Source organism: Zeus faber (genome assembly GCF_960531495.2).
Source record: "Zeus faber genome assembly, chromosome: 16".
In the NCBI taxonomy this organism is placed as follows: Eukaryota; Metazoa; Chordata; class Actinopteri; order Zeiformes; family Zeidae; genus Zeus; species Zeus faber.
This window is the reverse complement of record NC_137202.1, coordinates 12,803,996-12,872,773: the sequence shown is the minus strand read 5'-3', so window position 1 is coordinate 12,872,773 and position 68,778 is coordinate 12,803,996. Positions and strand designations below refer to the sequence as shown.

At 42.9% G+C, this 68,778-nt stretch overlaps 5 protein-coding genes across 9 annotated transcripts; 3 read left to right on the top strand and 2 right to left on the bottom strand.

Moving 5' to 3' along the window:
* Nucleotides 1-16,608: 16,608 nt before the first annotated feature.
* polr1c (RNA polymerase I and III subunit C) lies at nt 16,609-21,489 on the top strand (the record flags this gene model as incomplete). The annotated part of the gene is made up of 9 exons (XM_080016856.1): nt 16,609-16,680; nt 17,583-17,654; nt 17,739-17,846; nt 18,157-18,289; nt 18,489-18,620; nt 18,901-19,053; nt 19,278-19,424; nt 19,929-20,045; nt 21,139-21,489. The coding sequence occupies 9 exons, from the start codon at nt 16,609-16,611 to the stop codon at nt 21,255-21,257; spliced, it is 1,053 nt and encodes a 350-aa protein (XP_079872982.1). The 3' UTR covers nt 21,258-21,489.
* Nucleotides 21,490-22,315: 826 nt separating this feature from the next.
* On the top strand, nt 22,316-30,200 carry fbxo28 (F-box protein 28; the record flags this gene model as incomplete). 3 transcript variants are annotated; one of them, XM_080017218.1, is made up of 6 exons in its annotated part: nt 22,316-22,504; nt 25,796-25,905; nt 26,767-26,905; nt 28,090-28,285; nt 29,674-29,999; nt 30,138-30,200. In XM_080017218.1, the coding sequence occupies 6 exons, from the start codon at nt 22,316-22,318 to the stop codon at nt 30,198-30,200; spliced, it is 1,023 nt and encodes a 340-aa protein (XP_079873344.1). The 3 variants fall into 3 exon arrangements, with proteins under 3 accessions (XP_079873344.1, XP_079873343.1, XP_079873342.1); XM_080017217.1 differs by having other exon boundaries at nt 30,114-30,200; XM_080017216.1 differs by having other exon boundaries at nt 29,674-30,200.
* Nucleotides 30,201-38,524: 8,324 nt separating this feature from the next.
* On the top strand, nt 38,525-45,694 carry degs1 (delta(4)-desaturase, sphingolipid 1). Its single transcript, XM_080016534.1, has 3 exons — nt 38,525-38,727; nt 42,816-43,558; nt 44,328-45,694. Exons 1-3 carry the CDS (start codon nt 38,646-38,648, stop codon nt 44,472-44,474), a joined length of 972 nt encoding a protein of 323 aa, XP_079872660.1. The 5' UTR covers nt 38,525-38,645; the 3' UTR covers nt 44,475-45,694.
* Nucleotide 45,695: 1 nt separating this feature from the next.
* nvl (nuclear VCP like) lies at nt 45,696-62,634 on the bottom strand. Of its 2 annotated transcripts, none has more exons than XM_080016532.1 (24): nt 62,329-62,634; nt 61,793-61,863; nt 61,646-61,698; nt 61,437-61,527; nt 61,218-61,275; nt 61,029-61,121; nt 60,805-60,933; nt 60,074-60,215; nt 59,828-59,904; nt 58,954-59,088; nt 57,811-57,912; nt 56,091-56,208; nt 55,803-55,947; nt 55,231-55,576; nt 53,239-53,460; nt 51,265-51,369; nt 49,895-49,957; nt 48,613-48,732; nt 48,126-48,225; nt 47,462-47,568; nt 47,303-47,379; nt 47,050-47,132; nt 46,865-46,947; nt 45,696-45,802 (listed from the first exon to the last, which is right to left on the bottom strand). In XM_080016532.1, exons 1-24 carry the CDS (start codon nt 62,386-62,388, stop codon nt 45,755-45,757), a joined length of 2,628 nt encoding a protein of 875 aa, XP_079872658.1. In that variant the 5' UTR covers nt 62,389-62,634; the 3' UTR covers nt 45,696-45,754. The 2 variants fall into 2 exon arrangements, with proteins under 2 accessions (XP_079872658.1, XP_079872659.1); XM_080016533.1 differs by having other exon boundaries at nt 60,074-60,212.
* Nucleotides 62,635-63,490: 856 nt separating this feature from the next.
* LOC307242713 (uncharacterized protein) lies at nt 63,491-67,897 on the bottom strand. Of its 2 annotated transcripts, none has more exons than XM_080017266.1 (5): nt 67,814-67,897; nt 65,712-65,823; nt 65,182-65,257; nt 64,544-64,758; nt 63,491-63,698 (listed from the first exon to the last, which is right to left on the bottom strand). In XM_080017266.1, the coding sequence occupies exons 2-5, from the start codon at nt 65,808-65,810 to the stop codon at nt 63,516-63,518; spliced, it is 573 nt and encodes a 190-aa protein (XP_079873392.1). In that variant the 5' UTR covers nt 65,811-65,823; nt 67,814-67,897; the 3' UTR covers nt 63,491-63,515. The 2 variants fall into 2 exon arrangements, with proteins under 2 accessions (XP_079873392.1, XP_079873391.1); XM_080017265.1 differs by lacking the exon at nt 67,814-67,897 and adding an exon at nt 66,229-66,329.
* Between the last annotated feature and the right edge of the window lie 881 nt (nt 67,898-68,778).

Here is a 68,778-nt window from a genome sequence, read left to right as displayed (position 1 = left end):
TCTCCTCGTCTGTATTGAGCCATTGTGTACCATCTTATCTCAACGAAGTAAAGCACAGCAAAGAAGTCACTGGAACCGGAAGTTGTCTGCTCTCACCGGAACCGGAGAAGTCACTCAGGTTAGAGACGGTTAAGGTGAGGTATAAGGTTAGGGGGGTTTAAGTTAGGGTATAGGGTTAGAGATGCTTAATTTTAGCCGTAAGGTAAGCGAGGGTTAAGTTTAAGGATAAGGTTAGCAGCAGCCACAGCACCAGTAACACACACAGACAGACAGACAGACGTCAGTCAGTCAGTCATAGACTGTAGCGAACAGCAAGGTTTTTAACCTGCTTTTGAAAGTATTCAGTGTGGGGGGCCTCTCTCAGGTCCCTCGGCAGGGTGTTCCATTTACTTGGGGCATAGATACAGAACGCAGCTTCTCCTGCTTTAGAGTTGGTACGAGGGATAGTTAAAAGACCACTGCCTGTGGACCTGAGAGTTATTGCTGGTTGGTGTATATTTAGCATTTCTTTTATATACTGAGGTGCAAGGCCATTTATAGCTTTATGTACAAGTAGCAGAATCTTAAAATCAATTCTAGTTTTGACGAGGAGCCGATGTAGAGATCGAAGAACAGGTGTGATATGTTCAAACTTTTTTGACCCAGTGAGAACACGTGCAGCCGCATTTTGGATTAAATGTAGCCGCTGTACAGCTGATTTTAGGAGGCCGGTGAATAGGCCATTACAGGAGTCCAAACTACTCGTTAAGAATTCATGGATTAATTTTTCAGAGTCTGCTTTTGACAGGAAGCCTCTTCATTTTGAAATGTTTTTTAGACCCTAGAAGGCTGATTTTGTGATTTATACGGCTTTTAAAATTTAGATTGCTGTCTATGATTACACCCAGATTTTTGGCGCCATTCTTGCTCTCCAGGGACAGCGAACTAAGATGAGCTGCAATTTTCTGTCTTTGAGCCTTTGCACCAAAGATGAGTATTTCTGTTTTGTCTTTGTTCAGTTGTAAAAGGTTCTTTGACATCCATGCATTAATATCATTAATACACTGAGTGAGGGAGTGTATGGGGAGTAGGTCATCAGGAGATAGAGATATGTACAGTTGTGAATCATCTGCATGATTATGGTAATTTATTTTGTGTTTCTTTACAATATGTGCCAGTGGAAGCATATAGAGGTGAAACAATAATGGTCCCAGAATGGAACCTTGGGGCACTCCACATACAATATCCACTTTGTTTGACACAAAATCCCAAATGGTCACGAAGAACTGCCTGTCCTGTACGTAGGTTTTGAACCAATTTAGAACCGGGCCAGATAGGCCGACCCATTTTTGTAATCTCGCTAATAAAATCTGATGGTCAACAGTGTCGAAGGTAGCACTGAGATCCAGGAGCAGAAGAACAGATAGTTTTTTTGCATCAGTGTTTATGTGTAGATCGTTCAGAACTTTAATAAGTGCTGTTACTGTGCTATGGTAAGGTCGAAAGCCAGATTAATAGGTGTCTTAAAGGCTGTTTGAGGTTAGATGGTTGTTAAGCTGAAGGTAAACTTTTTTTTCAAGTATTTTGCTGAGGAATGGCAGGTTGGAAATGGGCCTGTAGTTGGCAATAACTGTTGCATCGAGATTTCTCTTCTTCAGGAGTGGTTTAATGACAGCTGTTTTAAATGCTGCAGGAAATATACCTGATTGAAGAGAGCCATTTAAAATTTCTGTGCCAGGCAGTTAAAAACTGTTTAAAAAATGTGGTAGGGAGGGGGTCCAGGCAGCAGGTGGAGGACCTGAGCTGACCAACAATATCGTCCAGTCTTTTTATGTCTAAGGGGACGAAATGAGACATGGCAGTAGTCATATTACTGGGGAACTGAAGGGTAGGTTCCTTTCTGGATGTTGAGGCACTAGTATTCTGTCTGATAGCTATAATTTTGTTACTGAAGAATGTAGCGAGCTCCTCACATTTTTCAGTGGAGAGCATCTCTGACGGGGTTGTAGATGGTGGATTAATAAAGTTGATCAACAGTGAACAAGAGCACTTTACTATTGTTGAGGTTTTCATTAATGATTTTAGAGAAGAAAGACTGTCCGGCCTGTTTAATTTCTATATTGTATTGATTGAGTCTATCCTTGTAAAGATTTGTCGTTCTGCCTGGCGACACTCTCTCTTAAGCTGCCTAATAACTGCTCCATTTCTCCAGGGGGCTTTTCGTTTTTCTATGTTTTTAGTTTTAACAGGTGCAATCTTATCAGTGATTTTTTGTATTTTAGAGTTGAAGCTGTTGACAGTGGTAACTCATTTACAATTATCTTAAAGGTTTCAATGGTATTGTTGTTAATGATACGTTTTTTAATTGTTCAGGTACCCCTCTGTTGTACAGGAAGAGCAGACACGTCAAAGAAAATGCAACAGTGATCTGAAATAGCAACATCCATGGCAGTGATATTTAGTCCTTTTGATATGACTTAAGTCCAAAGTACGGCCCTTATTGTGGGTGGGTCCAGAAACGTGCTGAGTGAGGTCAAATGCCTCCAATAGGCTAATGAAGTGTTGAGCATCTGGGTCTGTTTGATTGTCAACATAAATATTGAAATCATCCGAGATAATTACACAATCATAATCAGTTGAGACCTTGGAAAGTAGCTCAGAGAATTCATCAAGAAAGCCACATTTAGATTTTGGTGGTTGATAGACAGCGATTATTAAAATCGGGGCACTGGAGTTTATAGATATAGCAAGGTGTTTAAAAGAGGTGAATTCTCCGGGAATTCTTCTGCAGGTATAGATATCAGAGAAGACAGCAGCTATTCCACCGCCTCCCTGGTCAGCTCTAGTGGTTTGGATGAACTTGAAATTAGGAGGTGCTGTCTCAATGAGTGCGACTGAGTAATTTCTATCCAGCTAGGTCTCAGTAAATAGAGCAAAATCCAGATTATGAGTATTTATCAGCTCATTAACTAAAAATGACTTGTTAGTTAGTGACCTTACATTTAATAGAGACATTTTTATTGTTCTGGGTGCGGAGTACTGAGAGTTTGAGTCCGAACCGGTAGTAAATTGTTTTGATTCCTGTATGTTACAGGGAAGTTACGTAATTTCGATCGATGGTTTATAAGTACAGGAATTTGTAGAGCAGAGTGACAGTCATTAATGTCGAAGTGGATCGGACTCAACAAACATCAGCAGCGAACAGAAGATTTCAGTGTAAGTTCCATGTTTAAGGCAAGGAGGCGTGATCCGTGAAAGTTTGGATGAACTCCATCATGTCTGAAGACGTTTGGACAGTTCAAGAAGGTGCCGAAGTTGTCCACAAACGGTACGTTGAGGGAGCAGTAGTATTCCTTGAGCCATGTGTGTAGCTGAAGAACACGCGTGAATTTTCCGTCTCCAAAGCTGGGACATGGCAGCGGGCCGGAGACAAAGAACCGGCGATCCAGACTGTCAATAAGCTTCGTAAAGTCTTCTTTAAGTGTCTCCGATTGTTTGTTCCTGAGATCATTGGTTCCGACGTGGATAAGAACAGTGGGGGCCAACGCGTTTTGATCCAGCAGCTGTGGGATTCTGGAGTCTATATCCCGGACGAGAGCACCCGGGTAGCAGATGGTTTTAGCTGGAGGCAGGGTGATGTGTCAAACCATGGCGGAGCCGACAATGAGCATGGATGGAGGTCCGGCAGCAGGAGTTCCGAGGGACAGCAGCAGCCGAGCCAGGAGAGCAGCAAGTCAGTGGCCGCAGGGCGGCCCCGACGGGTGGAGATCGCGCTGCGGGAGCCGAAGCGGAGCTCTGCGGTGTTGAAAACAGCGGGGCCCGCGGCGGCGGAGGAGCCACAAACTGGCTCGGGAGCGGAGGCCCGGGCAGGCGATGGATAGTCTGGCGGCGGTAGAGACCATCTTGGTGCCCTCGATGCCACGGTGGACTGTGAGCCACCCCCCAAAGGAGGGAATTCCTTCATATCTCTGGCATCGACTGTGGGCTCCAGGGCTTGGAATCTGTTCTCCAGCCGGAGAGTCTCCGGCATAGAGCGGCGCAAGGAGCGCACGCAATGCTGGCCACGGCTCACCCCCGGGGTCCAAGGCTCTGGGGTGGAACAGGTCCTTAGGCCATGGCTCCTCTATCATAGCCGGCGGGGCGTCAGATGGATCCGACTCACCCGCAGTGAGAATGGATCCGGGCCGTGGGAGAGTGGAGTCTAAGTCGGGTCCAATCACAGCGGAGAACATGGCGCAGAAGATGTGCTTAGCCTGAGCGCTAGCAATGGAGGTCAGACGCAAAAACAGTTCTTCCTTCTTCTTCACGTCCTCACGCAGGCTGTGGCGGTCTTTGAAGACCGACTTCTCTCGAGCGCTGAGTCTGTCGACCACGCACAAACAGTTCCCACAATCCGTGGAGGTCGGCATCGATGCGGCATTGTTCGCAATATGCTAGGCTAACAGGCTAGCTGCGTTAGCCGAGCGCCAGCCAAGCACTAGCTGAGCCAGAGTCCACGTTCCAAAATCCGAAAAGACATTTCAGGCGAGGGTCAAAGCCAGGAAAGACTAGGGATATCACAGTGTAAATAATCTGAGATCTGTAATCCAAAATCAGGTAGTTTGGGAAGCGATTCAAAGAAGTAGCACAAACACAAAAGACGTTACCGGAACCGGAAGTGTACTATCTGGGGGAGTACGTCATATATGAAAATCAATATATGCAGTTGCATTACAATATTGAAATATTAAATTCGGAAGTGGTGTGTAGCCAATTTGTTTGTAAGTCATTTGATAGTCCCTCTATTGCTGTACTACTGACTCAAAATTAATGAATCATCAAAAAGACTCAACAAGGCAGCGTTACCAAACAGCTGAGACACTATTTGAGACAAAAAAAAAACCCTGCAGTTTTCAGCAAGGTTGGTATTTTGCAACCCATTTTTACGAAGAAAGACCATATACATCGTACAATATTATTTACCATTTCTTATTTTTGATACTCCTACCATATCAAATATACAAGTAGAATCAATACATTTAGAATCTTGGAGACAACATCAGTGATTGGTGTTGGGTACTTGCTGCCCGCGAATCAAGACTTCTGATCCACAGCCATCTGGGGGCTTACGGCTGCTTTCTGTAGTGGCCCAGATAGCTTTTCTCTTCAGTTCTCACATGCTGCCCAGTAGGCTTTATGCTCTTTACATTAACTTGTCAGGGAAAAACCTCTGCTGACAATCTCTAATGGCTTACAGCTTGCTCTTGAGTCCTGTTTCAGGTACCGTACTGTTGGACAAGGCCTGTGTACTTTGCTGCTTCCCCCTATCCTCTCTTGCCAGGGAGCGGTTATCTCCACCGTGATCAATTGCTTGGATGACTCAGAATGACTTGACTTTACCCGGTTGCCCCGAGTTGTCTTTTCGCCCGAGTAATCTGAGGGACCAACACCAAACCTCCAGTTGCCAGACAACCTGCTTGATTTGCTCCCTAGCTACAGCACTGTTGGTGTTTGGATCAACCTCCTCTTTGGAGCAAGCAAAACGGTCACGTCGGTTTTCCCCATCAGTTTTCTAGTAAAACTAATAAATGGGTTTCTTACTGGGGTTTTGTTTTTTTTTGTTGTTGTTTTTTTTAGTTGAGCCAGTTGTGATTTCTCCCCCTTGTTTGTCAACATGGACTACCTCTATGTTAACAACAGATTCAAGGATGCAGTTAGATGATCATGTGCCAGTTGCCCCTGCATCTACTAACAGGGTTCCTACGCATATGGAAAAGTATGGAATTTGATTTGAATAATTTCCAGATCTTCATAAGTGTTGAAAAAAAAAAAACGGGAGTATGTAAAAAAATATGAATGTTTCCAGGCTATTGGCCCCCATTTATGTTTTTTAAAATAAAAAATTCTGAATTTCTTAAAATAAGTAATGATCATACAAGCGGAGTGTTGTTGTTTACCACTGTGTGTGAGAGTGCGGGCCAGAGCGAGCTTGATGTCATGGAAAGCAAGGAAAAGAAGTATGGCGTGTGAATGCACACTCCTACACAGAGCTGCCCTCCATGCCTGTACGTCACAGCCTGCAAAATAACTCTGCCCCAAGTGAACTTGTCTGGGTTCGGTGTTAATTTATTTATATGAGCTACAGTACCTAGCTACAATCTTCTGGCTTCACTTCATGTTATTTGGCAACATAATAGCATACGTTGTCCGGATGTAACATACGTCTTAACAGTTGGATTTTAAAACCATTTATTTACGTGATAAACACCTAGCTATTTGTACTCATATGTCAATTATGGTCTGAAAAATCTAGCGAGAAGTCTGGAGTCTAGAAAAGTATGGAATTTTGAAATGGAAAATGTGTAGGAACCATGTACTGTACTAATCTCCTGTTCCTCTGCATAAGGGTGAGACTCTAGTTCGTGGCACCAATAGGAATAGTGAGAGTCGGCCTGCGTCCTCTGCGAGCTGCATTTCTCTTTTCGAATCCAAACATTTGCCTGATGAATCTTCAAGCCTTGGATATGCTCGCAGGCCTTTCAGCAAACATATATCAATTATTATTTTGGAAAAGCAGTTAGTGTAGTCATCCTCCAGTCTTTCACACCTTCTTTTGAGTGGAACCCCAGATTGGGATGCCACCCCTTTCTGCCACGATTGCGGTTTGTCAGCGCCATTATTGTCTCTCCATTATAATACAAATGACATATAATGCATCATTTTTATTCCCATACTTTATGACACCATCACAAAAAAAAATACAGTGTTACAGAAATTAAAGGGTCGCTTTAATCTGCAGTTTGTCAGTCGGTGGTTTTAAATAAGGAGGCGGACAGACGCTGGTTTTGGCTTGTACCAGGGTCGGATTAGAGACGTGCTTCGAGCAGCTCTCTGAGTCGAACAGTTTGTTTTTCAAAGAGTCAGAGAATATATGGTCAGTTCAACCTCACAGATGCGTAGGTGCTCAAGATAAGGCAAACTTTATGGGAGGAATCCAAGGGCGAACACAACCGGAGAGGTCTTTGAAAGAATGAACCCTGTGTGTTGAAATAAAGGAATGTGACTGAGGCTATATGAGGTTGTGTTCTTCATTATGTGTGTGCATATATGTTTATGTGATTACATAGATTTAGATATATTGTTACATTCCACCCTTTTAATCGTATGAACATAAATTACTGCCACGCACACACCGAGCACAATGAAAGTTATTAAATGGCTCCAAGCTTTAATCTGTGCACAGCTCTACCTATCAGAAACCTCAGCCCCACGCAACCCCCTACTCCTGCAGATGTTCTCCTTATCGCTGTGCGAACTTACCCTGTACATTAACCACACGCACGCACACACTAGAAAATACTGTTTCTTTTAATGTAATGTATGATCTCACACCAGACAACCAATAGCCTTTATTAAATATGAATGCATTTTGAATTAAATATGTATTTTATTTATTTTTGTTATTGAATATAAATTGATTATTTAAAACATTACTTGATTTATGATCACTGTACACATAAACACATATTTGTAAATTACAGTAACGAAAACTAAGTCAAACAGACAGACTAGAGCTTCAACCCACAACATGAGGCATAAGTCCATGCACTGTCCCTTACATTGCACAAACACACAAATAAACCGAGAAGATGTTCAAAATCCCTGCGTCATCCATCAAGATGATATACTCTAAATAGCAATTAGGCAAATTAAATGTAACTCTGGCTCCCCAGAAGACTGTGTGTGCCATCAACTTAAAATCTTATCTGCAAGTAGTGCAAACCCAAACAAGTCCGACCTTGCGTAATATGATCCGCTGGACTGGCTTTGTTTTGTCTGATCTCTGTCGGAACATACACCGTCAGCATCGTCTCCCACTTGTTCACCTCCTTTCTGTTGCCACGGTAAACAAGAAGACCTTTAAAACACACTCTGCCTCTGCCTCCACAGCGCAAATACGTATCTGTAATGAGGTTATTATAATTCAATCAATTACTCGTAATTAGTCTAAAATGGAGAGGGTGGAGTAAAGAATTTTCCAGCATTCTCTTGGATGTGGTGTGCTTTGTGGTGTATTCACTGTAATGCCACTAAAGTCAAGCAGAGGAAAAATAGGCAGGTGCCTATCTCACCTATAGAAAGGGCTGGCCCGGCCCTTTGTTTCTCAAAAAAATATCTCATGAGGGCACCCATAGTCATCACCAACATAACATTAAATTATAAATATTGAGGTTAACAAAAATGTGGTATTTGATTTTGCCATTATTTGTTTAACCTTTACTTTACCAGGTTAGTCTCATTGAGATTCAAAAGATTCAATACAATAGAGACCTGGCCAAGAAAGCAGCAGATAACGTTACAAAGTACACAACATAAAAACCTAACAAGTAAAATAGGCAGAGCACTACAGCATAAAATTACATTCACATTTAGGTAAAACAATCACAATCTTCAGCTTCATTAGCCATACTAATTCATACTGTTTGAACTAAATATCGCCCATCCCTGCTTGGTAATACGACAGGATATGAGTGTTGGTTCACATTTCATCATCACCCCCCCCCCCGACCCGCCCGGCTCCCCCGCATGTCTGATTGAGCACCTCGAAAGTAATAATCACGGCACCAAATCAACCGCGGGAATCACTCGACAACCGTGAAACACGGCCAATTCCTGGCCTGACATATTTTGACTGCACGCTGCCTAGTGGCCGCGCGGCAAGATAAAGAAAAATAAAGGACCCTGAATACACAGTCCCATTGAGTATTGCAGTTTCCATAGCAACAGAGGTTGTGTGTGTGTGTGTGTGTGTGTGTGTGTGTGTGTGTGGGGACAGGGAGGGAGTGTGTGCTTGGGAGTAGGTGAAGCATGTGTGTGAGCGAGGGACAGCAGGGGAGAGAGAGGGGCGAATGAGGGGAAACAGAAAGACACAGCTTCTATTCCAGGAGGAGGGAGGGGGCTGATTACCTTTTACTATTTTTTTTCATTCATACATTTCAGCCAATAGCCCCCCCCCCCCTCTCTCTCTCTCTTTCTGTCTCTCTCCCATGTGGATTGAGTGACAATGAAATCCGTCACCCCCCCCCCACACACACACACACACGCACGCACACACACACACTATCTCATCTCATTATTATTCCTCCCTCCCATTCGTCTTCATCCCTCCATCCTCTGGTGCGATCTATCTATCTACCATCAGCGCTCTCTCTCTCTCTCTCTCTCTCTCTCTCTCTCTCTATCTCTCACACACTTACTGTCTTGCAGTGGTTGGATTTGAAGATTGCAGCCTCACATTTGTAATCGGCTGTAGGAGGGGGATTATCTCAAGGTTTTCCTCCATCTTGTGTACAGCTGGTTGGGGGCCTGGGGGGGGGAGGATGGGTGATGGATGGAGAGGAGGAGAGGGTGGGAGGGAAATAGTAAAAAAAATAGAACACAGTTGACGACAGAGGGCGTAGCTAGTGATGTGTAGCTGAGGAGGAAGGAGGGAGAGAGAGAGAGAGAGAGAGAGAGAGCGGGGGGCGGAGGTCACCTGTGGAGGGATTAGCCCAAACGTCTGCTGCTTTTTTGGCCCCTCCTTTTCCAGGAGAATCCGCGGTGGACGGAGCGACTGACTTGACGTGACGTTTTTTTTTTTCTCTTCCCTCCAGAGAGCTGCACCCAGAAAGTGGATGCTGGCAGGCAGACGACAGAGAGGGGAGAGGAGGAGTGGAAGAGGAGAAGCACCAGAGTTTGTTGACTGAGGTAAGCGCTGAAAGACCTGCTGGCATCCTACTTTTGTGTGTGTGTGTGTGTGTGTGTGTGTGTGTGTGTGTGTGTGTGTGTGTGTGTGTGTGTGTGTGTGTGTGTGTGTGTGTGTGTGTGTGTGTGTGTGTGTGTGTGTGTGTGTGTGTGTGTGTGTGTGTGTGTGTGTTACCTATGAATGAATTATCTACATCTATTTCTCAGAGCACATGGTAGGGTTTCTGTACTGTGCAGCTTCCAGGGGTAGTCACTCCATGTTTGAGTATTTTTAGAACAAAAAAGGTGTGTGTGTGTGTGTGTGTGTAGGGGGTGGTAGATGCAGGCCCTGAATGAGTGAGTCAGTGCATGCAGTCAACGCCTGTTCTCGACAGTCAGTGCTCTCTCTCTCTCTCTCTCTCTCTCTCTCTCTCACCCTCTTCCTCCAATATGTCTCTCTATCTCTATAGGACACTCCCTGTGGATTTTTTTCCATAGGCTGCCACTGTGTGAGTTGGGGTCTATTATTGGCTTTTGCAATGCTGCTTGTTGTGTATTTCCTGCAGCATCTTGACGTCACACGGAGCAGCTGTGAAAGTGAAACATCCGTCAGCGGCATTATCACTTTGCATTGGATTCCTCGAAAAAAGAAAAAAAAAATTCCTGCAAATGTTGTGGATGTATAAAAGTCAACACTTGTATAAAATACAGGACAACCAGCAAACTTTTGCAGTGCAACATTCAGAGAAAAGAAAGAAATGGTAGCAGGGCTGCTGTAAGTTCAAATTATGTTCATAATGTCTTTACTACAAACCCAGCACAGCAACAATTACTAGCACTGAGATAAAAATTGCAAAAAAAAAAGAAAGATGTTAAATTTTGAATATGTATTATCCTTTTGAGATTATATTTCATAATATAATTTGTTAATACCCATCCATCATTTATGGAGGATGGGTGTATGTATCCCAATATTCATTAGAGGCAAACATCTCCTTTAATAATGTTAAGTTGACTGGTAGGTGGCGAAACACGAGCCAGCGTTGATTATCAAGTACTTCTCGTAACTAATTCTGGTTAATTTAAGTTTGCATAGCGGCAGTAGAGTTTCCATGGAGTTGGGAGGGAGGAGGGCTAGAGGCCTATGTAGGCGGATGGATTCATGATGGAGGCCGTACCGGTGGTGGGTAGTAATGGCTTTGTAATGTTTCTGTGATGGCAGTGGGAGGAAGAGGTGGTAGCCTGGGTGCGAAGGGTCCGCAGCGAGCCGCTTATCCTCTGAGCAGAGTGGACGTCACGCTGCAGCCTTGAAACGTGACGAGGCCGAGGGACAGCGAGCGACTGGACGCTGTGATGACGGACTGCATGATGGAGGGGAAGCAGACGGTGCCAGGATTGGTTTTACTTACAATGTTTCGTTTTTTGGAGATGGTGCAGAAAAAACAACCTCTGCTGGACTTTCCTGGTGATGATGATCATTTAAGCCTGTCAAAGATGGTCGAACTTGAATAAGTTAACTATATTCACGACTGTACTGCTTGACTGGGAAATACGGGATCGGCATATTCATTATGAATACCATTTTTGCTTTATTTTACTGGCTAATAGGAATCATGGAGTTGAGAAATGAATTCTTATAACCATAAATAATAAACATATTTCAGTTTTGGTTTAATTTATAGGTGGTGGTCTATATATGTAATTTTTTTTTTATACAAATCTGTTTCCATTTAAGTCTTCATCACTACTTGCTCACCCAAAACTACATTGGTACAAGTGTAATACAGGTCTTAAATATTTAATCTTAAGGTAATCTACACTCCTGCTTTAGCAGTGACCGACTGACATTCTGACTCTCACAGCAGTCTCTTCATAATGGTTAAGATCAACCTTCACATGTGACCCAAGGTGTGAGTGAGACATCTGGGGAGCAAAAGTGGGTTTTGTTTTTTCACAGTTTGCAGAGGAGAAAGCCTGAGGTACCTTGTGATATCGTTTAACAAGGAGACAAGTGTTGTGTGAGAAGTGTGTTTTGTACATTTTTCTATTTTTTTTTTGTGGTGGGATGAGGGGGTGATTTACTGTTAAATATGTATTTATTTAAGTTGGAGGTAAACAAACATGATAAGGTCATCATAGCTGTGCTAATTGCAGCATTGCCTAATTCTCAGTAGTCATCAACATGTCGATCGAGTTATGTAACTAAAGCGGTGAGGAGGTTTTGAAACTTAAGCACAGAGGCATTACAGGCTGGGAAGCAGAATGTAAGAAAATGACTTTTTTTTGCTGAGTCTGTTTTAAGTGATGTATTATTAAGGGGCCACACTGTTAATGCTGTTTGTTAATACTGTTTTCTCCTCTTCAGGGTCCCATGGCAGAGGGTGGCGGCTCTGTGTCCGAGCTATACCCGCTGGGGGCTGGCAATTGCTCTGACTCTGCCCTCTCCGTCAAGCCTCTCATGCCACACTCCCAGAGCGCCGTCAACATTCCAGTGTCCCCTACAAAGACTCCAGAAGGGCCCAAAGAAATGTGCCAGGAGGGGCTGAAGGGGGCTGCTGTTGAGAATCCTGTGGTTCAAGCAGCACCGCCATGTCCTACCAGTGAGAGACACGATGGCAGCCAGTTCAGTGAGCCTGTTCAGCTGGTTGCAGCTCAAAGTGTCTCTGGAAGCTCACCCGAACACGGCGTGTCCCCCAGAACTGCTGGGCGCCCCGACAGCATCGCCGAGCCTTGTACGTCCCTGCGTCTCTGCGGGGACGAGGTGACTGTAACCGACGACAGCCCCCACCCCTGTGCGGGTGGAGGCGCCCTGCAAACGCTGCAGCCGGCCTCCCTGCCCGTTCAGAGGAGCCACTCAGACACTCTGGCCGCGCTCAGACAAGCACCACCCCCCCAGCCGCCGCGGCAGGGCAAGGCGTGCATGCTTTCTTACTACGGGGGGGATTGTGGTGTCCAGGAGGGTCAGGGACAGTCCGTGCTAGCATGCCAGCAGGCCATGCACCTGCAGCACTGCAACATGGTGAACCCAACTTACAGAGGGGGTAACAGCAGTGGGGGCTCGGTACAGCAGCCTCACATCTGTGTTCCCAGGAGTGGGACAGAGGATGTCCGAGGGGAGGGACAGCACCACCACCACCACCACCAGCAGCAGTGCGAGGAACCACTCTGCTACGGTTCCTACGTGTACCAAGGCAACCCAGAGGACACCTTCACTGCCTACTGCCACCCCCAGCCCATCCCTGCCGCTGCACAGCTGATGCCGGGTATCGTGGACCTCCAGACAGAGTGTCGGTTCCAACGAGCAGTGCCCCCGCACCTGGCAGCGAACCTCCTGGCGCTGCCTCGCCTCATGTCCTCGGTCAGTGAGACAGGGCTGGATGCCAAACGCCTGCTGGGCTGCTGCGACCTCGGCTGTTCTTGGACCAGCGCGCTCCCGCCCGGAGTTGGGCAGCCATCTCAGCCCCCCGCCTGGGGGGAGGGACGCCGGGCCGGTCTCGTGAGCCCCGGCACGACCGCCACCACCAGGGAGGTTGCCACCATGACCGCCCACAGGGAGCTGAGGGACGTGGGGGTGCAGACGGGGCAGACCATGTCAGAGACCGCCCCCCTCCACCCCCCTCCTCACGTGTTCCCCCAGGTGTGTCTGGTGGAGGAGAACGGCAGCGGAGGCCCCGGCGAGCGCAGCAGGACCGTGGAGGGAGGTGAGGGGCACGGTGCCGGTAAGGGTGGGGCGCCAAAGTCCCCGGTGAAGGAGGTGAAGTGGGACGCAGAGGGGATGACCTGGGAGGTGTACGGAGCATCCGTGGATCCTGAGGAGTTGGGCCTCGCCATCCAGCGCCACCTGGAGCTGCAGATCAAGGAGACTGCCAGCCGGGCTGCCAAGGTGTCCCGCCAGGGCACCACCACGTCCCGGCAGAGCGGCAGCAAAGGCTGCAGGAAGAAGAAGGGCAGAATGATGGGCTCCATCAGGACCCCCGCCTGCTGCGTGCGCACGACCACAACTGTTGACTGACAAGCTTGCAGGCTGAAGAGCTAACCGGGACCAACTGAATGACAGACCAGATCGAACCTGTACACTGTGCACAGCCGCCGAAATTAACTATGTTAAATCATCCTAAGCCTCAAATGTTGCCTGGTTGTACAGTAGAATGGTCATACTGAAGCGGGAGGAATGGAATATCACTGGACGGAAATAACGTCATATCAATGTGTTTATGCTTTCATTATTATTGACACAAAATCATCAGAGAGGGAAAAGCAGGTACTTAGATGTAAATTAAAGGGATTTTGATAGCAGAAATAGAATTAGGCTAAAGGCTATGGTTCAGTCAGGTGGTTTGTCTTGACAGTTAACACACAATTTGTAAACACAGTGTGAAGATTCCAGACTTCTTTTGACTGGCAATGGCATGAATGAGTCTGGTAAAGGTAAGCCTTTTTCTGATAACTACACTGTGAAGTTTGGGGGTATCAAAGAAAACAACAGTGGAAAAACGATGCTCCCATTCTAAAATTGTCTATCAGACTTTATGCTCTAAATGTTTATACCTCAGTAATGTCTAGAATGTATTCCCATTTACTGTATTAATATCTTGAAACCGATTGGCCAAAATCTCGCTCTCGCTCTCTCGCTCGCGCGCACACACACACACACACACACACACAGACACACACACTTTATCCCTGTCTCAAAAGATATATTCTTATTCACAGCCAAAGAATATTTTCATTTTCAGCCTTGAGGGAACACAAAGTTTGAGTCTAAGCATCCAACATGTGACCAGTGTCACAGTATCTTGTTACCAATGCGGTGCCATATAGACAACGTGCAACACTTTTTTGGATTTCAACGTGGTTGGTGTGCGCCAGCTACGATTACTTTGTGAGCAGGCGTTAATGGAAGGCGGAAATTTTCACACCAAAACACCAGTCCAGGGATTTGGCTGCTAAGATCGTCTGTTTTCACAGCCGCAGTTAATTATTTTTACAGAAACCTCACCTCTTATTTTAATAGGCAGAATAATAAAATAGCACAAAGAGAGGCCAATTACCTCTTTACACACGCGCCCGGTGACTGAACTAACAAGTCGCTTGCTGGTTGACCTGCTGGTTTTTTGTTGTTGATTTTTTTTTTTTTTTTTTTTTTTTACCTCTGGAATGCCAGCTGGATGTCTGTGTGGACGGATTGTGGAAAGAAACCCCCAAAATGCAGTTCCAGTTCCTGGCACCCACAACTACAGTTCATCCCAATCATAGGCTCATTCTCCTTCTAATACATAAATCACCTCATTTGTCTCAAGCCTTAAAGTTTCTCCTTTGACCCGTCTCTTCTGCATCTGCACGGATCGGACAGGATTTGAAAAATTGGAAACAAAGACAAGCGATCAGAGCTTTTGAACCTAGTTTCACAAGGATTAGCAGGCGTCATCTAATGTTTTGCAATCTGCATTCTGAAATGTAAAAGATTGATAAAGAAAGAGGATCGTGAGAATAAATATGTTCCTATAACGGCAGAAGAATTGCTCAAGTGGAGCCCACGTTTTGTAGATTGTGTATTAAAAAAAAATGAGGTGTTAGAAAAAGTACAGTTGTACCCTGTCTGTGTTGTGAGACAAGGTACTGTTTCTGTGTATTGTATACAACTGACTTCCTATAGGCGACAGCAAGGGCTCTTTTAGGATAATTTAATATCCGTTTGCTCTCATGTTAAAGCGCTGTCACGCGGTGCAGTGTGGATCTTATTTGGGACCCTCCATGACCCCCCCCCCCCCCCTCATGCCAAATGTCACCTGAATGTTTGCTGGTTGATGCTGCCATAAAACAAGGGTTTAACTGTGTGTTGTCCACAATAAAATGGATGTGTTTGAATATTGATGCCAGCAATAAAAAAAATGAAAAAACCTTAATGATGGTGGGTGTGAAACATTCTCAGTAGTCTGTGAGGTTGACAAAATAGATGTGGGCTTTTGGGTATGTTACAGAAATCGCATGCATTAAAATAGTTCATATTTCAATATTTTAAATGTTTCATGTTACAAAAAGATTGACTTATATTTATAGCCCAATGCTCCCTCAAATTTATACAAAAGAGATGTCAAAAACAAGTTGAAATGGTGTCGAGGCACATGGGAATAAAAAAGCACATGTGGTTATAAAGCTTATACAGCTTATATTTATGGGTATGCTGCCAAGTCCAATAGAAAACGTATAGAAGTGTTTACATTTAAAATTATAGAGAACACAACAAGAAAATCGAGCTATTATTGATCGTGAATCGGGGGGAACGCTGCAAAGAAAGGGGCGCTCGTATAGTTCCATTCCGCTCAACAAGGCTACACCTCGACGACCACCAGAGGGCGCAAACAGGAGGGCGAGCGTCGGGACTCCCTGAAAATCGAAAGAATATTAATAAATCTCACGGTATTGGATTGCCAGGACAATACTGACACCTCGACTCCTTTCCACTGTTACTTATTCTCTAACATCCCAGGGGTTGTATTTGTCTATTTCCTTTTAAAAAAATAAACACAAATCAGTAAATAATACGATAGGAAAATAAAGATTCATTTGGAGATCGGCCTTCACTGCTCAATACACATGGGAATAAAAAGCACGCGTGCAATGTATTAAGTCATGTGTCTTGTAAAAATAAAAATGCTTTTTATTCAGTAGCTTTTTGATTCCCATTGTGGCGTGGGGGGGGGGGCCGTTGATTTGACTTTATGTGATCGCCACGTGTAGGAAAACAACAAATTGGACAGCGACGAGCATCGACTGGATGTTGTATATTTAATCATGTGCCTCCTCTGTGACGGCACAAATGTGCTCGGGAATTTGTTTCCGGCGGATTATTTTCGGCGGAACACCGGAAGTAAAACACGCATCTGTGGGCGTGGTTTGTTTACGCCAGTAGCTACGTAGGCAAACATGGCAGCGGCCATGAGCAACGTGGAGGAAATTCGAAATCGCGTTATATTGCAGGAATTTGGTGTGAAAAATGTAAGTGGCTCGTTATTCGTGGCTTTTATCTTCATTTTATCGAAATCGCACTGTTGTCAAAAATACACAAGCAGTTAATGTTGCTGTTCCCTGTAAGTGTGAGCTTGCTTGCTAGCTTGCCAGCTTGCCGGCCTGCTCATGTGTCCAACAATGTTGATCTGGATAATAAATAACGCACAATAATTTATGACCTAACGTTTAATACATCTATATTATAATGGTGAGATAATTGTGAATTTAATATTTTGAGAGTTTTAGCGGTTTAGGTTAATTAAACGCATTACGTTGTTGGTGACGGTGCAATGTCATCGTTCCGTCGGCCCATTATTCCGAAACCCCACAAGTCCGAAAAACGGCGAAACCCTAACCACCTCTAACCTTATACCTAATTTTAACCACCTCTAACCTTATACCTAATTTTAACCATCTCTAACCTTATACCTAATTTTAACCACCTCTAACCTTATACCTAATTTTAACCACCTCTAACCTTATACCTAATTTTAACCATCTCTAACCTTATACCTAAACTTAACCATCTCTAACCTTATACCTAAACTTAACCACCTCTAACCTTATACCTAATTTTAACCATCTCTAACCTTATACCTAAACTTAACCACCTCTAACCTTATACCTAAACTTAACCACCTCTAACCTTATACCTAAACTTAACCACCTCTAACCTTATACCTAAACTTAACCACCTCTAACCTTATACCTAAACCATCTCTAACCGGACAATTTTCGGACTAATGGGCCTTGGGAACAATGGGCAGTCCCTGCGCTGACAGCAGTAACGTATTCGTAACACCTGTCAGATCTGAACGTGGACACTATGGTTAAGATGTTATTAAGTGAATAAAACAAATGTACCTTTGCCTCTCTGTGCCCAACTTTAGGTCCACTCGACTGATTTTCCTGGAAACTACCCGGGCTATGATGACACTTGGAATATGCAGAAATTTCAGAAGGTAAATAATCACATGTCATGGTAGTTTGTTCCTGTAGCTTTCTGTCTGTAGTAATTAGACTGAAGTCTTATCCAATGATTTTAGAATTTCAGAATCGACATTGTGGATATGGATGAGAATTCTATGGAGTTTGACATGGTAGGGATAGATGCCGCCATTGCCAATGCATTCCGAAGGATCTTACTTGCTGAGGTATGGCTTGTCTGCTTCAACTTTGTGTGTCTTGACATTTATTTCTGTATTATATAACAAACTACTGTAATTATAATTAACTATGTAATTAGTTATACACATTATACGTGGATGTCCTGAGTTTGAGAAGTTTTCTTTATCACCTAGGGATTTACCCCTTCTCTCATTATTCAATGACATTTACTTACTGTGTTTATTTTATTGATTGTTTATTTGTAGGAATTTTTGAGGAATTGCTGTATTGTGGGATGGGGAAGAAATTAAAATTATTTCCCCACAGTGATAAATAAAATTCCTTGTTCCTCTCAAGGTGCCGACAATGGCTGTTGAGAAGGTGTTCATCTATAACAACACATCCATCATCCAGGATGAAATTCTGGCTCACAGATTGGGCCTCATCCCTATTAAAGCTGACCCTCGGCTGTTTGAGTACAGAGATGCTGGTATTTATATAAAATACATAATATTCAATTTTATTCAAATGTATTTTTCCTCTTGATAAGATGTATAGATTTTTAATTATGCTAAACTTTCTGCCAAATCACTTTTATACAAGTATTATTTTCCCTGACATTTTATACCTCTTTTTATGCAATGTTTTTTATTATTTTCCTAATGTCACTTGCTTTTGGTTTTTCACAGGTAATGGGTCCGAAGAGGAGGAAGGATCAGAAATAGACACTGTTCAACTTCAGCTAAAAATAAAATGCACCAGAAACCCCAGAGCAAGTAAAGACTCATCAGATCCGCAGGAACTGTACTTAAACCACATGGGTAAGTATCCAGTAAAGATAATATAACGCCTTATTACTCCCTGGGTCTAAATTCAGGACATTCACAGTAAATCCTCAATTTACTGCATCTATAACAACATCTAGTGATGTCTGATAAAGTAAACTTTGTCGATTACATGTATCATATGTCAGATGTCTAGTTGTATTGACGTTAATAAAAGGGAACATTTGGCATTCATTTCTTAATGTCATGAAAAACAAACATTTGACTTGATTTAAATCTGTAGTTTTATACCTCTCCTGTCCTACCGCCTCCTCAGTCTACTCCAAGGACATGAAGTGGGTTCCCATTGGGAACCAGGCGGACGTGTTTGCAGACGCCAACATCGGCCCCGTGCTCGGAGACATCCTGCTTGCTCAGCTGCGACCGGGACAGGAGCTGGACATCGTCATGCACTGCGTGAAAGGCCTCGGTAGGAGGACACGTGTCCTGAGACGCTTTCTTTTATCCCACTTCAACCTTTCTGCCTATGTTTTGTGAGCAAGTAGTTTACCAATACATTTCACTAAACTGTGTGTGTGTGTGTGTGTGTGTGTGTGTGTGTGTGTGTGTGTGTGTGTGTGTGTGTGTGTGTGTGTGTGTGTGTGTGTGTGTGTGTGTGTGTGTGTGTGTGTGTGTGTGTGTGTGTGTGTGCAGGAAAAGACCACGCCAAGTTCTCCCCGGTGGCCACAGCCAGCTACAGGCTCCTCCCAGAGATCACGCTGCAGGAGGTGGAGGGTGAAAAGGCGGAACGTCTGAAAAACTGCTTCTCTCGTGGGGTGATCGAACTGGAGGAAAGAGATGGTAAAACACATGAACGCTAGAACCTGCTGCATGGGGAACATCATCATCCCAACCAACTATCTGTATACAGATGTTTAAAAAGCATTGAATTTAACCATCTCTGGTGAGAGAGGATGTGATTTAGTGGTTTGTCATGAATTTCTACAAGATAACAATTATCCAAAAAATAATAATCACAGATTTGTTGAGGAGTTGTTGAGTGCTGCTGGATCTTCCTTCATTTCCAGAAGATGGCAAATGACCAAAGCCAATTTACTGAAGTCATTCAAACCTCAGTTTGAACGTCCCGGGCAGGGTTGAAGCGGGAAGAATATCTCGTCTCGTCTGTAGTCATGCACCTCATATAAACTTCCAAAAAAAAAAAAATAATAATAAAAAGAATACCTTATTTTATTCACACAGTCATTGACTAATGAAACGCGCCGGTTGGAGAGTGTCGTGCACCGTCTCGTCATGAGATCCCAAACTTCAACCACACGGTTCCTCTTGTTTTCCCTCCCCCAGGGAAACAGTTTGCAAAAGTGGTGAACAGCCGCCTGGACACGTGCAGCCGAGAGGTTCTGAGGCACGACGACCTGAAGAACCTGGTGAAGCTCGGACGAGTGCGAGATCACTTTGTCTGTGAGTTCCTGCCCAATCTTGAATAAATACAGCATTGATTAAAAACCACACGTAAATGTTGATAACAGTTTTATAGGAGGCTCGCTTGTGTCCTGTCAACGTGTGTGTGCTTTAGACCGCAGGCCGGGACGGTGAATCCTTTGAGGGTTTTTTAAATTATCTCTTTAACTTTCTTATTTTAACTTTATGAGGGGGTTTACACTCCAATTCACTACACACACAGATTTATTTTCCAATTGGAAAAGCACAGTTATTGTTTTATTTTTTGAGTGTCCCGGTGTTATCCAAAGTGTTAGACGTAAGTTCCATGATGTCATATAAATATCAACACGGTCGCTGCGTACAAGACACCGTGACACAGTGAAATAAACCGTAACGCCTTGGCCTACGTCGGGGGTCCATTCACTTTCTCTCACCACTTTGTGGGGGGTTTTCTTTTTTAGTCCTGTCATCATGTATTGGCACAATGGCATTCATCACTGTCCAACCAAAACGTTGCTCAGTGCATAAACTTTAATTCATGTTTTATAGATTTGTGAAGCCACTCACATTTATTCAGTTTATGACATTTACACAAACAAGGGTTTTGAGGCAGTGGGTTGCATATTCAGTTGATATATGCAAGGGATATTCATCAGTATGTAGCATGAAGTACTTCTTTGTTAGCAATAACTATTTTAGGATTTTATATGAAAGTATGACGTGAAATATTAAGCGTCCTGAATTGTCAAATTCACACGGATATTTTAGATGAACGTGCAACTTTTACGACTAGACTCCCATGACTCTCTTCATTATATTTTGTCTGTCTCAAACTTTTCTTCAGTGGTTGGATCTAAAAATTAATCACATTTGCTTTTTTTTTTTTTTTTTTTTTTTTTATCCCCTCATCTCATTTACGCCCTTACACATAGTGAGAAAGATGGAATTGAAGTTGGCGATCCTTATTGTGTTTAAAGAAAGTTTATATGTTCCGTAGAGGAAGATGTGTCTGACCCGTATATTATCCTTAATACACTGTCACACAGTTGTTTATTATATCTCCACGGTTGTTTATTATATTTCCACAGTAAAGTGTTTTCTTCCTCCACAGTTACCATTGAATCAACCGGCGTTTTGCCGCCAGATGTCCTGGTCACTGAAGCGATCAAGGTTCTGGTGACCAAGTGTCAGAGATTTCTGAATGAACTGAACAACACGGGTATGGAGTGAAGGGAAACGTGGTTAGAATCAACCACGATATTAAACTGTTTATCTGTTGTTTATTTTGGAAATGGAAGGCCTACTGTACTCCATGTGACGCTGTATTGAGAAAACCAATTATTGAATTTCTCAAAGCAGGTTTACGTTACAGTATAATTTCGATTTTCTTTTTTTTTTTTTGGCATATTTTGACAGTTTGCTCACCTACTTGTAAATATGTATTACTGTTTTTGTATACGTTTTCTTCAAAAAAAAAAAGCTGTAAATTCATATGATGAAATAAAGATGCTAACTTGGGAAATGACGTCCCTGATGTGCATCAGGATTGTAGTTTTTAGTTTTGTAATGTTGGATTTGGTAAACCTTCATGTGGCTCCCTATGCGTTATTAATTGAACTGGACAAATCCAGGTTGAAGCGAGGAACCAAGAAAAAGAGCTCCTTGCGTTTTCTATAGTTTATGATTTTAGTTTGTTTACGCTGTGGTTTGGGAAATGACTATGATCAAAAACATCATAATGCTACAAGGGTACTAATGTTTTGTAGATGAGATAATGCCTGAGTTTAACTAGTAATCGTTTTGCTGCTGGCCCCCTGGAACCTCTCTCCCATACCCCACATTGAGCACCACCTTGTACACTACATAATACAGTTGTGTGGTGTTCCACTCGTAACCATAAAAAGTTCATCTTTTTTTTTTTACCACATAAGCCCTTCAAATCGACCCTGACTTGATGCTTCAGTTGAATACATTTTATTTTTTTAATAAATTGAACAGAATTATACAATGTAAGAGAAAATCTTAAAATGAGATGGTGGGTAATTGCTGTATAGTGGTCATAGATTCACGCATCAAATAAATACTTTTAAATGAAAGACTTTAAAAATATATGAAATACTAATATAAATGTTTTATGAATGAATGTCAAACGTCTCTGGGTTTATTGGACGGCGCTGGAACAGCGTCTCTGACGTCACTCCGTGTAACTTGCGCTCAAGTCACACGGAGCCCCCACCCACCCACGGCCGTGACGTCATTTCCGCCACCTCCTAAGTAAGCAAACGAAAATGGCGGCCGTCGTGGAACGAGTGGACGGAGGCGTCGGGTCCCTGGACTCGGACTCGGCGTCGCCCCGGCTGTGCACGCCTCCGCCGGAGCAGCAGCACCAGAACAACCCGCTGCTGGGCCTCCCCATCGTGGCCATCGAGACCATCCTGAACTTCCTGTCGTACGACGAGATCAGCCTGCTGCGCGCGGTAAGGAGGGGGGGGGGGAAGACAAAAACAAACCGTCCACAGCGCCGCGGGCTGGCTAGCGGCGGGGCTGGCCAGGCCGGCGGCGGGGCTGGCCAAGCCGGCGGGGCTGGCCAAGCCGGCGCGGTCCAGCGGCGGGGCGGGGCGGGCCAGCGGGGGGGGCGGGGGACGCGGTTTGCAGAATGTTTTTTTTTGTTGTTGTTTGTTTTTTCTTTTTCTTCCCTTTTTAAATCATAGCTCGCGAGGCTAACGGTAAGGCTAACGCTAGCCAGGCTAATGCTAATGCTGGCAGGAGGATGTGTTGCTCTGGGTTTGTTTGTTTGTTTATTTGTTTGTTTGTTTTTTATTTGGGGTTTTTTTCCGGGGACTATTCATGCACACACACACACACACACACACACACTGCAACGTATTTAAACCGGTGTCATGTGGTTGGTGTCCGTCATGTCGCCTGTGTCAACAACGCCCATCAGCTGTTTTCTGCAGAACCGGGGCCCAGGTGGTGCTTGACACACAGCAGCCAACCCCACCCTGCAGCCAAGAGGCGTTTGATACGACGCCTCCCACTGATTCAATCGATTCAAAACTAAAGTCTTAACGTGGTTTAAAAAAAAATAATAATAAGAATGAAAAATAAATAACCGCGACCTGACGTGGCTGAAGTGTGCAGCCGATTCGCAGCGTCGTTTTCTCGAGCTCGGACTCTTTAGCTTTTCTTTGGTTCCGACGGACACTTAAAGGTGCAGTGCCTAGGACGTAGTGGCGGCCTCCGTGGCCGCGGCCCGCGCCCCACACGTTGATTTAAAAACGCCTCATTCTAAGGTGACGCAAACAATCCTTATTTTCACGAATGAAAACCACCCTGAGGAATAAAGTTCTTTCCATTGCTGCCCAGTCCTTTTCCCGTAACTTCTCCGCACTGCACCTTTCAAAAGCAGGTCCAGGTCAAACTACTGTACTTACAGTTGTCAAACCTGGACTAGATTATGATAAGAAGCCTGTGTTGCATTTCGAACCCGTTTCTCATTTGTGAAGCCTTTTATATTTGTCAAAACGGGAAAATTCTCAATTATACTATATTTTATACATAAAATATATTTGTTATACAGTGGTACCTCGACTTACAACTGTAATTTGTTCTATTAGAACGGTGGTATGTTTAAAACAGTCGTATGTCGAAGCAATTTTTTTCCATATGAATAATGGAATCATGAAGGGTGAAAATAAACAAAATCCACTGCACAAACACAGTAAATATGAAAAAATATATAGATAAGCCACGAACTACGTGCACACACGATGTAGGTCGCCTGCTGACTGGCTACTGACTGTGCTGACTGCTGACTGGCCGCCGACGTGCCAACAGCAAATTTCCACGGTCGTATCTTGGAGCAGTCGGTCGCAAATCGATACAAATTTTCGCGACTATCGCTACTCGTATCTTGGATTAGTCGTAAGTAGATGCAGTCGTAAGTCGAGGTACCACTGTATAGTTATTTATTATATATATATATATATATATATATATATATATATATATATATAATATTTTGCTAGTTTGATACAAAAGTATCAGTGTGCAAAATATTTATGAGAGCCTATCCCATATATACAACTATATTCCCTTCTTTTTTGTACCCACACTTTGTATTATCTTTTTGAGTCTTATTTAATTTTTATTTTATTTTATTGATATTATTCTATTCACTAACTGCATTACGTTTTAGGAATCAGTTAGTTGCTAGGTAGGAATTAGGTTAGCTAGTATGTTTGGTTTAGTAACCATTGTGCATAATCTCCGGGTGCGTTGCAAAGACATTTCACTGCATATATGTATGTATCTTTATGTATGTGACGAATGAACCTCTTGAATTTAGAATCTTGATCACATAAAACCCCGGTAGGACCTGCGCTAGATTTAAATAAGAAGCCAGGATTCATCATTGTCTAGAAGAGAAAATGTTGCAGTGGTGGTTACCTCTAATTGAAGTTGGGGCACCAAGTTGGAGACCCGGAATTTCCTCAGCTGCCTGAGGTAGGCGAGGCAGCGTCTTTACCACCTCAGGCAGCTGAGGAAATTCCGGGTCTCGGTGAGGATCCTCAAGTCCTTCTACTGTGGAGCGGTGGAAAGCATCCTGACAGGCAACATCACTGCCTGGTTTGGGAGCTGTACTGCTCAGGACAGGCGGGCCCTGCACCTCCCGCTGCAGGGCCCGCCCTCCCTGCAGGACTTATACACTGGGAGTGTAGTAGCAGAGCCCGCAGGATCATGAAGGATCCTCATCACCCCAACAACGAACTGTTCCAGCTGCTGCGGTCAGGCAAGCGCCTCCGCAGTCACACAGCGAGAACAGAGAGACTGAGACGGAGTTTATTCCCGCAAGCCATAAGAACTGTCAATGCTGACCTCACCAGGTGTCCTCACTAAGCCACACACACAGGCTCCACTACCTACTGTACTATATGTAGCATACTGTACCGCATACTGTGTCACTGCTCAGGGTTGTTCCTGATACCGTATTGCTGCGCCGTACTGTTGTATACTGTGCTGTATTATCCCAAGCACTACCTCACTTTATTCACATGCCACTTAAATGCACATATCTGTATATACATAATTGCCTATCCCATATACATAAGCATATTCCTTCTATCTATTCCATATTATCTCATTTTATTTTATTGTATTTTTATTTTATTCTATATATTTTTATTTTATTCGATAAGTATTCGACTTACTGTATTACGTTTTAGGAGTCAGTTAGTTGGTCTATTAGAAAGAAATTTTTCCTAGGACATATTGTGTGTTATCACCGGGTGCGTTGCATTACATTTCGCTGCATATATGTATGAAAGTATGTATATGCATGTGACGAATAAACCTCTTGAATCTGGTGACTTGTGAGATCATGGCTTTAAAGATGGATCCGTGCAAGTCGAAACAGGACTTTGATTTTCTCAAGAACCAGCTCAGCATCTGTTTATTCTCCCAAGTACATTTTTATGTGCAAGAAAATGTTTATGTACAACGATGCGTTGTTGTATGTCCGCTGCGAGGATAGTGATCTCAGGGGGTCAGGCGTCTTGGGATTCTGGCTTCAATCTAGAGGAGCTGAGATGTGAGGTAAAGTCAAGCCAACCCGGTGTTCTCACAGGAGTCCCAGACCTGACCAACTCAAATCCAACCTGAAGAAACGTAGTTTTTTTCTGTTTTTTGGGGTTTTGTGTTTTTTTTTCAAATCATAATACATATTTACAAATCAGTCTTTCCTGTTCCTTATTTCTCTCTCAAAGGTGTGCAAGCGCATGGATATAATTTGCCAGCGCATTCTGAATCAAGGCTTTCTGCGAGTGGAGCGCTACCACAGCCTGTGCCAGAGGCAGGTGAAAGCACAGCTGCCGAGGTCAGTATCACGTCGATAAAAAAGCCTGAAGCTGTTTAAGATGTTGAACGCTGGAAGGTTGAGTTTCAGCGCATTTTTTCTGCAGGCATTGAAACTTTCTAACTCCTTCTGCTTACGTATGTTGTCCTGGTTCCATCTCTAAATGAGGTGCCCTAGTTGTTGCAACCAGAGGTTCCCAGTGGGGTTATAATGTGCTCACGGTTTCAAATTTAAATACCAGGAACATTTACTCGCAATCTGCCCCCGAGAATCCCTGATGATGACTGTAAGGTAAGAGCCGGAGCGAATCCTTGAGTGATCTGAGAAATGTACCTGCTACCGGTTGAACAACCGCTTACTGCTCACACGCATAGAATAGCTGCAGCTACAACCACTAGGTGTTGCTCATCGTAACGTTAGTTGATATCCTAGGTGCTCTCACCTTTCCCCAGTTGACAGTCATTTCATAACTAATTGACATTACCTGAGAAATGTATGGACGCTTTGTGTATCGATATGAGCCTCGCCAATGTTGGCGACGACAGTAGCTGCTGTGCGGCTGCAAAGTGCATAAAGACAAAGTAGAAAACCTTCAAACACCAGTCACAATGCAGTTGAATGGGTTTGACCTTTTGTCAAAATATGTTGCCCATGTGAAAGTGTTTATACATGTATACGCTGAGCAGTTTACTTTTAGTTTACTGGCTCAGGCAGCGCAGAGCAGCATCTGCACTGAATAATGTAGTAGCATGTGGTGGAAGAAATGGAGAGCAGCGTCCCGTTTTGCAGGAGAAGTGCAGGCTCAGGAAGCTTGGTGTCTCGTCTTCCTGCTTGTTTGTCTTGTTCTCTCTTTATCAACGCGCTGTGACTACTGGTTTCCAGGCGAGAGTCGGAGAGAAGGAACCACTCCCTGGCTCGTCACGCCGACATCCTGGCGGCCGTGGAGACCCGCCTCTCTCTGCTCAACATGACTTTCATGAAGTATGTTGACTCCAATCTCTGCTGCTTCATCCCTGGAAAGGTGAGATGCCGGCACCGGTGGAAATGACAGCAGACATTTTTCTTTTGAAGGATGAGAAAATTGAAAGCCTAGAAAGCTTATTGACTTTTATTCTCGCATGCGGGACAATGTAATGATTTGAGTGTGGGGTCCGCTCCGTGCGCACGGAGCCATGGGAACCCCCACGCTCCGAGCCACGCCAGCACTGACCCAGGTAGGTCTCCTCTCCCCACCGCCGAAGGACCTGGCTCGACGCGCCTGCGTCGGGCGCTGCCGGTGTGGCCGTGGATGCTCCGTGCTGCTAATACCGTTTTTGTTTTTTTGCCCCCAATCACACTGGAACCATGCCACGCCCCCTTTCTGTCGTGTTTGTGACGTTGAATTTTAAGTCCAGAAAGAAAGGCATACTCATTTACTGGCAATGGGAACAGTGTCAAAAACCTGCATATAAACATAATTTATGGTGTAAAAATGGTATAACATTATAATTTGTAGAGCCATTTGAAATCCTCTGTATGACGTGCCGCCGCTTTCCTCTCCCATGCGGAACGTTTTGACTCGCCTTCTAACGTTTGGTCGAGAGCCAAACATCAGTGGCGCTCATAAATGTCACATTAGGGCCGCTTAGACGATCAGATAAAAGAGGCCGGTCGTAAAAGTATTCACAACCGATAACGTCTGGGTCATACAAACTGTCAGTATCTGTTAACTTGTGATAAGTGTATGAGAAGTAATTGAGGAAAAATGGGTGAAGAAAAAATCTCTAAATAATTTTTTCCGAAAATAATAAAAAAAAAATTTGCCCCGGGTCTATTCATCTGTCATTCAATCATGCATTTAAGTCCTCAAATTATATTTAGTGATCAAAAACACAGGTATGTTTTCGTTCCTCTGAGGGAGCGCCGCAATTTACGCCCCTCTCCATGCCTAATGGAGACATCGGCGAGGGAGCCGTACCTCTAAATAAAGCAAATAAAAACATTGTTTTTATTTTGGATGTATTTTGTTTTACTCTATTTCCTCATTGAACAAAACAATAAAGTGTGTGTGTGTGTGTGTGTGTGTGTGTGTGTGTGTGTGTGTGTGTGTGTGTGTGTGTGTGTGTGTGTGTGTGTGTGTGTGTGTGTGTGTGTGTGTGTGTGTGTGTAAAATATGAGTAATAGTATTCCTTTGTCTGTGTCCCTGCCTTGTGCTCGCTGAATCAGGTGATTGACGAAATCTACCGGGTGCTGCGCTACGTGAACTCCACCCGCGCCCCACAGCGAGCCCACGAGGTCCTGCAGGAGCTGCGGGACATCTCCTCCATGGCCATGGAGTACTTTGACGAGAAGATTGTCCCCATCCTGAAGAAGAGGCTCCCGGGCGCCGACCTGTCAGGACGACTCATCGGTTCCACTCCAGGTAACAACACGAGCCTGGCCCTGTTAGAAAGTGTACTGTCTGATAAATATTATAAAAAAATATTTCATAGAACAAATTCAGTCCAATACAGAAATCATCTATATTTCAAGTACTTGGTGGTATTTAATTGAAATGGATACCAGTAGCATAACTTCCAAATAGAAGTGTCGATATTGCAAGTTTCAAACATAAAATAGAATCGTATCGGAGTATCTTTTTATATTAAATGATCAGTGCTGGTAAAACAAATTATGTATGCTTTTTTTTTTTTAATGTACATTTTAACCTTCATCATAGAGTGCAAGCGAAGACAAAGAAGATATTTTGTTTTTTAAAAAGAAAGGTTTTACACTGAGGATCACATGATGCACACTCCCAAATAGGACTGGGCCGGTTATTTCATAATCGGGCGATTGACGGTTGTCACATCAACGTCATCGAGAGACACGCAAAAAAGATTCCATGATCTCATAGTAATCGGGTAATCTATGATCGATACATCGATAATCTACCTTTCCTAAAAATATATATAAATAATTTAATGTATGCTTAAACACGACACGATCCCTCTAATACAAAGCCGGCAATACTTGGAACAATCAAAGTGAGCTGTCTTTGGAGTTTACAGTGCATTGCAAAGCTAGCATTGTTTTCTATCTCCCTTTTGGAGTACACTATGTAGTCATAATAATAGTCATAATAATAATGACTAATTTGGAATCGACTGATGAAGTTCGGAACGTGTACATCATTAATATTCATATCTTGCCCAGAAAATACATTTGCTCCCTACTGCTCATCTGGACTTTCTCTACAACTTTTTCCTACTGGCTAAATAAAGTCATTTATTGTGGAATATGACGCATTAGAACACTAGAGTTGCCCCGTTATTCTCCTGCTGTGATTATAAAAACTAATGTCAGGAAAAGAGTTATTGTCTTCTTTCTCCCCACTAAAACCACACAGTGGCGCTGCTTAAATATGGCTATTATTTTGTCTTACATATTCTATTTTATCCAAAATTGACAATTGGTTTTATCGGATTTTGAAAAAAAAAAAAAAAAAAAAAACCCTGCTCTGCTCTCCACTCCGCTCCACCTTTGTGCGTCTCTGTGGGCAACGGTTCCCCCATCAGCGTTCCCCTTCCAACCGTCCAACGTAAACAGGGTTCTGTCAGATTGGGGACACCATTTTAAGTCTATATACAGCTGTATTGATTCCAATGAAATCTTGATGCCTTTTCAAAACAACAAACAAAACAGACAAGACGATAATGCAAAGCGATTCGATTATGGGATGACGATCGATCGGCAGCAAAAACTTGGTGACCGGCCCAGCCCCGCTCCTCACCCACTCTCAAACAGGCCCTCTCTGTTCATTTCCCATAGTGGCGGGCCCCTCTACCTCTCTCACCACCATGTCGCTGCTGGCCAAGAACACACCGTCGCGCTCGGAGATGACCAAGGTGCAGCAGCAGGTGAAGGTGAACGGGGCGTCCATGGCGGCGCTGCGGCGGGAGATGCAGGAGGTGCGCGTCAAGCAGCTGGAGCAGCAGAAGCAGCTGCAGGACCAGGAGCAAAAGCTTCTGGAGCAGACGCAGGTGATCGGCGAGCAGAACGCGCGTCTGGCCGAGCTCGAGCACAAGCTCCGCGAACTGATGGACAGCAGCAGCGCCGGGCCGGGCCCCACCGGCCCCTCCACGTCCGCCGCCATCGTGTCTTCCACCATCGCCGGGGCGTCCGGCGTCACGTTGGCGGCCGTCGCGACGGCGCCGTCCGTAGTAGCGGCAGTCGCCGCGGCAACAACGTCCCTGGGCCGGGAGACGGAGCCGGGCGAGGGCGTCCTGTCGCTGAAACGCACCAGGAAGAGCTCCGACCTCCCTCGCCACTCCAAGCGCCTGCGCAGCAAGAAATAAGAGGACGCTTTATGTGTCGTTTTAGGGTTGTTTTTGTTTTTGTTTTGTTTTGTTTTGGAGGTCTGATTGATCGCACCCGAAATCCCCTTCCCCCACCAACACTCGAGTCCTGTCCTGTGTGCGGATTCAGGAGAGTCTCTGTAAGCTCTGACAGTGTTGTACCCCTCCGCCCCCACACACACACACACACACACACACACACACACACACACGACCGTTCTCAAACATCTCCTGCGTAGTCGCCCCCAGTCAGTCGTCTCGAGTGTTAAACGAAACGCTGCTACACAGAGAAACCACCGAGCCCAAAAAGTCACTTGAGTCTTAAAGGTTAGCGATACATCTTTACTTATTAAATTAATGGAATTTTAAGCCACTTGACTGAAAAAGAGTGATTTCAGACACTTACCTGTCGAAATAAAGTCACCGCTGGGCTTATTACTTACGTACTACTTATTTTGAAGAAAAACAACTAAAAAGGCCGTACAGGGTTCCAAACTGGCATGTCCTTGAGCTGCTCTGTGATCTCATCTTGAAAAGCGGAGCATTTTGGATGAATAGAATCTAAAATGCCAGTCTCCATTTCAGCTCCTCAGCTGCACGTGGGCTTTTTTTTTTTTATTATTATTTTTTTTTTCTTCTTCTTCTTTTTGTCTTTTTAAATTATAATTCTCTTGGTAGAATGATGCCACTGGTACAGAATTGCTGTAGAACCTTGGGCTGGATTAGCTGTAGGAAGGTGTTATCCCAATCATATTGATTTAAGCACAATATCAAGATATTTGCTTCATGAATTTAAAACACAACTGAACTTCATCACATTCAGTGATGGAAGTGTAGAAATTATTATTTTCCAGCCCTAGTGTAACAAACGCCACATTAGATTTAACTATAATCATAATTTGCATTCTGACTGACCTACTGAAGATATACACATTAGAATCAATAAAACCAGCAGAAAAAATATGGGACCTTTTATGATTGGTCATCACACCTCTTTTTTACATTAGAACTCTGTTGATTGATAAATACCAAATTAGAAAGGCAGTGAAGCATTTGTCTCACAACATAAGTTTGATTTCTCCTGTTTATTTTGCTCATTGTTTGGCCACTAACAGCCACATATTGAAGGAGCAACTGAGTTTGCTCTGGTCGGTTATTAAATATTATGAAAAGGACCGGGTGTCGAAACGGTAACACTTATAATTTCATAACATTTGTCAAAGGACACGTTTAAACAACTTTTTCAATGTTCCGTCACGAGACCAGTGTCTGGCCGCGAGCCCGTCTGCACTGGTTAGGGATCCTGTTCCCAGTGGATTTCCTCTCGTCACCCCGCTGTGCCTGAGCAACTACAAGGAAACAAGCTTTTTTTTTATTTCGTTTTTTTTTTTTTTTCTTTTTTTTTTTTTTGGCTCATTAAAAAAAAAAAGAGAAATTGACAAGGTTAATGCGCCTCTACATGTCTGCCTTATTCCAGAGAGTCATCACTGCTTCAGGAAGGTTCCGGGGGGAGCTTGCTCGTGAGCTCCGGGCCGTGTTGTCGTTCTGCTCCTTTCCTTCACTCCACACCTTGGTTTCACATCTGCCGTCGATCAAAGGATTCTGTCACTGGGGCGTCACTCCTGGTTGTGGACACGTTTTCTGTTCTGTTTTTCAGGAAGTCTACAGAAGTCATCTGCCATGCTCGGCAGGCACAAGCACACCTACTGCACAAAGGTTTATTTTTAACAATCTGTCTGTGTGTGTGTGTGTGTGTGTGTGTGTGTGTATGTGAATATATATATATATATATATATATATATATATATATATATATATATATATATATATATTCCCCTCGGTGTCATGCTTGGTATGTTTTGTTTTTAACTCGCACCTGTTCCCTTTGGCTTTTTGGGTTTTTTTTTGTCTGCATTCAATGTTAACGGTTGCTAAATGTGAAGATCAACACACACACAGCCGAGGTTCCTTGCCTGTCCCGCAGACACTTCTCTCTTGCCTTGTGAGGTTTAGCTGTCAAGCCCATATTGTGGCTGGGAAATAGTTCATCGTTTTAAACTCTGTTTTTATTTTCAAACAACCTCAAGTCACCCATGGCATAACCTTCTTTTTCTAAAGTAAACTGGCAAATGTGGTTTGTTCACAATCAGGGTGGACATACGCGTGTATTAAAGACACACTGGGTAGGAACTACGACAATATGTAATCTAGTGGCTTAATTTGAGACTGCGTCTCAGTTTAGAGAATTGACTGTACTGTAAAGTTAATGTACTTTAAAGTGTAGATTGTGAATTATTTCATGTATGCATACCAAGAAAAAAATACTATCTTTTAAAACTAGCCAGTTTGGGGCTAGGTGTATGGTTTGTTGCACACTTTACTGTTACAGATGTACAAATCAAACCTATTAAAATTCAAGGTAACATATTGGAGTGTCACTGAGTGCTCGCGCTGTTGTACAAACTGGCCTCCTCTGATTCTATTGCATCATAACAATTGACACTTTGTAATTTAATGGAAAACTGCAGATGTGCACTGTCCTGGGATCCCACGTGCAGTTATTTAATTTTAATGTCTTAAAAGGCAAAAGGAAACTTTCCAACATTGCTTTTCTGTTTTTCTTTTTTAAATTGTTTTTTCAGTATCTTGTCTTATGCCTCCGCCTCCCCCTTCTTATCTCATCCTTCCTCAGTTTTCCAGGTGAACGTGGTAGGAAACATTCTATTCTTCAACTAATCTCTCTCTCGGAAAACAGGGTTGTTTGAGGGGCACTTCTTAAACCTAGATAGCTTATGTTGTCTGAGATGAAATTTAAAGTATAGCTGGAAGTGCCAATTCACGAGTTCAAACCTTTTGTGTTCAACAGAAGGAAGCAGCTCAAGTCGGCCAAAATTAAAGCCGCAAGCAGCGACGAGCACGTTTTGGGCTTCACACAGCCGAGCAAAGTCACTTCAGCTAGTTTAAATCTGTTAAAAGAATGAATGACACCAATCCCACTTGTATCATACAATCTAAAATTGTAAAAAGTGTAAAATTTTAAGGCACCCTGAGTTACAGTGTGAGGGGCGTGGCATTTCCAAAATTTTGCTTTTGGGCCTCTTTTTTTACCTGTTCTGTCAGCATGCTGGCCATACAACAGAGTATTTGTGCCATTGCATTAAGGACAGAGTTAATCTGCAAGTGGAGTTCAACCTCTCAACCTGCAATGACACTTTATTCATAGATCAAAAACTGCCGCAATACCTTTTTTCTGCTGCTTGGGGGCGCTACAATATGATTCCGACCTCGTACACCAGATCAGGCACCAGACAAGTCGTGTACACTCACCTGTGGACGCATCACAGGTACACACGCCACTGGCACCTGCTTTGAAAACACCCTCCGCACCCTCCTGGTTGCATCCCTCTCCTTTTCGCCCTCATTTACTGCCATAGAAATGACAGGAATAGGCCACGTGCCCATTTGCTGTTCCAGTTTTCCTGGACTTAATTAACTCAGTTTTGTCGATTCATGCGGGGATTTCACGTTTCTATGTTTACGTTTTTCCATGTACATGTTTGGTGTTTTTGTCTCCCCCTCTTGGAGTAGTAATGATGATTAGTTATTTACAGACCAAACATGGTAAGATAGTTCTCCAAAGAGGGGGATTGGTGGTGGTTCTGTGTAACAAAGAGCTGTGCTCTTGTCATCCTACAGGTCATCCACAGGACAGAGTTATTGCAGAAGTACTTAATGATTCAAGAACGAATAAGAGTTGCATTGCAGGTTGAGAAGTTCAACTCTACTCTCTAACTCTGTCCTGGATGCAAATACTTTGTGTTGTATGCCCAGTATGCTGGCAGCACAGGTGAAAAGAAAGCAGCATTGTTTTGTTTGAATATATTCACCCATTTTCTCTGTTCAGTTTTTCCTGGTTTGAGTCGGGGCTGGGCGGTCACAGCCGATCAGATTCAAAGCCGACTGGGTGTGAAGCACCTCGTGTAAGGCCCATTTCTACAGGGGAAAAAAAAAAAAAATGGAATACCTCCACAGAATCAAATATGATTTTCAAATTTCTTATGCAATCTATGTATTCATATTTTCAAGCCTCTTGGTATTGGAGATTAACGACAAGCATAGTTTTGCGTGCTTATCTGTGAAACCTGATTGAACATTGACTGAAGATTGGCCCTGACCGCGCTCGCCACCGGATACAGCGCCTGCGAACGCCTTAGGCAAGAACTTCCTGAAAACAAACTTCCTTCAGTCCCTGTTTGAGGGAAAGTAGATATTTTTCTGAAAGAATTGGGACCACATCCACTTTCTGTGTATCATGCGATTATTCTCAACCTTCCACACCATTTTCATCAAGCCAAGCAGGAAATGATGATGAATGGAAAGTGTTATATTTCGCTTTGCATGGCTTGTTGAAACCTAAGGTGTTCTTTGTTTGTTGTTGACCTGATCTTATTCAACAGTTCCTCAAGTTTCAACTTAGGGAAGGAGCACGATACGTCAAGAGCACCATTTGGCTGAATCCTTTTAAGATGCGTCCACTGGGCCCTGTTTGAGAGGAGACATCCAATAATAAGGTGTTGATTCCTCCGTCCCAGTTGTGCTGATTACATGTGATCGATTCCCCCGAGACCTCATCTGAGAGGTTACGACTCCTCAGGCCCAACCGTGTTGGACACAGTGTTGCTGTTGAGAAAGGTTCAGCAGTCACTCCTCCATGTTGATGCAGCTGCACACTGACCTTATTTAACATACAATTATGTATTTAAAAAAAAATATATATATATATGATTTGCATGATCAATTATTGTATGTTTTTTGTTTTTTTTTCAGATGCCAAGTTTTTTTCTTCACCAGTAGGAGTGGCCATCTTTTGTAAGTTGATTTGGACAAAAAGGTGTAATGTTACGTGTGTGTGTGTGTGTGTGTGTGTGTGTGTGTGTGTGTGTGTGTGTGTGTGTGTGTGTGTGTGTGTGTGTGTGTGTGTGTGTGTGTGTGTGTGTGTCAGTGGTGGCAAGTGACTAAGTACTTTCTTACTGTACTTAAGTACATTTGGTTCAAGAGATTTTCTACTTTCACTCCACTACATTTTCAAAGCAATAATTTTCACTACATTTCTGACATATTAGTGTTACTTTAGTTCTTTTGTGTCAAGGAATTTTCTACTCAAGTAAAAGGTCTAAGTACTTTTTCCACTACGGTACAGTATATTAATAATAATGTTCCTTATGTGTTTTATTTAAAACCTTTTTTAACGTTCTTTCCATTACGATCTTTATCAATGGATTCACTTAATTACTATTTATGGTGCAAACATCCCATTGTTATTCTGCGCTTTAAATAATATTATTCCGCCTCTTCTTCTAGTTCACCCTGTTCCCACCAGTTGCGTTTAGCGCAACTCGGCACAGTCATAGACATGGGTCTCAATCGTCGTAATCTAAAATTGCGGATTAATCGGACCATGCGTCTAGCGCCAGCAGCAGGCCAAAGTTGCACGTGTCAAATGGCCCTATCTCACACCTCGTTCATCCCACCATCACCATTGGTGTCATATGATGCGTCTCAACTTTGCTGCTGACACCATTGACTCCTGCCAATCAGATGTTCTGCCATTTTGAATTTTCTGGAAAACAATCTTTGGACATCTCCAAGGCCCTTTGTCCAATTTCAACCAAACCAACTTCTTTAAAAATCCCCCGTAGAGTTATGAAATTCCTCTCAATATGGCCGCCACAGGGGCAAACGTGTTGTGGACATTGCCGCCTTTTGCTTTCTGGTCTCAGTTCTTTATCAATGGATTTCTGTTTCCTAACTTAAGTATTTGAGACCTGCAGAACGTTGTCACTTAGTTCTGCGCTTGTAATGGTTGGTTGTGGGGATATATCATAGATGGTGTAATAGCTTTTATTACACAACATCAACACAGATTACAATCAAATTTACTTTACTTTAGTCCTGCAAAAAAAAAGTTATTTTTTAATATAATGGTGACCCAAAAACTGTCTGTCCTTCCCAAACGTGAACAGTTTGGGCGTACGTTTTCTAAAATGTTTATTCATCTAAATTAGTTAGATCTCCATTTCTATGTGTAATTACCGATCCATTTGGTTCAATTATCTTGTTATAAAATGGCTTGATGAAAGATGAGAATCACAGTTTGTATACAATGTTTTTGATTATAGCAATAAATGTTTTGATATATTTATAACATGCAATAAAAATATTTGTCATCATCACACCAATAGAGCCTTAATATAATTAATTCAGCAGTTATTTGCAGCTTTTGATGTAGAGTCAACTTATTGAAAGGAAAACCAAGAAAAATTAGACAACATTGCAAGATGTATTCAAGATTCAAGAATAACAATAATTCTCAGAATCCTGCCAATTTCATCAGTTATTTAATCAAAAAGGGAGGGGTTGTTTTTTTTTTCATCAAAAAAGCAATGCAATACAATAATTACACTTACAGAAACTGGTTTTGAAAATATTGTCACAGTTGCATAGACCTATCTTTGTCTTCATTGAGCATCATTTGCACGTTTTGTTCTCTGGTCCGTCTTCTTCGGAGATGCATGACTGCTGCCTCGCTGGAGGTCAGGCTTCAGGGTTGCGCTTTAAGTTGTGAAGTTATGAATGTTCGCAGGTGTTTGAAGTGACCATACACTAACCCCAGGTGAGTATATCTGTCGGAGCAGTTAGTAAAAAAAAAAACAAAATCGTTTTTCTGAAGGAAGTAATCAGAAGTAGCCGAGCAAAGGGTTGGAGCAGAATCCTTTGTGACATTATCATCAGATATGGTATATATGTGGAGGTTTGACTCTGAATGTTCAGAATGCCAGCTGCCAACACTCACAGTAAGAAGACGAATGCCCAGAACCACCAATCGCAGTCTGGCTGAATACACAGACTCTGTGACGTCATATCAGCTTCAGAGAGGACTGCTCGCGCAGGTCAATTGATAGCATTGCCGTCTCGTGAATGGTCAACAACCGGGTCTTCGCCAAGATGGCGGCACATACCGACGGGACGGACATTAGAACTTAATGGGTGTCATGGATCAGACGAACCCACAGACAATCTGAATAAGATGTGTATTTGGGGGAGTTCCAAAATGGCGTTGTAGTTTCATCCAGATCAGTTCTGTATTGTTGAAAAGTTTGTGATCATCAATCGCAACCTCAGCAAGATGGCGGCACACACAGCACGCATACGCAACTTGACAGAGTACACAGATCACGTGATAGCACGGCAGTCTAGTGACACGAATTTACACAGTGACAGCTATTATTTTACCAGAAGACAACTGGATTGAACGAAGCGCAGAGTATTAAAAACCATAAATATATGCACTTCTGAGGACAACTGGCACACACCAAAGTAAGTGCTACAAAATAAAAACCTGATAGCACCACTGTCAGAATTTATAGATATTCCAGAGATATCAATGTACACAAACTTCCTGAATTATAATTATTGGTAACAGTAACCATAAACAATTACATGATACAAAGAACATGCGTCTGTTGTGTATGTGTTTTGAAATATTTTAATTACTTTTGCGTTTTGGGGATCCCTTCCAGATGCCTCAAAGATTTGTTGCAATAACAGCAAAAATGCGTCGCTCACAACACAATTTATTTAATTACATATCCTCTACTATTGAAGTCAGTTTAACGACTTACCTAAGTTTATTTATTTATAGATTTATAAAATACATTGTAAATCAACAGAAAACTGCCTTCATAATGATAAAGTGCCATGAAATAATTTGGTTCCCCAAAAAAATGATTAACAATTGTCATCATCATGATCATTATATTGACTACAAATAATTGTGGTTATCAGTTTAGCCATTATCATGCAGCCTTACTTACAGAATGACAGCCACCGTGAGTTGCGGTGTAGGAAACCCACCCACGGCCGCAAACACCGCCCGGTCATAGAATTACACTGTAACCAGGCCGGAACGAATGAACTTCTGCAGTGACAAAACACACCGGAGCAGAGAGCCAAAGCACACTTGTCCATTGAACTTGAATGCAGGGCCGACAACCCTGGTAAACCTACATCCTCATTCGGTATTACTTTTTTTATTTGTATTTTTTTTTCTGGTTCAGTTATTTATGGTCGTGTAGTAAAGCCTCGTTTAAATTGATCTTTTTTTTTTTTTGTATGTTTTTTGTTGTTTTTTTTTTTTAATTTTTTAGCCCAGGCAGAGGAGGAGCGCGAGACAACCGCGAGTGGGAGTCGCACGTCATCCCACGTCATCAGCCGCCCGAGTATAAAAGCGTGTGTTCCGCGACGTCGACACAGCTGCGCGCCGTTAGATCCGTGCGGAGCCGGGCGTGCGGACGTGGGGGCGCGGGAGATAACGTTGCGCTCGACCGAGTTAACGTTTCAACGGGACGTTCCGGCCGGCGCGGCGTCCGAAGACCACAACGGGAGATGGGGAACCGAGTCGCCAGGGAGGACTACGAGTGGGTCTACACGGACCAACCGCACGCCGACAGGAGGAAGGAGATTCTGGGTGAGATTTGCCCCCCCCCCCCCCCCCGCCGGCTAGCCTCAGAGCTAACGCCGCTATCTCCAAGTTCGGGGGTTAGAGCAGAACCGGGAGAAGTAGACGGCGCCGGCTGCGTCTCGAAGCTTCGTTTCTGTGCCAAATCCGCGCGGGTGGCGGGGCGGGGACCCACGTCAGCCGGCGCCACAGCTATGTGCGTTTGAACTCCACCGTGCCACAGCCCATGGGCGACGGCTAACACTAGGAAGTACGTTGTAATGGAACCCGTCCCACAATCCGCGGTTTATATCGAGATCTATTTAGTTGCCCCCTTTTTTTTTTTTTTTAATATTTAATAATTTCTAGTTGTTTACTGGGCTTATATACTGTGTGTCACAGTAGCCGCATCCCCACGGTGCCACTCCCTGGGCTGGAGCCTTAGGTCTACTACTTGAGAAAACACATTACGCCTAGTTTTGTTTTTGTTGGGTTGTTTTTTTTCCACGTCATGCTAATTTTAGGGCGATTTAATTCTTTTTACGCGAGGAGCGTAATGGTGTGACTCAATATGTTTTGACAGTTATGAGATATTTATTAATCCCCGAAGGGAAATTCCGGAATTATTGATCACTCGGCGAAATAAGCACGCTTCCTTTGAGCATGGAATGGCTCCGAGGAAGGGGAAACGGAGGTGGCCGCTTGGAGGCTTTTCTACCCGGACTAAAAGTCAAGCGTGAGGATGAGTTGAATGAACTACAACAGAAGATTACAGCGATCGCATGACTTCGTGTGACGTAACGTGTCACAAGGGGAGATTTAGGGGCTGGAAGCGATCGACACTGCTGTGAATGAGGGCCGGCGCATGATGATGATGATATAATATAAGCTGCTTCCAAACTCCGGGGCTCTGCGGTCGTCGTCTCGTAGTCCAGTCGGGCTCGGTACGTGGACCATTAGGCCCGCACACTCATTTTAAGGCGCTAAGAAACGAATCCTCCATCGGGTGGTCCGTCGGGGGCGCTGGGTTTGTGGTTAATCAGCGTTGATTAGATTTTCTCTTGAGCTTTTGTTACGCTCCTCTCTTTTTCACTTGTTAACATAACAGACACTTAAGTTAATTGTTGACGGAAAGGCCTCCCATTGTGCCGCAGCGAAGACCCACAAAGGACCCATTGATGGCGGAACCATCCCCGCTAGAATTATTTATCATGGTGTGCCTTACTCAGGATACGGCGCTAACAGGGGACACCGAGGAACTGCTGGCCCTGACGCACAAGTTTCCACATCTCGGTTTCCTCCATGACTGCTAAGTGTTATGTTGGCGGTCAAGTGGTCATGACGGTGCCTCTAAAATAATTCCTTTCTGTGTTTTGGTTAACTTTTCACATTGGACTGGATTTAATTTCCCAAAGCGAAATTAGAGTGGGAGTGATGGACAGTTTGTCACGGTGGCGCAGTGCATTGCACTGCTGCCTCACAACAAGAAGGTCCTGGGTTCGATTTCCGCCTGGGGCGCTGTTGGCACCGTGCTCCGGGCGGGTTATCTCCCAAATAGGAGCCTTTCTGTGTGGAGTTTGCATGTTCCCCCCCGTGCTCACATTGGGTTTCCTCCACCAAACGTCAGTAAGGACCCCCACCAAAAACATGCACCCATCATCGTCTGACCAGCGATGGACACTCGTCACCAGGTCGACGAATGTTGCCCACTGCTCCTGGCTGCCCCCCCCCGGAGGAAGGACAAGCCAGGATGGGTTAAACGCAGAGGCCTCATTTCCCCGGCCACCATCCAAAGCATGTGCGTGTGTTGTAGTGTGGTGTGTTGCGTGATAATTAAAGATACTTCTCTCTATACGTTACTTTGGTTGGAGGTTTTGGGTTGCTAGAACAGAAAGCAATGTGTGGCTGCCTAGCTGTGTCATCACATGCCCCAGGCCTCTCCCACTCAGTGAGAAATGGAACAATGAGGCCTCCCCTCAGGATGTGGCTCTGCTCAGACTTGTCTGTATGCAGTCTGTCACTGTACATTCATTTTTTTTTTTTTTTCTGAGAATGACATCTGTCCTTAGCAGACTATTGCACAACCATGTGTCTTGTATATATTTTTTTTCTGGGACTTTTTTCATATCTGGTTATATATGCTCGAGGGACAAGAGCGGACGTGGTTCAATCTGACAAATTACTACGACTTACTTTACTGTTTTGTTGGCACACATTCAGCCAGAAAAGTTGTTCTGACTAATAATTGCATAAAGTGGTTCTACCAATAAGTTCCCCAACCTCAGTCTCCTCATGGTTGACCAACAGTTAAATTATAATGCTATTGCCTGAGAAGTTACTCTGCTGAATTGTTAAATTTTACCTCCGCTTATAGTGGTTATTCCCTTGTCATGTAGTGACATTGGGTTGAAGGGCAGGCCTACGTACATACCACGGGTTAAAACTTCTTTAATCAAGCTGTGTTGTCTTATCAATGGCAAACTATTTGTACAGCGGGCCAGTGTTTCGCTCAAGTTAACATGCAGTGAATAACCAGGATCCAGAACACCTTTCCCCTCGTTAGCCTTAAGTAAACCGCCCATAAGTTGGACCCTTTTTGCTTTCATTTGTATGGAATAACCAGCAAAGATAAAGACAACAAGATTAAAAACTTGGTTGTAACTTGTAGTAACGTGGTTTGTTTTGATAACACAACTCTGGTTGGATAAGTTGCAGAAGGATTTTTCCAGCATACTGGTACCACATATTGTAAAATGATTTATGTACAATCCTCCATGATTAAATCACTGATTTTTGTCTGACCTTTCTTATCTCAGCAGTTGCTGCTTTAACTGGAAATTACATTACATGCACTCTTTCGCCCAAAGCGACTTACATGTCATCACGGCATCAAACCACAGCCAGCTAAACCTTCTCTAGGAACAAGCAACACCAGTAGTCAGATAATTATAAAAATGCTTATCAAACAGGAAAGCAAAGGGGAAATTAGATAGTCAGGGCTAGTGGGGTCCAGGTGCAGTTTGGATGATGTTCAAATTGAAATCCTCCAAACATGCACACTGTTGCAGAGGGGGGAGGGGGTTGTGTTGAACAAATCATTTGGCTGGCAAGAGTCTTAATTTTTACTCTCCGTGAACTCAATACACGCCCTTTTGATTTAACTGTTGTTTGACTATTTACAATGACATCATTTAAGGTTGAGAGAGGATATGACCACCGTTCCCATCTAATATAAACTAGTATCTGCAGGTTGCCAAAACCACTCCCGTGCAGGTTAGAAAATGAAAAATCTAAGGACTTGCTGCAATGGCACAGAGCAGTTTTTACCTCACATGGTTTTCCTCAGGGCATGATTACCATGCAAATGAAATCACCTGGCTCAAAATATAGGTGGTAATAAAAAATAAAATAAATCACACGCAGCCTGGAAAAGCTTGAGTAACCTTTTGGCTATTTTTATTTTAATATTGAAATCAGACCAATGGATGAAATCAGGAATGAACGTGAAACAAATTCAATGTCCCCGAGTCCACTGCTCAAGGGTGACTTAAAAACTTATCAGAAATGCCCATTTACCTATTTTTAATCTCCAATCGGCCCAGTAAAGCAAAATAAATGTTTTATTGGCTGTTTCAAATTTTTAGTTTCCCACTGTTAAAGTTGAGGGGCTGAATTCAGCAGTGATGTGACCCAAGTAAACAGTGCCTACAATTCAAATTGTACTTGTGTTGGTTAGGCCACTGTAGGCTTTTCGATGTAGAGAATTATATTTATTTTTGGGTGTGCAGTTTTTGGAGCACACACTAACTGTAAATGACTAATGTGGAAATGTGCTTTATTTACTCAGTGTAATCGGTATTATCAGGACTTTAACAATAGCCGGTGTTGCCGGCCTTGCAGCGGTATTTAAAGACGGGGAGGGTTGGCTGAGCAAAATTGTTATATAGTTGTAGACATTCATACTTGAATGAGAGCATCCTTTCTTATAATGGTACTTTGTTGATTACAATTACTAACTTAACATAGTAAGTAAACCCTGTTAGCTGACAGGATTTAGTGATTTGTTTTCATACATACCATCCCCAAACTAACCCAAATTCTGCCTTTTGAAATTGCAGCAAAATACCCCGAGATCAAGTCCCTGATGGGTCCCGACCCGAGGCTGAAATGGATTGTTTGCATGATGGTGGCCACCCAGTTCTTGGCATTCTACCTGGTCAAAGACTTGGACTGGAAGTGGGTTTTGTTCTGGACTTATACCTTTGGCAGCTGCATCAACCACTCCATGACCCTCGCCATTCACGAGATCTCCCATAACACGGCCTTTGGAAACAACAAAGCCATGTGGAACCGCTACTTTGCCATGTTTGCCAACCTTCCCATTGGGCTTCCGTACTCGGCCTCGTTCAAGCGCTACCACCTGGATCATCACCGCTACCTGGGCGGCGACGGCGTGGACGTCGACATCCCCACCGACTTTGAAGGGTGGTTCTTCTGCACTCGCTTCCGCAAATTAATCTGGATCATCCTCCAGCCGCTGTTCTACGCCATTCGCCCCCTCTGCATCAACCCCAAGCCCATCACGCAGCTGGAGCTGGCCAACGTGGCGGTCCAGCTCTCCTTCAACGTGGCTCTGTACTGGCTGTGGGGCGCCAAGCCCATGGTTTACATGCTGGCTGGCTCCATGCTCGGGATGGGCCTGCACCCCATCTCTGGCCACTTCATCGCTGAGCACTACATGTTTTTAAAGGGACACGAGACGTACTCCTACTACGGCTCCCTCAATCTGCTCACTTTCAACGTGGGCTACCACAACGAACACCACGACTTCCCAAGCGTCCCAGGATGCAGGCTTCCCATGGTGAGTCGTCTATACTTCCTGTCTATACTTCCCCCCGTGGTAGTTCTTCTCCGAGAAGACAATTCCTCTAATGGAATTGAATTCGTATTTTTTGTAAACCCATAACATCAGAAGAATTGACCAGAATTCCTTATCCTGGAACCCTGCCTTCCCGCGCAACAGGCCAACCATAAAAAAAAAACAAAACTATCTGAATAACGTCAATAAATCCGGTCATTGTTGGTGAAATCAAACAAAGCTAATGCGATAATGAGGGGAAGCAAGCCTTAACCATTTTATTAGAAGTTGTTTCTTACCAAATCTGTGAATTTTTTTTTTTGATATACAGTTTTTCGTCAATCTTTTTCTATCTTAGTTTCATGCATTCAGTGGTAGCCTCCAGCTGTAGGACTTGCCAGGTACAGGGTACTTATTATTCCAGCGCTGTCCTATTGACCTTTGTGTTACCATACATGTGACTGGACTCTAGAACGTTGAGGTTTACTGAAAAGGGCCTTATCGCACCAAGCTGCAGAATATATTTTTGTCAAATTGACACTTGGATTACAGGCCACCTGTGTGATTCATAGTTTCGATCATGAACGTGCACATAGCGGGCCACCATTTTCAGTTTCTCAAGATAAAATATTTGAGGATAATTAGAAGGAACTGAGCTGCAAACCTCACGTGAGGTAACCCAGTAGAGTTATGTGCGTTCCTGAAGTGATCTGGGGTTAATGATCATCTTTGCTTCTCCCGCTGAGCGCTGTCTCCGTTCTGTCCCCGCAAGGTGAAGAAAATCGCGGCAGAGTTCTACGATGACCTGCCTCATTACACGTCGTGGGTGAAGGTGCTCTATGACTTCATCATGGACGACGAGCTCAGCCCGTACTCCCGCGTGAAGAGGAGGCTTAAAGGTGACATCAAACAGGAATAGTTTTTCCTTCTTCCCCTTTGCATCTCCGTTGACCTTTTCCGGAGCAAATGTATTTCCACGGGACACCAGTTAAAATTCAGCCCTCCATGAACTTAACAGCTTTTTTAGCATATTAATACACACATTCCATGAAGTGTGTGTGTGGCTTGTGTGTTCACACGCTTTGTTTGTGTGCTAGGGCCTGCCCACATTTCCAGGCAAATCTTTGTAACAAGTTGCAAACGGCTCGGCTGGTGTGGAACAGCCGTTGCCGCTTTCAAAGGTGACTTGTTCATGAACAAAACTCTTGACTTTGTTTGAGGTTTAAATAATTTGTGTTACATTTTAACGGAGCGTTTTCTACGGCCCCTTTCACAAGGTGCCCAAGTATATTTTTCTGGGGCTTGCATTGTGTCCGCCGCTTCCCTACAATGCAACGTCATATCTGTTGTACAAATTCTGTAGGAAATTCAAGTCCGGATAAAATTGTCACTTTACAAGTACCTGCCAGGTATTTTATCTAATTTAATGTGAAATATGGTGCCATTAATTTAGTGCTTGCCAACACCCCAATACGACAGTCAGAATCACTGAATGTTATTTGTTCCTGCTTGGTTAAGTGTCGACTTATCTATTCCAATCAAATCAGCCCAAATAAGAGTAAACGGGGATTTGTTTTTAACCCCCCTTGAATGTGTGGCTGTTATGGTGAGAGGTCTCTAGTTGCGATTACTTACCATAGCACTAACCTTTACCCTATTTTTGCGAAGTAGTACTAATTAAAACTTGCCATTTAAGTGTAAATTTGCATACACTGCGGCTAAATGAAATGTTGTACTGTGTCCATAACATTTGAACTCTGAGGCTATGCACAAAAAGGCAATTCCTCTATTACGAACCTTATAACTTCAGTTCACATCTGTACTTTGATACCAACTTACTGTTGGTACTTACCTCCACCACCAACTTTGAAGATAGGCTAGTGTGGATGTGAAGGGTCTCGTCCCCTGCTGCAGGATGACAAGTCGAGCAGAAGGGGGTGTGTGTGTGTGTAGGTGATGTTTCCTAAGCGCATTTAGTAAATTCACATTTGAACTTCAGCGTGGGTGTAGTTTTGGCAGTGTGACTCTACCAAAGCTCCCCATAGAAATACTGCCTTAGGACTATGGAAGGCATGATTCACCTCCTATGAACAAACTTTTCATATTCTGCACAATAAAATGTGATTTTTATTAACACAATGGCTGTCCGGTATTTTAATATTACACGCTAGACACTTCTACGAGAATGTTGTACAGTGGTCACCTCGGAGCACGGCTCTCCTTCAGATGCTCATACGTTAGCTGGTCCTGCAGAAGCAACGGGAAAGAAATTATTGATTTTCATCTTGCATGATCGGACTGTTTTCTTAGTCACTAAACCGACACACGAGGGGGGGGATGATAATGATCAAAATGTAATTCCCCCTTTTATATCTGGAGACCCAGAGGTGCAGGTGCATGTACGGGGAATTACAAGGACGGTGTGTTTATTAAACTTGACGCGTAAAACTGGTTCGCCCAGCTATGGTGGAAGTCTACACTGTGGCACGATGACCTCAGTAAGAAGCAGAGCCTGGGGCTCCACACCACACCTCCTCTGTAAATGACAGCATGGCACCGCACAGTAATCAAATACCGTCGCAGAAGTATCCTGGTTATGTTGATTTAAAAATATGAAACTAAATGTCATGATTATTTTACAGCCATCCTCCAGGATAGCACAATGCAAGAGACGAATTAAAGGAATTTGAGAGATTCAACACCTTCGACTTGGTGCTGGCCTTAATATGTAAGTGACACGGCTCTTCACAGTGGAGGAAAACTTAACCCGTTGCCGCCAAAATAGAACGAATCAACATCAATGCATTTACTGAAGGCGTAAGACCAGAGGGGTAGAAATGGAATATTCCAATGGGAGAAGGTAAGACAAACACACAGGAACAGCCATGAGCGGGGGACTAATTAGTACGTCTCACGATCCAACTTCGAGACTGGTTAGATAACCGGCCGTGGGTTGATTTTTGAAACTTAGCCATTGTGACCGTGCTATTATCGGCAGATATACCAATGTCCATTACACCTGGAGCATTGCTTCGACCAAATCTCATAACATGAAGTCATTTCTCCATTTTTGGATAAAAATGTTCACGTCGTGGTTCAATAGAGATGGAACACTGTGACATGAGCTGCTATCAGAGCTCAGAATCAGACCTTGCTGATGAATTGTTTTATAAACGCGCATTAAGACGTTTTAATGTGCCTGCGACACAAGTTCAACGGGTGCTTATGCAAAGAATGTGAGGCAATTAGGGATGAATGACGGCTACATAAACATTAACTGAAAGTACAGATTAGAATACATAATGGCACCTTTTTTGACACGGAAGGCTGCACTTTCTTGAAGGCGTCTTCGAAGTTCTGTTTGCTCACGCGGATGTCAGCGACTGGGCCACCTGCAAATTTATAATTTGTGTGGACAAAAAAAAACCAGTTTGACATGAACGTGGCTGGACAAAATCAATGTGGTACGTCGTCGGTGACAAAGCGAGGATTACCAGGGCGGGAGCTCTGCGGCATCATGTGGACCCTCAGGGCGTTAACAGACGCTTCCCTCACCAGAGCTGACAGGTCCGCCCCGCTGAGAAATAACACAAATAAAATACAATGATCCAAAAGGTACCTTCCCATTAAAATGTCTGTGTGGCTAAGCACTTCCTCTAGATTTGTTTGAATCGCCGGCGCTGGGAAACAAGAGGAGTCAATGAAATACTCTTAAGACAACGCCTTTTCAAATGAGCGCCGACTTACGTGAAGCCGTCGCAGCGCCCGTCGCGTGCGATCTCCTCGAGGCTCACGCCGTCCTCCAGCTGCGGCCTGGTGCCTCCCTGAAACACAGCAGCCTTCAGTCCCTGCTCGCTCAACAGGCGGGGGGCAGCGCGGCGGCACGCTAGCAGCAGAGGCTCGTACCTTGGTGATGGTGAGCAGGATGGCGTGGCGGTCGTCCGGGGACGGCAGGCCTACGTACAGGGTTTTATCCAGGCGACCCGGTCGTAGCACCGCGGGGTCGATGATGTCTGGCGGACAGGGAGTGACAGAGCAGCAACATGTTCCTTAATAAAGTCTGATCACCCTGACGCGGAGGGTTGGTCTCTGGACCGTTTGATGTTGAACGTGGATCTCTCAAAAATGTTAGATTTCGGTGAGCGGCGCTTTAAGGATTCAGGTGAGGTGAATTCCTCATTCAAACGCCTTTGTTAGTATTACAGTTTTTAATACCGGTCAAAAACACACTTCTGAACCGTTTTCTAAATTTGGCCTATTTGCTCGGCTAACCATTGATAGCGCTCATTTGTGAAATGTAAATAGTGCAGGAAATTGTAATTACATTTTTTTTTCATTAAGTTTCCCTTCTGACAAAACAGGGAAATGCATGACATATTTACTATTAGTGTACAAACCTTCTTTGCGCTCACGCTGAGGGGATTAACGACTACATCAACATTTATCATTGAACGCTGCTACAATTTTGACACTAGACAGCACCGGTGCCGCCCTACAGGCTGCGCTGACAGAGGAATCAATAATGACCAATAGCAGGACATTGATTGTTTAGGGTCAGCGTTGAGCCTACCTGGCCGGTTGGTGGCTGCCATGATGAAGACTTGCTTCCGGGTCTCGAGGCCGTCCATCTCCGTGAGCAGCTGGTTGACAACACGCATGGTGGCTCCTGACTGAAGACACACACCCAGAGCCTGCTATTAACTCTACGTGATTTGAGAGAGAATCTCAAGAGATGTTTTTGTTGTTCTTTCCACATCAATTGGGGTGCAAGAGCCCACTACCAAGACCATTATTAATCCAGAAATAGCAAAAAAAACAAACAAAAAAAAAGACTAAAAATGACAATTTTTTTACGTATCATATTTCACAATACACACGTTAAAGTGAAAACCGTTTTTTAGGATCTTTTTACAAATTTGTTAAAACTCAAGATTAACAGTAGTCATCTATCAATCATGACGTGGTTTACCACATATAATTGAATGTAGATTTTTACTAGCCACATTAACTGGATCTCGAAGTTTTCCTCGAACCGTATTTCCCAGGGACTCACTGACCTCGTAACCAGAACGCCGGGGGCACAGAGCATCGATCTCGTCGAAGAAAATGACACATGGCGCCGAATTCTGACCACGCTGGAAAACCTGCCTCACGGCCCTCTCGCTCTCGCCGACGTACTGGTGGAAGACAAGCAGCCATTACTTATCAGCACAGCAGAACATGAGCAGGAAGTTGTGGTAAAGGCTGAAATTGGAAGTTAACTAGTGTTTTATGTATTCAATTTTTTTTTTTAAAGTGTGCATTGTCAAATTTCTCAGCCTGCAAAATATATAGTGTAGTATCACGACCCTGAAAAAAGCCATGTGCCCAAATGTGTCGGCTTTCAAAAAATTAAATGTAGCTGGAATCTTTAGCTGTTTCAAAAGAAAGTTGTAATTGTAGGGGAAATGCAATATTGCGATGTATTACGACTTGTGAAAACAATGTGGAGTGGTATTCAAACTTGGAAACTGAGGTACGCAAAGGAGGCGCGAGAAATTAAAGATGGAGATATATTTTAAGCAATAATTTGACATAACTAAAATGTAATTAAATAAATGTTTAAAGTTTCTAAATAAAATAGGCCAATAGTTTGTGTTTAAAAATATTACAATCTGTTCATATTTAAATGTATTTTCATTATTTGTTTATTATTAGCCTGTGAATAGGCAATAAAAGTCATAAATGAATGTGACCGCTCCACCTGGTTTATTATAAGCTACGTCAGACATACAGTAGTGACCCTGCCTCACCCCGCTTGCATCAGTCACTACCAGTTACTGTCCCGCTGTGTGGCGATGGAAACAGGAGCCTCCCGGAAATGACCCCACGCCGGTGTTGGTTTCGCGGTGGCCTGTGAGAGCGCCGCGCTTCCCCGTCCAAATGAGTCCCTTATGCTCAACCGGGGAGACTTAGTAAAGCTATTCTTCAGCTTCTACTGCGGGACAGGATTGTTGCTTTTGTGTTTCAAAGATTGACTTGTCAATGGATGACATTACAGAAAGTGTCATGTCCGCTCGGAAATACCTACTGTTCGTGCCAATTCTCAACAGTGTAGATATGTAGCTGAAGTTGAATAAATAAAATAACTACTTACAAAATTCTCTTTTTTTTTTTTTTTTTATAAATTGTATTTACAAAACTTAGGGAAATCAGAGACGTTTACACACAGCCAATGCAAAATGTGAATATCTATAATAATGTCTTTATAGACCCCAATATCCTTTGAGCCCGACGCTCAAAACAAAAAGCACATAAACATCCCAAAACACTGGAGCGCGCGGCGGCACCGTGACTCACCATGTTGAGCAGCTCCGGACCCTTGACGGAGATGAAGTTGAGTCCTGACTCATTGGCCACCGCCTGCCACGAGAAACACAACACAGCCAGGCTGTTACCCAGCAGCTCAGAGCGGATCCCGTCACCGCAGCGCAGAGACGGCCGCAACGGCCAAAACACTGGAGCTCCAGCAACCATGCACGGTCCCTGTGCTTTACGAGTTTAACAGGATAAAACATTATGCACTCACACCACTGTCCCTCAAATCGAAAACCAAGCACAGAATTTTGAGTCTCTCCGCTGATGACTATATTTTCTTTCGTATTATCGCCATAATTACTCAGCTACACGCCAGTATATGAAATGTGCAGTGTTGGTGCTTTACTCTGTATATGAAAACTGTGGAAATATACAATAAAACCTAAGGGTTAATTGTACAATACAATAGTGTAAATACAGCTTGACACACTAGACTGTGATGTAATGATAAAAATATATAACCAAAAAACAAAAAAAACAAATACAGCACCGGGTGTCATGACATTTCACTGCATATATGTATGAACGTATGTATATGTATGTGACAAATAATCTCTTGAACTTGAAAATAAATAAACTGGACAAATGTGTATGTATACAACTAATTAAAGCTAGCAGTGAACCAGAAAGCTGAACCTCAGATGAGAAAAATAAATAAAAATGGTGATGTCATTTAAACCCCATCACACAAACAGTGGTAGTTGTGTTATGTTGTGTAATGCTATGTCACACCTTTTACTGCTTCTGTCTTTACTGTGCCGACGATAACACGCATTAATGCTGTGCTCATGCTTGTAAACATTCTACATACTATGAGTGTGCCTGTGCACAAATTAGTTTTCAAACAAACGCTTTAAAGTAATAATTAATGATTGGCATGTGTTAATGTAGGCAGAGCTGCAACTAAAACTGTTGTTCCAGTTGAGCTGGAAGAGCTGGTGTCCCTCCAGCTGTGAGTGACTCTGCTTGTTGTCAAGTGTGGTATGACTGGGATGCACACATATGAGCGAGTTCTTTGGTCGTTCCTTGGTCGCACCGCATGGATTTGCGGCATGTTGGACATTTAATGCCAACTATGGCCCTGAAATAAATGTCAATTATCTTAGACAATTTTAAAAATCCTGCATTCTGTAGTTAGAAAAATATAAGCGTAAGTAAGATACAATATATTGGAATGTATTTTTCCATTAAAGTAGACCTACGCAAACCAACACAATGACATTGTTTTTGAAGCGTCGATTTAAAAATCCTTATTGAAGACTGACATGAAAGGCGATGAGGACAAGCTGTGTGTGTGTGTGTGTGTGTGTGTGATTAAAAAGCAGGCGGAGTGTAGTGTGTGAGGCCGGTACCTTGGCTAGAAGCGTCTTTCCGCAGCCTGGAGGCCCAGCCAGCAGCACCCCCGCCGGGGCGCTCAGTCCCAGCGCCTTGAACTGCTCTGGAGAACGCACCGGGGCCTTGATGATGACACACACACACACACACACACACACACACACACACACACACACACACACACACACACACACACACACACACACACACACACACACACACACACACACACACACACACACACACACACACACACACACACGTGACTGCTGAACCTTTCTCAACAGCAACACTGTGTCCAACACGGTTGAGCCTGAGGAGTCGTAACCTCTCAGATGAGGTCTCGGGGGAATCGATCACATGTAATCAGCACAACTGGGACGGAGGAATCAACACCTTATTATTGGATGTCTCCTCAAATAGGGCCCAGTGGACGCATCTTAAAAGGGATCTTCAGCCAAATGCTGCCACTGACGTATTGTACACAGCTTTACAAAGCATTGCATTCATTCTTACAGAGTGGTATGAGCTGGAGGAAGTTCCTTCAGACAATACAATCAGGCTTTTTATAATAAAATAAAAAATAAAAAATAAATAAAAAGAAACTACCTCAAAAACAGCCATATGTTTCTACGGACCAATAATTTAAGGGAAATAATAATTTACTGAGGAATGATCATGATCGTTCATGGTCTCAATTGATGACCCGAAATCTAGAATAATGTTTACTAATATTTATTAAATTTTGGGCTTTTTTATTAGGACTATTTGATTGCCTTATATTAATGTAAAGCACTTTGAGTTGCATGTTGTTTATGAAAGGTGCTATGTACAATCAAAGGCTTATATTAGGGGTCCAGCCCGTAAAATTCTCAGAATTTTGAAATTGAAATCTATTTCAGACAGAAGAACGGCAGAAGCTACGAACAGGGTCGATGTCTCATTTGAACTGGTTTGTCACAAACACCTCGTGGCTGAAGTCTCATCGAAATCGATCCGCATATGGAGCAGAAATGAATGAAAAACCAACCAGACAGACAGGGCCAGAAAACTCAGAAATTGTAACTGGTTTTAGTAGTAATGCTGATGTAAAGACGAGCGACAGCACAAACTGATGCTAGGTTCCATGGAAACCTGAAAACTTGTAATTGGTGTTGATACCAAGCGATGGTGTGTTTTACGGGAACTCCGATAACTGTAACACAACTTGAACACCGTGTATTGCTGCCTGCCGCGATGAATAACAAGGGGTCCAGCCCACATTATTCTCCTTGGTATTTTTCGGGCTAACCACTGGACCCACGGACACGGTTGAGGTCTCGTTATAACTGGGACGCCTCAAACATTTCTTGGTCCAAGTTTCATCCAAATCGATCCACATACGGAGCAGAAATGAGTGAAAACCCGACAAACGTCCATTCGCATCTTGTGCGGTGCGTAGGGTCCATCGCTCTGTAGTGTTGAAAGGTTCCAAACTAGGTGTGTATGTGTGTGTTTATGTACGGTCTTACCTGGTGGAAGTTGGCTGGGAGCTGTTAAATTTGTTATTTAATCTCTTTGGTCTTTTTGAAAATTAAGACATTTTATTCCGATCTAACCTTGTGTGTTCCTCATTACTTTGCAGGATCCGAGGAAGTCGGAAATTATAAATAATCACAGAAAAATGTCAACCCTTTTCGGGTGTCATTAATTCGTAATTAATCAGAAAAACCTGGACACAAAAAAATATAATCTACAGAAAGACGTCAATAAGTAACTTCCCCAAGTTCGTTCCGCCATCTTTGTTTACGTGCAGCCAATTTACGCCAATATTTTATGACAGGGTGCTTTATGTTACCTGCGCGTGCATGGCAGCAAGTGTAAACAAAAAAATAGTTTTAGATATCACAAAATGAATCACATTAAATCTCGCCTAGCTAAACATCTTAACTCCTGGTCCAAATGGGAACAGTAAATTGGGATGTTGTAGATTTGGGAGCTCCTGGCCGTACCAGTATGGCCATGGTGAGCTCCTCCCGGATGTCCTGTAGAGCTCCCACGCTGTCCCAGGTGACGTCCGGCACTGTGGCAAAGCCTTCCCGCTTGGCCGAGGGCTGGACGCTGGACAGGGACACCTGGAAGTCTGACATGAGGATGGACAGGCCGACCAGCTGCTCTTCTGAGAGGGACTCTGTGCTCTTGAGCAACTGCAGCAGGCGCCACAGCTCCCCAGGCTGGAGGTAAAATTAATTGGGGAAGAATGGCGATTTTCCTTTTGATCATTTAAAAAAATAAAATAAAAAAATGCACTGATACTTGCCATTAAGGTTTTGTTGAAGTATCTTTCAGCTTCTTAGCACGTTGAGACTACAGCACTACATAACATTAAACAGCAGAACTATTTCCTTCACATTAAAGAGAAATACCACCCTTTTAAAATATATCACAATCTTCCCCCAGACAGTGAATAACCTCCTTAGGAAAAAAGAGGGAAAAAAGCAACAAAAAAAACTGACATTCTAAATAGAAATAAAACCTGTCCTGCTCTTTAAATCAACCCATTCACAGTCATAAACCACCCAGTGTATTCATTTGTACAGATCTTTCGCCCAAGCTGGTGAACTAAATCTTAAAAGCTAGTTCTGTCGAGGGATTATCCTTCGTATGTCTTTTTCAAGATTCAAGATTCAAGATTTTTATTTGTCACATACATATACATACTTCCATACATATATGCAGTGAAATGTAATATTTTTATTTTATATTATTTATAATTATATTATATTTATATTATTTTATTTTAATATTATATTTTTAAGATACTATCACCTATCTTTTCTTGCCGCAGAACAGTTTTTCACATTCAATCTCTTCCCGTCAAGCAGAGCAGGAGGGAATAAAGATGCTGGGTAATGTTTTATTTGTGCTGCTTCTTCAGGTCTTACAGGGCACACCCTTTATCTCTAGATAAACATAAGGGTTCTGACCTTAAAGTAATTGTGTCACAGTCCATAAACTTCCTATCTGCTAGCTCTGCTGGGAAGGTTTGGAACACATACGGTAGCCTAGGCAGTATGTATATTGATTTCTATAGATTAGTCTACATATGGTATTAGGTTCCATCTTGCTAAATTGGAAGTCATTTGAGACAACAGTGGGTCATAATTAAGTTAATAAACCATATAGTTCCTTGGGAAAATATAATCAGAAATATTTCATTGATTTGGGCCCCAAATTAATAAATTGAGTTTAGCTGACATCCTGATATGAATTTCTACTACAGTAAAAACACAATTATCTAAATTCTAATCATCCGTTTAAAGTCATTTATGGGGATTGAGTTGTTGGGCGGGTAAATAAGACTTGGCTTCTCAAGCTATTGAGACTGTCATACTGACAAGTTATCTTACACCGATCAGCCATAAATGTGGTATCTGACACAAAGACATTGGCAGCAGATCCTTTAAATCCTGTAAGTTGCAAGGCGGGGCCCCCATGCCGATTCCTTGTTGTTCCAGCACATCCCACAGATCCTCAATCAGATCGGACCCTAACCCCGACCATCCACATGATGGAGAAGAAAACGTGATTCGTCAGACCAGGCCACCTTTTTCCATTGCTCCATGGTCCAGTTCTGACACTCACATGCCTATTGTACACATGGCAGTGGACAGGGGTCAGCATGGACACTCTGACCATTCTGCAGCTACACAGCCCCATACACAGCAAGCTGTGATGCACTGTGTGTTCTGACACCTTTCTATCATAGTAGCGTTGACTTTTTCAGCAATTTGTGCAACATTAGCTCTTCTGAGGGATCAGACCAGACAGGCGATACTTTTAATGTTGCGGCTGATCGGCGTACACCCATACTTTGACCTTCTTACATCCATAACTGATTAAGACCCCAGTTGCCATAGATTTAGAAGACCATTGGGTATAGCATTGAATTGGTTGATTGTTTTCAAATGTATAATTCCAAACCAAATAAGTGGAAAACGTACCTGTGAGGGTTCCTGAGTAAGATGGTTGTGCTGCTCTGACGGTCCTTGGCATTTATGATGTGTCGTCTCCTGGCTCTCCACATCTACAGAGGGTTGCTCATCCATCATCTCCTCCCCCCTGACAGCAGCAACTTGCTGGGAAAGCGGTGACGCTGGCGGAGGAGCCGCCGTCTGGCTCTCTTCCTGGACCAGCAGTTCCAGCAGAACCCTGTTCACGGCGCTCATGGCGGCCTCGCGGCACAGTGCCATGAGGTCAGCGCCCACGTAGCCCGGGGTCAGCCTCGCCAACTGCTGGTAGTCAAAGTCCTCGGGCAGTTTTAGCTTACGACACAGAGTTTTCAGGATTCTGGGAGAGAGAAATGGCTTGTGTTTTACACTTGGTGTTGATGATAAAATATGGTATTTTATATCTAATGAGGTTATTCCGATGCATCAGTGATAAAAAGGCTCTGGGGGGACATTTTCTGTCTCCCTCAGAGGATGTGGACCCGCAGTGTGTCTCATTTAAATAGAAAATAAATCTAATTTCACCACGACCACACCATTAACCTGATGGAGCTTCTCCAACACACCTGAGGCGAGCGGCTTCGTCGGGAATGCCCAGGCAGATCTCACGGTCGAAGCGACCGGCTCGGCGGAGCGCTGGGTCCAGGGAGTCCGGGCGGTTTGTGGCACCGATGACCAAAACCTGCGCTGTCAGTTCCAGAGAGTTGAGGTCTGGGGAAGAGCCAACAGCCAAAATGTACCACATGAATGTATTTTTCCCCACTGTAATTATTATTTATTACTTTCAATTTGACGCTTGTGTGAAACTTAAATGCTATGTGTGACAATGAGATGTTTACAAATGTAAGATCTACCGTCCATGCAGGTGAGTAGCTGTGCCACAATCCTCCTCTCCATGTCTTTAGAGGCCACCTCTCTCTTAGGGGTGATGGCATCAATTTCATCTATGAACAGGATGCACGGGGCGCTTGTCTGCCAAAGGTGACAATGGAGAAATAGAACAAAGATAAACAGATATATGATGGCTCCATCAGGTTACTGCAGATGCTTTCGTCCAGACTTACAATAAGTAAAATCAATCATCAGCAGGTGAGCAGTCACATATAATAATAATAATCACAAATATAGCTGCAGGCAGCGAAGCAGAGGGTCAAGTTTAGGACGTGTTAGTCACGAAATTACAGTCATCAGTTCCTGCTGTCTCTCATCTCAACCTGGCACAGATCTTGCACAGAGCAACCACCCAGTCCTCTCTACTCTGAGAACTGTCCAAGTAGAGAGAACTGCTTTTATTTCGGGAGTTCGTGCTTTACATTCCCTTGTGTGCCGTGTCGGACAATGATGAGGCAGTGACACCTTTCTGTGACCAATTACAGTTTTCAGAGTTCTCGTGAAACTCAGCATTACTTCCTAGCAACAGTTACAATTTTGCTGAGTTCCCATGGAACGCAGCATCAGCTCGGCATTTTTTCTTAAAACCTTCAAAAATGCATCATCACTGATAGATAGGAACTTATGTTAGGGCGTACTACGTCCAAGCCGGAGCACAGTCGACGTGCACCTGCACATCTTTGAAAAAAGCCATTGGTACATCATCCACAAGCTAAGTCCCGGCGAAAATCTGACAGGCGGGATAGTGCTGCGTGATAGTCCTGCGGGACTGCGCCTCTCTCTCTCTCTCTCTCTCTCTCTCTCTCTCTCTCTCTCTCTCTCTCTCTCTCTCTCTCTCTCTCTCTCTCTCTCTCTCTCTCTCTCTCTCTCTCTCTCTCTCTCTCTCTCTCTCTCTCTCTCTCTCTCTCTCTCTCTCTCTCTCTCTCTCTCTCTCTCTCTCTCTCTCTCTCTCTCTGAAATACAGGAATAAACTGAATGTTGAGCCAGATCTTAGACTGAGATTGTCGTCCCTTAAGTCAGACATCAAGCATTTGGTGTCGGCCATGCAACATCAGCCTTCTCATGAGGTGAGTTCATATTAATGTGCTCCCGTTAGTTTTTTTTTTCAGTGCTGGCGTGATTCGTGAGTTTTTACCCATCTCTTTTTTTTGTTTTACCACTACTGCACTGCATGTATGACAATGCATATCATTTTTAGAATATACGTCCTCTAAGAACACACTGGTTGGCTCCCGTATTACTTCTGGTCGGATGTGGGCTGTGAACACTTGAGATTTTCAAGTGGGCCGCGAGTCCGAAAAGGTTGGGAACTGCTGTTCTAGACCACCGCGCACCTCGCCGCACACGAAAGCCCACCAGAGCCAAACCCTGCACATATATAACAAATTGGATGATGTCAAAAAGCTCGCCGCTCCACCACCCCTGCTTGCCCCGCTCCGCCAACCCAGGTCCCTTTGTTCGGCTACTTCCGCTCCGACTCCTTCAGAATGTCTTTTGTTTGTTTTTTTCTCCACAAATTCCTGTTTCAAATATCGAGCTGGCTGGACCCATAATAATTAGATCTGACTGCAATCATTTTGTAGGATCATTAGATTCCATAATCATATATCTCCATCAAAATGGCATGTGAATTTTAAACAAATGTTAGAACAATGAATGGAATGTGAATTAGGGTTCACTCACCACAGCAGTTTCAAACAGCTCCCTGAGCTTCTGCTCAGACTCCCCGGAGACGCCGGACACTATCTCTGGGGCAGACACCTTGAGCATGGGCAGTTCCAGCTCCTGGAAATCCACAGTGACACCATTAGACTACTTGAATACACTTTATGGGCTGAGTGGCTTGGGTGGATAGACTTCTTTGCAACTGTCAAAGTGACACTAACTCCTGGGTCACACCGGAAATGACATTGACAGCAACACGTCAACGTGAAAGAGGCATTCATCGATGATTCATCAATTTGTTCCGGGTCTGTCTTCATTCCGTCTATGATGTGCGCCGCGTAAGAAGCATTCTCAAGACTTTAAACTTAAAATTGTGAAATTTCCCAACTTTCAATGGGTAAGTGAAGATCTGCGTTTGTTTCCAACCTTTTATTTTATTCACATTTATTTGAGTCTGTTTATTGATGTAGCTGAGTTGTTGAATGTTGAACATAGATGAATTAGTTTGAGAGCTTAGCGTTTATTTTTCATATTTCACACAGCAGCTTCCGGCTTGAATACAACACATTTTATCGCTGCAATGAGTTGAGTGATATCCTAGAAATACATTGCGACTATTGACAGGAGGAAGGCGGTACTGCTTTTTTTTCCACGGGTCCGAAGAAGAAGGCACTGGGATGTCTGTTACAACCGCACATCAGCGATTTAATATATATACATATATATATTATATATATATATGGCTAATGCATATCAGGCTCAGAAATTAAATATTTTTATCAAATACATCTTTGAACGGACTTCTATGGGAATCTACGCTCTAGTTTATGCTTGACCGGGAAAAATAGAGCTAAGGCGTAAACAAAACACGAGGGGGTTGAAGAGTCCCGTGGTATGCCGCTTTCGCGACAATTACGCTTCTGCTTGGTGTGACCTTCCACATTGATTAACATGGCAGCGTATCTGAAGCATCTAGTGTGGCCAAGGGGTAATGATTGAAGTCTGCCAATAAATGTTTACAGATTGCATTGTAGGTCAGTCTATTAACCCATTGCACTATAAAAACAACAGCAATCTGAAAACAATTCCGAAAGAGGCTTTTCATTTACTGGGAGAGAGAATTCTAAAGTATATTCCTATGGTCTTAATCTCTGCACTCACCCCAGCCACGGCCTGTGCCAGCAGGGTCTTGCCACATCCAGGGGGTCCGTGGAGGAGGAAGCCCCTGGGAGGGACTACGCCAAGCTGCTGGTAAACCTCGGGGTGGCGCATATGGATCAGCAACTTGCAAACCTCCTGCAGAGAAAAATTAAGATAACACTTCAATAAACCCAGAGGGGGAATCTTGGGGGGACGGGGGGGGACACTCGCTTTGCATCCTGTGCCACACTACTGCCTCAGTAAGCAGGAGAAACAGATTAGAATGGAGACAGAGGCACTCTTCTTCTTGTGGGAAATTTTTTTTTAAGCCTGAACAATTAAAATACTTAAAACATTTATGTTTAAAAAAAAAACGACAAAAAAACAACATGTTTCGGGGACAAAGTGCACGTGTCCGAGTCCAACGGTGTGGGGACAGAAGGGTGGCTGCTATTTGCTGTAACATCCAGCGGGAAGATTTTAATGTTTGCAGTAGAGTGTAAAGGCGGAGACGTTCTGCCTAAACTATGCTGGTATTTGCTTTGCGGTGGTGCACTGTTTGCAGTACCCCACCAGAATACTAGATAGCAGTGTTTGTTTGGTTGCACTCTGTCCCGATGTTTAACATGGGGAGAGCCAGGAGAGAAAATAATAGAAGGCAGGTCCCCCCCCCCCCCCCCACTTTCTCTTCTCCTGTGTTTTCTTTAGGGTTGTTTGTCCTTGGGAAAAAGAAATCTCAGACTTTCACGCATAATCCAACATTGTTTTTATATAATCGTCTTGAAGAAAGAAAAAAAAATTCTTAGTGATGTCTTAATGAAAATGCAATTCATTAATATAGCAAAAATGTTGCACTAACCTCTAAATGTAGACTAGAATGGAGGGAAGCATTTACCGTCAAGGTTTCCTCGTTGCCTCCCACGTCCTCAAACTTGACCGTGGAGTATTGCAGGTCAGGTAACTTGGATTTGGCTGAAAAATGTATCAATACAGACAATGGAAATGGCCGACTTTATGACAGTGACATAATGTAAGAAGCTTCCACTTGACAACATCAGCACAAACCATATTGTGTGTCGTGCCATGATTTGTGATATTGTTCTGGTAGAGTACAAGGAGTCAAAGCGAGGCACAGACATACCTTTCTTTTCTAGGATGCCGGACTCAATCTCTCCATCAGTCGTTTTGCTCTCTCTCACTTTCTGCTTCTTTGACCCCTTAAGACGTCGTTTCTTTGGAGTTTTCTCGGGCTCGAGCATCGAAACATCGGTGCCCTTTGACTGCTGGGAAAAAAAAAAGAACAGTGTGTATTAAGTTAGATATATATGTGGAGAATTTATACAAAAATAAAAGATAAGGGACATTCCACCACAAAGTGGCAATGAACTCCTTCAACAGATGAAGTCATGACTGATTAAGTCTCCCTAGGTGGCCCGCCAAAGCAATGTGCAAAGATCTAGCCTCAGTAGCGGACGTGGTGGAGACATACATAAAATTCTGTGCACAGTAGTTTAGAGCTTACTGTATGAACAGAGCTGGTTGTGTACTTATTTTAATCATCTGTAGATAAGACATTTCTCGACTAAGACCATATTAATGCCCGAGTGGAATTCAGGGGAGAGTCTAAAGTTATTAGAATATTCTAATAATACTCTAATAGAAGAGAGACTCAGTTTGAAATGTCATTCTTTCATCATAACACAAAACGTAATCATTCAGAGGGGAAGAAAAACAAAACTAATATTCATTACATTTTTGCACTATGATCTGCCAAGCGATTAGTGCAAAAACAACATAAATTAAGTTGATTCATTATTTGCATAAGGCTTTAAGAAAACAAAAGAGTCAAGAGCAACAGGCAGAGCGACATACGTGTGTTGAATTTCCAGACTCTTCACACAAGTCGATTAAGATGTTGGCTTGCTTAGGGCCTGGGCCTTTGTCAATGAACCAACCTCCCGTGGAAACCTGTGTGCTGGTGCTGGGGGCGCTGGACTGAGGCTGGATGGAAGCAAGCAGGTAAGTAAAGCTTTATTTAAATAGCACACTTTACAAAACAGTTAGTAAAAACTATATAAAAGGAGGTGGCTGCTGACCTTGCTTGACTCCCTCCTGGGAGAGGAGGCGCTGCTGTCGGGGTTCCCCTTTCGGTACAGCGACACCAGGGAGCTGTTCATGTGGTTGTTGGACTGTAGGAGAAAAGAGGAGCACGGGTAAAAAACGTTCCATTTTAACCGTGACCTAAAACAAGATCGCAGCAAGCCGTCCCAGAGATCGACACCCACCGGATTCTCCAGAATGTCTTTGTCGCTGTCCGAGGAGTCTGAAATGCTGCTGTCTTCACTGCGTCGCACACAGATATTTTGCATGGAATTGAAAAGATATGGTTGCACAAGAAGAAGAGAACAATGCATGAATGACATTAACCATAGTTGCAAAGACAATTTTTTCCTAGATCTAAGCCACGGCAACTTCCAAAGCAGCAAAAAGTTGTTATCCTTTACCCTGTGTCGTTGTTGCTATGCTTGGCTCGCTTTGCCAAATGCTTGCTCTCCAGTTCATCAAGGCCAGACTCATTCAAAATTGATGCATATACTGAAAAGAGAGCAAAAGGAAATCACAAAACGTTAAAAAAAAAAATATAAAATAAATTGACTTACTAATTGACAGGATTAGATGTTAAGATACATAATCATTTTTCTTCTAAAATCACCTTTTTCAACCTGAATCCTGAAAGCAGTCTTGTTTCGCCTGCCGTACTCCATTCTGAAGATTTAACAGAATGAGTTATCGCTGTTCAATATTTACACCTAACCTGCAACATAAATGCTGAAGAATTTGAAAGGACCATCAAACTGACCTGTACATTCTTTGAAGCTCTAGTGCCATAGCTGCAATGTCGACGTAGGCACTGTTGTTAGAGCTGAGATGCTGAAAATCAATTTCACAAACAGGGTCAAGGCCACCGCAGGCCATTTCATAGGGCTGTAAATACAGCCCATTAGTCTACAGTTAGTAAGCATATTGGTATAGTGGAAATGGATATTTATCAGTTTTTTCCACCAAGACAATTAACACTGGTGCCACAGCAAGGAAGTCATCATTTTGACCAAAGACTGAACGTTTAAGTTAAAGGTTAAGACCTCGTTAATTCAAATTTAAGACTATTGAATGACTTTTAAGGCCTTATATTTGTCAAACTGAATTGGAGACCCTTTGAGGACCTGCAGAACACCCTGCAAACATCAGCCCAGGTGCAGAACGTGCATTTCAACATGACACCGCCCTCCAGCAGCATACCCACCCAAACAACTGAACCTCTATCCAAATAAAGTCGCCGGGGGCGTAAGTTTTAAAACTTGCGCACAAGCCTTGTTTGCCTTAATTGGACGTTACCTGCTCAACCCTCAGCTTGAGCCGCCCGTCCAGCCCTGCTCCCACGCCTCTGTTCTTCATGGCTCCTTCTTGTCACCCGTCGCAGACGAATCTGAAAAGGACGTGGAAAAGCTACCGCGAACCTGTGCACCATGACTGCGACATGACGCCGCTGTGACATGTGGAATACAGCCGTGTACACAACGCCGGTAAATACGATTTTAGTTCCTCACAACGTTTCAATAATATTGTGTCGTTGACGATATGACGTCCCCGCTAAACGGGAGAGCGCACGCTCACGGCGTTCGACCACGAACTAGACCCAGATCCGCGTGTTTCCGCCATAAGCGACTTAAACGAACACTTCCAGGTCACGGTTTTCAAAATAAAAGCCACCGCCTAATAATATGTACTGGGGTTTTGTTTTTTTTCGACGTTTTCAAGCACAATGCGCAGTTTAATTTAAATGGATACATTTAGCCGTCCAATAAGAATAATAATACAAATATTATTACTACTACTACTACTAATAATAATAATAATGATAATAATAATAATAATAATAATAATACATTTGTCCGTTTTTTTCACTATGTAAAAGTAAAAAAAAAAAAAACATGGACCAACTATTGACTTTATTGCTTTAGATATTTTGTTCACGAGAGTCGTATGGTCGCTCGAATTACATCTTTAAACATAATGAACATATGAGAAAAAATAAAAAATGGCACATTCCTTCGATTCTTCACACCAACCAGAAAAGTGAAGAAAGCCGTGTGTCTCATACATTTTACTGCGACAATTTTATTTCTCACTTCTGTTTTATTGGAAGTCCAAGATAATCGAATGGTTAATATTTTACAAAATGAGAGGTCCGTCAACACTTTTTTATTTATTTAATTAAAATATAACTATAATGTGCATCGTACAACAAAAAATTGATCCTCGTCTTAGCGCTGTACAACAGATCCAGATTCTTGACACAGACACTGTCAAGCATCGAAATATATTAGGATAGAATAAGAAAATAATTTAAAAAATGAGAAGGCAAACATGCTCAAATTTAGAAAACAAACAAATTGAAAAAGCGAATAGCATACTTCTACCTTCTTGCAACATGAGCATACCGATGCCAAAAAAACAAAACAAAAAAAAACGTATCTACAACAACCACATTGGCAGGGGGTGATTTGAACTGGAGAAGACCATTAGTTGTAATTATATTCACTCGACGAGTTCGACATGGCTCCAGCAAACTGCCAGTGAATGCCGGGATCCTGAGAGTTCACAAAGTCCTGTCCCTTGGCAGTGCCGGTGGTGTACAGAGAGCCACTGCTGTGGTTGTAGACCATCACCAGCACCTCGCAGTTACACGCCTGGAGCTTCTGAATCTGCAACACACAAAACCCTTTTCAGAGCCTCAATGTCACAACAGCCAGCTCATACTCCGAACAAGGCCCGACTGACGGGAAGCCGCCCCTACATTATCATGGCTGTTAAATGTTGAAATATTACGGTAGGCATATGTCCTACATGGATGATATTGCAGGATATATACAAAATACACAGGGCAGAGTTTCAGTGTGATTGGGGCAATTAGATGAAATGAATCATTGGACTAAGTTCTGAGTAATAAACATAGGAGCAAAAAGAGAGATTGTCAAGTTGTCGACTCTGACCGTCTTCAATGCAGTTGTAATAAAAGTCGTATGAAAGAACGTCATCGCCAAGTACAGTTCTTTTCCCTGGAAGATTTCAATTTTTAATCAAAAACAAAACATGACAATAAAAATCTGCATTGTAGTTGGCATCTTGTTCTCATAAGTAAACACTGACCTATTTGATGCATATTTTACGTTACGATCATGAAGTAAGGTTCCGACAGGTGTTCAGTGACGATATCCCAAATCTTCTCAATGACCGCTTTTTAGATATTTCCATGCCCCAGAATCAGCAAGAGTCAAGCAAATAAGATCAATTAAATTACATTTCTATGGGACTATCCCAGTAATTACTAAAATCATCTTGTCCATCGGGCTTGTCTGGAGGCCTGGAAAATTAACTTTTTTCTCTTTGTTATTCAAAACACATGGTCATTATCTTTGGAAGTACCGTTCAATTAAATATCCATTGCTTCTACAGGATTTCCAGGAAAGGTTTCAGGATATAGTGAGCTGCACACACACACACACACACACATACACATATACACACACACACACATACACAAACACACCTTGTCCTCGACGCTCTGGATGAGCTGAGCTGCTGTCTCTTGCTGTCGTTCTTGGCTCTGGGAAGCAGGATTCAGTATCGTCCTGGTCGCCTCCTCCTCCTCCTCTTCACAGGCTGCATCTGGGCCTGGTCTGCTCTCCTCCTGTCCCGCCCCGACTGCTTCAGCCTCGTCGGAAACCTCTTGACTAAATTTATCTCGGTCAACAGGCGTCAAATCTGTGATGAAAACGTTGAATATTTGAACAAGAACGACCTTATCATGTAGCTCCTGGTGACACCTTTACTGTGACAGGAGATCAAACGCATACAGCTCCTGAGAGACAATGACTACTTTATAACATGCTTTTATGCATTAAATGTCATATGTATATAATGCATAAATATATGTGTTTGTGCCTATGTGCATACGTTCATATTATTCTGATGCATGTGCTATGTAAATTCACAGCAAGATAGATTGTGAAAGACAGTTGTGACCTTAAGAAAAACGACATTATACAGTACGACGTATTAATATTGAAACTAGAATAGAGATATCAGCTGAGATATTCGAATGCTTCTTTTCATTTCAATTAATTTTTCTCAAGAAAGAAGCAAACGAGTCAAAATGAAGAACTACAGGTAAGATCAGTGCAGTACCTTTAACAGAACCGCTTGCCTTTTTCAGAGCGCCGCTCAATCGCTTCTTCTTTCTGTTCCTGTGGTAAATCCAGCCCTTCACCGGCAACACACACAAAGGGCAACGATAAGAACTTTTCTACTTATTTAATGAAATGTGAAAATGTGAAAATATACTCCATTGCCGCTGCATTACAGTATATCATAATTGGGACAGCTCTAGGTCTGATATCTTCAGAGTGAGCAGAATAACACATGCAAGCATAGTTAAAGTTAGTAGTAGTGTTTAAGTTAGTACTGTTATTTCAGTTGAAGAGTGAAAAAGTGGATATGATTGGGGAAACAAGACAATAAAACACAATTACAATTTCACTGAAAGGGACTTTTCTTTGTAACATACCTGGACAACGTAGTGGGTTTTTTTTTTCCCAACGTTTTTTCTCTCATTTCTTTGTGAAGGAATGTGGACATTAACCTCTGCTTAAAAAAAAAGCAATGTCCACATTTAACAGTGCTTATATTTATAACACACTGTATCCAATATACTGTACCTTTATTCTCTCATCCACAAGGCCCGTGGCTGCTGATATCTGCTGGACTTTCTGTTTGTTTTCCTCAGAGCTGTAGTTCTGCATTCCCTCAGCCCACATTGATTCAAGAAGTCTGTGCGGCACAGAATAGAAAGTGTCAATTATTTTAAATGCAATTTTTCCTACTTTCTGCATTTCCATGAGTGACTTGGGTTGGACAAGAGACAAAGCAAATGGTTACCGCATTCTCACTGCCGTAAAAAAAACAAAAAACAAAATCCAAGAGCATTTCTCACAATCAACGTTAACAGTCTACAATATTCCGCTGTTGTATTCCGACACACCCTCCCCTGACGGCGATGTGCTTTTATTTTGAAAGCAGCGAGGCGGAAGTTTACGTTTTGCTTGTTCGGGCTGACATAACTGCGTCGATTCAAACAAGCGAAGCGAGCTTTCATTTCGAGACACACGAGAAACAATTCGACAGCCATCCCATTGGTAAACGTAAAATGAAACAGGCAGCCATATTATGACTTACTGCAACGTCTCTTTGCTGAGATTAGATCTCGGCATTGTTTTTGCCTTTACCGCAGCACGCGTTTCGCACCGTTTTCCGATAAGCCCCGCCTCCTGCTTCGTTAGGCCCGTGACGTCATAATCGCAGCCAATCTCACTTCCGGGCGCAAACCAAACCCCTGCCCTCAGGCTTTATATCGTCATACTATGGAAACTTTAAAGTGGTAATCCTTAAAATGATCGTTTGGGAAAAAAAAAAAAAAAAGATCCCACGTTTGACAATTATCCATATTTATTTAGCTGGTACTTTATAAGAATCAGCCATTCAATGTTTTAGTGTTATACATGTGCTCCTCCTTGAGCTATTTTCAAGGATAATTTCAATTTATTAAACCATATCTGCATTAAAAATGGTTATGGAAGTGTACCAAAGAAAAAGGTTTTGCTGTCATGACCACAGTACTTTTTAGACAGGTTATGGCGCGACAGAATTGGAGCCTTTCTTATGATGTAATAATCTGACTTCTGACACCCAATTAATGGTAGATCAACGACTTCAAGAAATAAATAAGAAAAGCGTTTTCTAAATGAGGAGGCAAACATGCTCAAAATGAGAAAACAATTTGAAATACACATATTGGTTTCACTTTATTAACTTATTAAGAGCATTATAGTATACATCTACATTCAAGAAAAATGACTGAATCTAACAATGACTAAATATATCTACATCCGACACAAACCAACAATGATTGTAATTTACAATATATATAGTATACACCCTTGACACGACACAACAAACACCTTTGACAATTCCTAATTTAAGCTGAAACTTAAATAAGGTGTATTTTTTTTTAGGAATTAAAGCCAGACAAGGAAACACTTTATTTTGGCAACTTTTTTACCTTTATTGGATAACGGCGATGTGCTCTTCATGAACGCACCTGAGCTGTGGATACTATACACTTCAACGTGCTTTATGTCTTATTACTGGCTGTGGCAATCCTGTCCACCACTGGACTCTGTGCTGCTACTAACTGGCCATCTCTGTATGTCCGCAGACTTTGGCATTGGTTGGCTTTTATATTTAAATATCTCCTTGGGCTAGTTCCTCCTTATCTGTGTACAGACATGTGTAAAAAACTAAAATCAATATGGCCTGCACTCTCGCAATATTCTACAATGTTCTAACTCTGGGGATTAACATTCTACAAATGTTGGTCCCCAGAGTTAGAACAGAATTAGGCAAAAAAAAAAAAAAAAGCTTTTAAATACGCTGCCCCTTCCTGCAATAATGAAAGTGTGTGAACTGATTACTATGGGGCCATTTACATACATTTTAAAGGATTGTGAAATAGTGCTCTTGGTCAATGTGATTGCGCTTAAATTTTCACTGAAATTGGTTAAGAAAATGGCTGTTTATGCATCATAACTGTTTTTTTTGCATTGTTATTGACTGGATATTGTGTTCACTCCTTTGTAGTTTGTGATCGTTGTATATGTCTGTTTGTATTATCTGTATTGTTGTAACTAATTGTTTATGCTGCTCTTGGCCAGGTCACTCTTGAAAGAGATTTTAAAGGAAATATATATATATATATACATACATACGCTTCACCAGCAAAAAAAAAAGCCAGGATTCTAAAAACTTTTCTGTGAACGGTTTCTGGATTCTGTCAATTCCCGTCCCTTTGCCGTCCCAGGTGTGCACAGTTCCAAGCCTGGAGTGTCGGAATCTGCAACAAAGAAACAAAAAGTTGGGAAAGTATGGAGTAGTTTAGGGAAAAGTATTATTTAGGGACCGGTGTCCAAGTCAAGGTTGGAATCGATACCTGAATTAAAATAAGCTTTGAGTGTTTTTTATGCGATTAGAAAGAAATTAGTATAAAATGTATGTGTTAATTATCCAATATGTTCAGTTCTCACTCCAGTATGATTTAATCAATTACTCTAAAAAGTACTCAAATAAAGAATTACAATGAAAGAAATTGTTTAATTTTCCATAATTTCTCCAGACCTGTATATATAATACCGGACAAGTAGAGTAATTGTACGCCTATATATATGAGATTTATATCTGAAAAAAGAGATGCTATAAAAATATATTATATCTATAAGGAGATATGTTCCAAGGTTTTATCCAAGTGCCTTAACTATAATGCTGCATTTCAAGTCTTACTCATGACAAAATAAAATACTCAAATTAATAACAGAGTAATTTCAAGAGAAATTTCAGTAGCTTTAACAGAATTGCTCGTTGTTTTCAAATCACACCTTTCTGTTCGGGCAGTAAATCCATCCCATCACATGGAATACACACAAGGGGCAAAAATGAAAAGTTATTTGTTTTTGTGTAAAAATGTGGTATACTTTCCCTTGCTTCTGTATATGGTTAAAACTCCACTCTTATTTGACCAACGATAACAGATCAGATTACAAAAAGTATAACTGTTCCAAACCTGATGTATTTGTCGTAAACGGAACAACACATGGAATCAAAGCGGTAGAAGTCGGTAACGGTGTTTTATTTCCAGGCTGCATCTGGATGGATGATTTTGGAAGCGGGGTGCTG

Coding starts and splice junctions, on each gene's coding strand:
- degs1 (XM_080016534.1), top strand. CDS start 38,646: ATGGGGAACCGAGTCGCCAGGGAGGACTACGAGTGGGTCTACACGGAC. Junction 38,728..42,815: donor CAGGAGGAAGGAGATTCTGG/GTGAGATTTGCC, acceptor TTGAAATTGCAG/CAAAATACCCCGAGATCAAG. Junction 43,559..44,327: donor CAGGATGCAGGCTTCCCATG/GTGAGTCGTCTA, acceptor TGTCCCCGCAAG/GTGAAGAAAATCGCGGCAGA.
- nvl (XM_080016532.1), bottom strand. CDS start 62,388: ATGAAGAACAGAGGCGTGGGAGCAGGGCTGGACGGGCGGCTCAAGCTG. Junction 59,905..60,073: donor CGGCATCCTAGAAAAGAAAG/GTATGTCTGTGC, acceptor TACATTTTTCAG/CCAAATCCAAGTTACCTGAC. Junction 47,380..47,461: donor TCCTGCTCACCATCACCAAG/GTACGAGCCTCT, acceptor GCTGTGTTTCAG/GGAGGCACCAGGCCGCAGCT.
- LOC307242713 (XM_080017265.1), bottom strand. CDS start 66,263: ATGCCGAGATCTAATCTCAGCAAAGAGACGTTGCA. Junction 65,824..66,228: donor CTCAGCAAAGAGACGTTGCA/GTAAGTCATAAT, acceptor TGTGCCGCACAG/ACTTCTTGAATCAATGTGGG. Junction 64,759..65,181: donor GGCAAGCGGTTCTGTTAAAG/GTACTGCACTGA, acceptor TTTTCATCACAG/ATTTGACGCCTGTTGACCGA.